A 60948-nucleotide genomic window follows, 5' to 3' on the forward strand; every position below is an offset into this window, starting at 1 on the left:
TGTATAAAGCTTGTCGGTAAACAGAAACCTAATCAAACAAGAAAAAAAGGTGCATGTGAGAATATGGTTCAAAAGTAATTCTTACCGGATATATCTGTCCAAAACGATAACGTTGGATTATAAAGTCCTCTTGGGCGAGAGAAAAATCTTTGAAAAAATATAATATAATATTCGGAGTAAGTTTTGCGCAAACATGATGTAATAAATCCCTTGTCTTAGTGTGGATTTAGTGGATGAGAAAGTTTATGCTAAAGAAGAACTATGAGCTAATTGGTGTATTACCGATCTTGTGCAATAAATAACTTGTGAAATTTTCCTCTCTCCTCTCTCCTCTCTCTCTCTCTCTCTCTCTCTCTTGATTCTTTATCAAGAATTATCTTTCATATACTTCTTTATGGTGAATATACATTTACCATTTACCATATACATTTACAAGGAAGATAATATGAATATGAAAGTTTAGTAAATTAATGCGTGTAATATGTTGTCGGCAACTACATTTTCTGTGCAATGGCGAACAAGTAGTTCGGTGTCACTTTGCACATTTATTTTTTGCTCCTTAGATTTTATACATTTTTTCTCCTGTTTTTTTTGTCTTCTTTTTCTTTTTTTTGTCTTCCTCTTCTTCTTCTTCTTTTTGTCTTCTTCTTCGTCTTTTTTTCTTTTTCTTCTTCTTTTTTCTACTTTTTTTCCTTTCTTTTTTTGCGTATATATATATATACACATAGCAGAAAGACGCTCGTTGCGATAATCAGCTTTCGATTATTTATCGCACTATTAATCCGGAGGAATAGGTCTCCCAATCGGCCGCCCAATTTGTAATCGTTAAAACCGAACCCCTCTTACAGCGATCCGACCTCACACCGCACCGGTGCTCTGCATTCCGTTGAAAAAGAATCGAATCAAGACGCGCCGACCAATAGTTTTGCTCCCGTAATCCGCGAACTTATCCTGGGAAAAGATTTTAACATTCCAACTTGAACTGATGGAATTTGAGTATTCCTTTTTTTAGAATAGATTAAATTTTGCCGCAAGGTTCCTGCAATGTTTACACAATGTAGAGAATAATTTTTGACAAAATTTGGATAGTTTTTTTTACTCATTGCTATAAGTTAGTTTGTAGGGCATGGTTAGAGCTAATCTTGAAGCTTGACACAAAATTTCTGCAAGGTTACAAGAAATCTTGAAGTTTGCCGCAAGTTTCCTGCAAGATTACAGGAAATCTTGAAGCTTGACACAAGTTTCCTGCAAGGTTACAGGAAATCTTGAAGCTTGCCACAAGTTTCCTGCAAGGTTACAGGAAATCTTGAAGCTTGCCACAAGTTTCCTGCAAGGTTACAGGAAATCTTGAAGCTTGCCGCAAGTTTCCTGCAAGATTACAGAAAATCATCAAAGATTTCTTGAAATTCAATTCCAATTAATTTTTTACATATTTGAATTTTGTGATAAGAATTTGATTACTTTTGAAAATAATTGAATTTCTGCAATAATTTGTAACTTCTTCAAAATTCAATTTTTTTTTCGTGTTTTTAACTAAAATTCTTCCAGAAATCCATTATTTTCAATAATTAATTAAATATATATTGACAAATTTGGAATTTTTTAAATTTTTCAAAAATCTAAGTTCATTTAAATTTTGTAATTAAATTCATTCAACATTGAAATTTTATAAAATTTCAAATCGAAACCGTTTGAAGTTCATTTATTTATGAAAATTATAAACGCAACTCTTTTAAAATTGAATTAATTTTGAAATATTTAAAAAAAAGCACAATATCTTTAGAAAAAAAATAATTTTCCATGTGTTCGATAAAAATTCCCTGACTTTTCCAGGTTTTTTCAAGGTTTTTTAAAATTCCATGACATTTCCAGGTTTTCCAGATTGCGTGGCAACTGTCAATCCTGTAAAAATTGTAGAAAGAAAATGAAATTTTTGTTATTCAAGCCACTCTAATTTTTTTTTTTAAATAACAGTTTAATTAATAAACAGTTTTAAAGAATTTTTTTAATTAATAACAGTTTAGTAGAAAAAATTTTTCATGAAATTTTTCAAAGTGGAGCCGTGTTTTTAGGTATATATATATAATTTTTCCTTGATCCATTTTTCATTTTGCTATATGGGAAAATAATTCTCAATAAAATATTCAAACTAACATGCTCGTGGATCATTAAGATTAATTTCACTGTTTAAAATTTACTGTCTTCTACAATGTACTTGACCAGGGGATAATATATATCTGCGTTGGAAAAGTGTGTTCACGAGACAGAGGGACGAGTTCGTTTCGAATGTGGAATCTCCATGGTATACTATCTATAGCAGACGGAGGCTCTGATGTATTTCTGAAAATTGGCGACTCTCCACCATTATGCACATGATAATTAGAATGCGTTGGCGCGTGTCTCAATATATCCACGCGTGCTATACGTATATTCGCAGATGGCTTCGCTTCTTGCATTAGTGAGACTGCAAAAGTCGTTTACGTTTCTTAGAGGTGGGTGGCGACCGGTACTTGAGGCAATGAGAGCGAGAGAGACGCTTCGAAGTTTCTCACTCGCTCTCGTTATCCCCCCTCCGGTGAGTTCCAAGAAACGGAGCGTAAGCGTCGGAGTGGGGGCAATGGGAGCGAGAGAGACGCTTCGAACCTTCTCACACGCTCTCGTTATCCCCCCTCCGGTGAGTTCCGAGAAACGGAGCGTAAGCGTCGGAGTGGGGGCAATGGGATCGAGAGAGACGCTTCGACGCGTCTCTCTCGCTCCCATTGCCCCCACTCCGACGCAGGGTTTCAAGTTTCTTTCTCAAGTCTACAGATTACTTCGGTTGTGTACAGTTATCGATATAGTTATACGAATAGTTATTGGAAGTTTGTTGCTAATGTTTGATAAGTGTGAGATACCATATCCCGAGGATGGCAAAGAGAGAGAGAAAGGGTCTTGAAATGTTCGCACGGGGACGATGGCAATGATATATTGACTATTACCACGAGGATAGCACCTGTTAATGCGTTTCTCTCATCCTTTGGTTCTTAGGCAACACCTGACTCCCTTTACACGGATCGGAGATTCTCCATCTCGGTGGTCGGAGGAAGATAGCCACTCGCGCTCACATTAGAATGAGAAGCGGCAATGAACGAGTCACATTGCTTTCGTATATTTTCAATAAGAAACACGCAGCGGGACGACCGATCTCAAAATTAGTGCTGGCTTATAATTCAAGCCCTTTTCGAAACTTTCCTCATCCAAACCAATGCGCTCTTAAGAGCATATCTTGTCGAAGCTTAAAATCGATTCTCGCGCAGCATACGGCGAAAAAAAAAAAGAGAGAACCAAAAGCGATGTCTTTCGAAATAATCGTTCCGCTTCTTCTCGAGCGTTATAAAATATTCCCGAGCCATTTTCCATATTTCAAAACTCATTGGGTACTCGCGAAATAAAGTACAACGTTAATACCTCTTGGTTTGTTTCCTTTTTTTTTGTCTTCTCTTATTCTCTTTGGATCCTTGTCCCACACAGTGAGATAGAGAGGAAAGCTTAATACCTTCTTAAATATTCTTTCCATTCCCATCTCAACTCCTTTTGCCCCCACCACTATTTTTTTTTTTTTTTTTTTGCCTTTTTATCCCGGTGGAGTCGACCTCCCGCGATTCTTCTTTCGCTTGCTTTTTGCAGGGGTATTAGAAAAGAGGGTTGTATGATTCCTTTTTACTTGGTAGGAACAAATAATACGATTACGTTTCGTTTCCGTTTATTAAAGAAACAAGATATCGTCGACTGATTCTCTTTCGCGGATGCGACACTTCCTATCGTTTATGGCTCTCGAGCACTCGATACGAAACTCGATATTAAAAAATTTTCCGCGGGAATTAAACGACCACCGGGAGAATGGGAGCCAAAGAGACACATATACTGGTGAGCATAATAAGCTTCTTCCGTCCGGGTAATCAGACTGAATTTCATCGCTTTTGTTTCATGATTCTTGGTTAGTATACCAAAATCTACTGCGATACTGCGATTTGTACGACATCTTCCGGGAATTTATTATTCTTTGTGGAATGTATTAATACTTCCCTTGGATCGGAATTTTTCTCCTTTTTTTTTTCTTATTAGAATCAACTCTTTCTAGTTTTCACTTTTGTTTATTTTGCCCCCACTCTTGTTCCAGGGTTTCTACAAAATTCCATGATTCTTCCATGCTTTCCAGGTGATACATGATAAAATTTCCATTATACATATTAAAACAAAATTTTTGTCAGTTAAATTGGGTAAATGTCATGGAAAAAATTTTTTATCAGAGAAATTAAGAAAATTGCGACTTTTTCGACTTTTCTTCCAAACATTGCAACAAAATTATTAATCGAAAATAAATAAATAATTTATTAAAATTTTAGAAAATAATTGAATTCTTTTGAATTTTTTTTTTTTATAACGAATTAAGAAAAAATTTCATTATTTCGTGAAATTTTTTTTAATGTAATTGAATTTTTTCAAAAAATTTAACTATTTATAAATATAATTAAATTGTTTCGAAGGATTTATTAAAATTTTTTTTTAAAATAATTGAATTTTTTCGAGAAATATTATAAAATTTTTTTAAAAATTGAATTATTTCATAAAAAGTTATTAAAATTGTATTAAAAATAATTGAATTTTTGTGAAGAATTTTATTATTTATAAAAATAATTTAATTCGTGTAACGAATTTTAATTTATTTCTGAAAAAAATGAATTCTTGTAAAGAATTGTATTTTATTTCTGAAAATAATAGTAATAATATTCATCACAGGAATTCAATTCATTTCAAAATTAATAAAATTCTTCGCAGAAATTCAATTATTTTGAAAAAATCTAAAAAAAATTGTTGTAAAAATTATTTTTATAAAGGAGTTGCAAAATTCTTCTACGAAATTCAATTATTTTCATGAATTTTAATAAAATTCTTTGTAAAATTCAATTTTTTCATAAATAACAATATTCATCACAAGAATTCAATTATTTTCCAAAATTGTAATAAAATTCATTGCAAAATTTAAATTGTTCTCAATTCAATAATTTGTATATCTATTATTTTAATAAAATTTCACAAATAAATTCAAGTTAATAACAGTTTTGAAAAAGTTTTACACGAATATTTAATAATTTTCTAGAATAATGAAAATTTTACTGGAATTGAATTATTAAAAATAGAATTTGCATAAATTTTTTTTTTTTATATTTTTTTATAAAATTCTTCTTAGGAATTCAATTATTTTCATAAAATAATAAAACTCATCGCAGAATTTCAATTATTTTTAATACAATTTTAATGAAATTTCTCGAAAAATGTAATTATTCTTAAAAATTTTATTAAAATTCATCAAAGAAAAATTCAATTTCTTGAAAGAATTAAGTTATTTTCAAAAAATTTTAAATGAAATTATTTTTAACAATTCAATTTTTTTTCAAAATAATTTTAATAAAATTCTACTTATAAATTGAATTTATTTAAATATTAATTCAATTAGGTATTATTAAAAAGAAGTATTATTAAAAAATTCGTCTCAAGAATTCAATTATTTTCAAAAGTAATAGAATTCTTCGCCGAAATTCGATTATAGTCAAAAGTTAAAAAAAAATTGTCGTTAAAATTTCAATTATCTTTATAAATAATAAAATGTACCTCAAAAATTAAATTATTTTCAAAAATTTTATTAAAATTGTTGGCAAAATTTCAAAAACAATTTTCAAAAACTTTTTTCAATTAATTCTAATTTTTTACAGAGATTCAATTATTTTTAATAGAATTTTAAACTAATTTCTCGAAAAATGAAATTATTCTTAAAAATGTTATTAAAATTCGTCAAAAAAAATTTTAACTACCTATTTAAAAATTTGTTGATAAAATTCTTTATAAGAGTTCAATTTTAAAGAAACATTTAATTCTTCAGTAAATTATTTACTTTTGTATTTAAATAATTGAATTCTCGTAGAATTTTCCATTAAAAATTGATTTAAATATGAATTTCAGTTAAAATTTTAGATAATAATTGAATATTAAAAGCATTAGAGTATGAATTTTTAAAAATAATTGAATAATAATTACAAGAATTTAATTATTTAATTCTTGTAAAGAATTTATTTTAAATAATTGAAATCCTGTAAAACTTATTGTTTTATTTATGAAAATACTTGAATTCTTAGAACGAATGTTTTTACATTTTTTTTAAATAATTGAATTTATTTAAGAAATTTCATTAAAATAGATTTTAAAAATATTTGAATTTCAGCAAAGAATTTCATTATTTGTAAGATGTAATTGAATTCTTGCAAAAAATTAATAGTAACATTTATTATTTTTGAAAATAATTGAATTCGTTTGAAAAATTTTATTACTTATAAAAATAATTCAATTCTTGTGATGGATTTTATTAAAATTGTATTAAAAATAATTGAAATCTTGTGAAGAATTTTACTATTTAAGAGAATAATTGAATTCTTGTAAAAATAATTTTCTTAATAATGTAAATTCAGTAAAGCATTGTTTTATTTATTAAAATAATTGAATTCTAAAACGAATATTTTTACATTTTTTTTAAATAATTGAATTCTTTTAAAAAATTTGATTAAAATAGTAGATTTTGAAAATATTTGAATTTCAGTGAAGAATTTCATTATTTGTGAAATGTAATTGAATTCTTGCAAAAAGTTAATAGTAAAATTAATAGTAAAATTTACTAACTTAAATTTTTCATACTTTTGACTAAAAATTGGGTAGATTTAATTTTTTTGAAAAAGTTTAATTGAATTTTTTTAAAGTTATTTGAAGTTTTTTATTTTCTAATATATATATTTAATTTGAAGAATTTCCGAATAATCGATGAAATTTCGTAAAATTGAATTGTAAACGAAAGGGATTTGAAAATTTTCAAAGAAATTTTTCCAAAATATTTAAAAATATTTAATTTAAAGAAAGAATTTTGTTAAAAATTCTGGAATATAAATTGTTTTAAAAACCTGGAAAAATTCCATTTTTTAACCTAGAAAACCTGGAAAAATCAGGGAAAAGTCAGGGAAAAGCGTGGCAACCATGTTTTTATTGCATACAAGATAATTTAAATTGTGATTAAAATAATTTATTTAAACAATTTTTTACGAATGTGATTTTTACACAAAAAGTACATTTGCCTCCACACCTATGGTCCATAGAGAGCAATTTAAATATTCTAAAATAAATTTCCGAAGAAAAAAAATTAAAAAAAGCGGTTTTTTCAAAACAGATTTTAAAAAGACATTAAGAAAAAACATGAAAGCACTTTTATTGAAATGGCTCTTTATTGGAACGAGATATATATATATTTTTTTTTTGCTCAAGTCATACATCACAACCCCTTTTTTTCCTATGGACAAAGGTTTCGGTTTGAATAACCATGCAAAGTCGCTATTGGTCGCCAAAAAGGCCTTCCATTCGCGTCTCATTTCTCTTAGGTCCCAATCTTCAATCTTCGGGCCCCGACTCAGACCATCGAGAGTCCGAGACGGTTGATAGATGTGGAAATAATTATAGGCGAACGTTCGCGCAACAAGAGTAAAAACCATGTCAAATTTTTGGCGGTAATGACTTTTAACCATGCAACACAAATAAAAAAAAAAAAGTAACACCAAAGCGCTTTGAATGACCCAAGTCGTCATATATAGTTTGTCGTTTGACGGTGAACCGAAACCCACGAGGTCAAGGCGAAACTTCCCCCCCCTTTCAAAAAATTCACGACCGCTTTTGAATAATCATTCTCTTTGGAGTTCAAAAATATCATACTCTAATGTCTCTCCATTTGACAACCATGGTCATAAATTTATTTAATAATAAAAACAAATATAAAGCAGTTAAAAAAAAAGTGAGAACCAATATAATACGAAGGTGGATAATCCTGATTTATGATCCATCATACAAAAAAAAATACTGGTTGTCAAAAATGGAAAAATTGAAATGTATTCATTTTGTATTGAATCTTTTTATTTTTGATAATTCGAATTTTTTTTTTAATCTAATGATTGAATGGGATATTTTTTTCTTCTTGAGAAAGTTCGATTACTTGCGTGTTGCTAGGAAGAATTTTGGTATCCTTTGGTCTCCGACCCGACTAATGCATTGGCGTGCCCCCAGGGTCCTTGGTAATGCCTAATTAATCCAATTAATCTAGCCTGGCACAAATGACCGCAGCTCCTTCCCTTTCCCTTTGCCCGCGTCCCGATTTCAAAGGCGGACGCTCGCTGTATAGTGATGGACCGGCGGATGGACCGATCCGACATTCCGAGAAATTAACGATTGCCGGTGATTTATAGAAATTCATATTTTAAATTATTGGCCGTCATTAGCGGACGTTGGAGTATTAGTTCTCGATGACGTGCTAAACTCCCCTCTACACCGCAACGTTTCAACTCTTACCTCTCATTATCTCTCTCTCTCTTGTTTTTAATTTCCTCAATCTCTTTTCCTCTGGGCAATGTTAATTATTAAAAAAATAGCAAATGTTTCGTTTTTAATTATTTTGAAAATAAATTTTTATTTTCAAATATGAATTTTTGAATAATTTCTTATTTAAATTTTAAAAACATTCTATTATTAACTGATTTACTAATGAAATATTTTTTATTATTAATTTCAAAAATTTTAATAAAATTCTTTGCTAGAATTCAATTATTTTCATGAGTAATAACATTTTTTATAAGAATTCAATTATTTTCATAAATAATAAAATTCTTCATAAGAATTCAATTATTTTTACAAATTTTTACAAATCTTTGCAAAAATTCAATTATTTTCATAAATAATAACATTCTTTGGAAGAATTCAATTATTTTTATAAAAATTTTTACAAATCTTTGTAAAAAATTCAATTATTTTCAGTAGAATTTCAATTTAATTCCTCAAAATAATTAATTTTTAAAAGAAAAATATTTTGCAAAATTAATTCTAAAGAATTCATATTTTTTCAAAATATTTGATAAAATTCTTCCAAAGAATTCAATTATTATTTTCAGAAATAAATTATAAAATTCTTTACAAGAATTCATTTCTTTTCAAAAATAAATTACAATTCGTTAAACGAATTAAATTATTTTTATAAAATAATAAAATTCCTCATAAGAATTCTTTAAAAATAGAATAAAATTTTTCCGAGGGATTCAATTATTTTTTTTAATAGTAAAATCTTTGCAAAAATTCAATTATTTTCAAAAAAATTTCACAAAAGAATTTAATTTTTTTCTTAATTTGTTTAAAAATCTTTGAAAAAATTTAATTATTTTCAAAAATTTTAATAAAATTCTTTGCAAGAATTCAATTATTTTCATAAATAATAACATTCTTCATATATAATTCAATTATTTATACAAATGTTTACAAATCTTTGCAAAAAATTCAATTATTTTCACAAATAATAACATTTTTTATATAGAATTTAATTATTTTTACAAATTTTTACAAATCTTTGCAAAAAATTCAATTATTTTGAGTAAAATTTCAATTTAATTCCTCGAAGTAATTAAATTTTAAAAGAAAAATATTTTGTAAAATTCCTTCTAAAAAATGCGTATATTTTCAAAACATTTGATAAAATTTTTCCAATGAATTCAATCATTTTCAGAAATAAAATAAAATTCTTTACAAGGATTCATTTATTTTCAGAAATAAATTAAAATTCGTTGCAGGAATTAAATTATTTTTATAAATACTAAATATCTTCACAAGAATCCAAATGTTTTATAAACAGTAAAATTCTTTCGAGGGATTCAATTACTTTTTAAATAGTAAAATCTTTGCAAAAATTTAATTATTTTCTAATTTCAACAAAATTTCACGAAAAAATTCAATTATTTTAAAAAATTTTAATAAATCCATGGAAACAATTCAATTTTATTTATAAATAGTGAAATTCCTTGTAAAAATTCAATTACTTTCTAAAAAATTTCACGAAACAATTCAATTTTTTTCTTAATTCGTTATAAAAAAATTCGAAAAAATTCAATTATTTAAAAAAATTTTTCTAAATCCTTGGGAACAATTCAATTTTATTTATTAATAGTGAAATTCTTTGCAAAAATTCAATTATTTTCAAAAAAATTTCATGAAAGAGTTCAATTTTTTTCTTAATTCGTTATAAAATCTTTGCTAAAATTCAATAATTTTCAAAAAAAATTTCAAGAATAAATTCAATTTTTTTTAATCGTTATAAAATATTTCTAAAAAATTCAATTATTTTCTAAAAATTTTTAAAATCCTTCGAAAAAATTAAATTATTTTTTAAAAAATTTTAATTTTTTTCAATGCGTTATGAAATTTTCCAAAAGAATTCAATTATTTTCTAAACTTTTAATAAAATTCAATAATTAAATGTTCAATTTAAATTATTAACAAACACGATTATTTTGAAAACTTGAAGGAAATATTGTTCATAAAATTCAGTTATTTTCAAGATTTTTAATTAAAATTATTAAATAAACTCCATTATTTAAAAAAAATTCAATGAAATTCTTCAAGAAGAATTAAATTAGAATTTTCAAAAATTTTAACAAAATTCTTCGCGAAAATTTAATTTTATTTTCTAAATAATAAAATTCTTCGAAGGGATTCTCATCAATTTTTTTGATAAAATTCTCTACAACAATTCGATGATTTTCAAATTTTCAATACATTAATTTTAAAATTGAAAACATTTAAAATGAGAAATTATTAAAAAAAAAAGTTAAGAAACAAAAAAGCAAACAGCAACTAACTTTAAACTGCGAATAGATTATACCGGAATACAACGATTATTATTAATATAAAAACGACGATTATTATAGTTAATAGATTACTTAAAATTAAAATTATTGAAAATTACAATTATTAAATATTACTTAAAATGAAAATAATTAAAAATCACTTAAAATTAAAATTAATAAATTTTACAAATTATAAAATTAATAAAAAAATTTTCAATCTTATTTTCTGTGGTCGACTGTAGAGATTTGTTTTGCCATAGTGATCTAGAAGTGTTAAAACACTTCTAAATCACTATGGCAAAACAAAAAAGTGATTTAGTAAAATTTTTTTTGTTCTGGTTTAGATCTAATTTTAAACCTTTAAGGCCTTGAACCTAAAATTTAAAACCTAGGTTTTAAAACTAAATCATAAATTCAAAGTTTAAAAGGAATAAATCACAAAAAGACATAAAAATAAAATATAGAATTTTCGAAAAAGGAAACTGAAGGGTTCGTTTACAAGAGTGTGGATCTTATTTTAATATGTAATTCAGGCTCGGCCTTTACGTGGGCCTGATTTCATGTGCGTATATATGTAGCGATTCGTCTCCGGATCTGTTTCAGTATATATGTGCGCTCTCAGAATATATTATCGTTTTGTTCCTGAGCAAGCCGGGGCTGGTTGTCATTGACTCATTTGTTAGAACGCCATCCAAAGCATGCCTTTGGCCTTGATTTAATACCACCACCTTAAATCAAATTGCCTTCTTTAGCGTCACATAAAAGACAAAAAGACTCTTGTCTTATTGTTCCCTTATCTCATTATATTCTTTTCCGAACAAAACCTTTTTTATTTTTTTTGTTTCGTCAATTTTCACTTGGTTTTTACTTTTGGCAAAAATTAATTATAATTATAAAATTATAATTTTTTTCACAAGTTATATTAATATCGAAAAATGTTAATTTAATAAGTTATTATTAAAACATGTTATTTTAATAAGTTAAGCTTAGCCTTAATAATAAGTGATGGGCTTATTTAAAATTTAGCCTTAAAGTCATTAGCTCTAATTATTAGAGCTAAGGACATTAAGGCTAAATTTTAAATTTTCAGTCCATTATTTAAAAAAAATTTTTTTTTCAAATTCTTTTTTAAAAAAATGTCAACGAATCATTTCCCTGAAATGTTTTCTTTTTACTTTCTTTTTTTGAAGAGAAATTGTGTATTTTAAAATGTACGACTTTGCGTTTTGGTGGCTCGCATAATTTTATATTCCCATCATGATTTTAGATTCTTTATGAGAACAAATGTTACTTTTCTCTGTGACATAATATATTTCAAAGTCCTCGTGTGGTATAAATGTGTATACATATATATATATATATATGTACAGCGATCTGCCGGCATGATGGACTGTTCTTACACGTAACCTAGCTGGTAACTGCCCCTAGGTACCTATCTCGGAATTCATTACATGAACAATATCAGCATGGTCGTTTCCATTGCAATGCTTGGAAAATAGAGAAGGGTGGGAGAAAAAGCAATAGTGGCCAGTTATACTTAATGTCATGCGATAATTCTTCTTCATAACTCAAAATCAGAAATCATAATTTTATGAAAACTTTCATTCTCCTTATCCCACGTCGAAAAATTCCATGGAATCTCCGTTGAAATTCTGCAAGTTTTATATTTTAATATTATTTTAACATTTCTATTATGATTAAAGTCTAATATAATAAGTTGTTGTAATTCATTTTCAAAAACTTGATTGAAATACGAATTTTGCAAAAAAAAATTGCAACAAAGCTTATTATTAGACTCTAATCATAATAGAAATGAAATGTTCAAATATTATTCAAATAAAAAACTTACAGAATTTCTCTGACTTTTTCCTGATTTTTAGACAAAATTTTCAATTTTTCCCTGACCGTAAAAAATATTCTGATTCTGAAAATGATTAGATACTCAAAAAAATTGTTATATTACATTTAATTACAAATTTTTTCAATTTCAAAATTATTCCAAAACACTAAAAAATTATTTTTTAAATAAATATTTAATCATTATTTATTATTCCATAGGAATTAAGATTTTCAAAAATTTCAAATTCAAATCCTTATGAAATTCAACAACTTATAAGAATCTATGATTGGTATGATTGGTATCTTCATGTTTTATAATAATTTAAATTTCCATAAAATTTTCAAAAAAAAAAAAAAAAAATTAAATTATTTACAAAAATTTGAAAAAAAATCTTTCCCAAGAATTCAATTATTCTCTTAAATAGTAAAATTTTTCACAGGATTTCAATTATTTTTATACAATTTAAAGAAAATCCTTCACAAGAATTCAATTATTTTTAAAAGTAATAAAATATTTTTCACATGAATTCAATTATTTAAAAAAATTGAAATAATATTCGTAGGTACTAAGAATTCAATTATTTTCATAAATAATAAAATTTTTCATAGGATTTCAATTATTTTTAATACAGTTTTAAATAAATTCATCGAAAAATGTAATTATTGACAAAAACTTTTTGCAAGAATTCAATTACATTTCACAAATAATTAAATTCTTCGCTGAAATTTAAATATTTTCATAATCTACAATGTTAACAAAATTTCTCAAAAGAATTCTATTATTTAAAAAAAATTATAATAACATTCGTTCTAAGAATTCAATTATTTTCATAAATAATACAATGCTTGACAGGATTTTAATTATTGAAAAAAAAAATTTTTACAAGAATTCAATTATTCTCTTAAATATAATAAAATTCTTCACAGGATTTCAATTATTTTTAATACAATTTTAAGTAAATTATTTGAAAAATATAATTATTTCTAAAAATATTCAAAATTCAATTATTTTAAAGAATTCATACTATAATTCTTTTAATGTTCAATTATTTTGAAAAATTTTATGACTATAAAATTCATTTTTAAATCAATTTTTATTAGAAAATTCTACGAGACTTCAACTATTTAAATACAAAAATAAATAATTTATTGAATAATTGCATGTTTCTTAAAATTGAATTCTTATAAAGAATCTTATTAATAAATTTTTAAATAATTGAATTCTTTTGAAGAATTTAATTAAAATTTTCAAGAATAATTACATTTTTAAGGAATTCGATTAAAAATTATATTAAAAATAATTGAAATTCTATGATAAGTGTTATTATTCATGAAAATAATTGAATCTCGGTGAAAAATTTTATTATTTATAAAAATAATTTAATGTTTACATGGAATTTTATCAACACTTTATGTATTATAATAATTTAAATTTCAATGAAATTTTTCAAAAAAAAATTTTTCACATGAATTCAATTATTTAAAAAAATTGTAATAATATTCATTCTAAGAATTCAATTATCGTCATAAATAATACAATTTTTTATAGGATTTCAATTATTTTTAATAGAGTTTTAAATAAATTCCTCGAAAAAATATAATTATTTTTAAAAATATATCCAAAATTCAATTATTTTTGAAAATTCATACTATAATGCTTTTAATATTCAATTATTATGTAAAATTTTAACTGTAATTCATTTTTATGAAATGAAAATCAATTTTTATTAGAAAATTCTACGAGTATGCAATTATTTAAATACAAATATAAATAATTTATTGAATAAATGAATTTTTTTTCAAAATTGAATCCTCATGAAGAATTTTATCAACAAATTTTTAAATAAATAAGCTTTTTCTACGAATTTTAATAAAATTTTCAAGAATAATTACATTTTTCGAGGAATTTGATTAAAATTATATTGAAAATAATTGAAATTCTATTATGAGTTTTATTATTCATGAAAATAATTGAATCTCGGTAAAAAATTTTATTATTTATAAAAATAATTTAATGTTTGCTTTAAATTTTATCAATACTTTTTTTTAAATAGGGTAAATGCACTAGTAGTCGGACACTTAAGGATACAATCTTAAATTATGCTTTTTTTCTTGAAATAGCAAATATCTACTGTGTTTATAAGCACATTATTAATTAAAGGAGTTCTTCAGGATTAAAAATCATATAAATTTGTTACAAATAGTTGAGTATTTAATAAAATATAAACATTTTAATAAAAAATTACAAATGCTTTAGTAGTCGGACACTTTTTCCCCTTGTTTCTATAGTCGGACATCTGTCAGATATTTTGGATTTATAAAGTAAAATAGATAATTTTTTAATTGCTATCGGCTGGAAAATGAAATTAAAGCATATTAGAAGTTATTAATATAATATTTAAACCCTATAAGATTTAATATTTATGATTAATTATCAACAAAACTTTGTGCCACTCATCGCGCTACTCGAAAATGGTTGTATCTATAGTCGGACACCATGATTTTTAAAACATTAAATAAAATATTTCTTGTTTAATTATTTTCGAAAATAACACTATTTTAATAAAATATAAACTTCACACATTCGTCTAGTATACTTTTTAAAGTAATTATCACAATGCATTATTATTTATTTGCCAAAAAACACGGAAGTGTCCGACTACTAGTACTGTCCGACTATACCCGCACTTACCCTAATTGAAATATTTTGAAAAATTATATTATAAAATAGATATTAAAAATGATTGAATTGAGGAAAATTTTTGAAAATAATTGAATTTTGGAGAAGAATTTTATTTTCTTTATAATTGAAATTTTGACGCGACATTTTAAAAATTTGTTGAACATAATTGAATTTCTGCGAAGAATTTTATTACTTTTAAAAATAAATTGAATTTTTGCAATCATTTGTAACTTTTTCTAAATTCAATTTTTTTTTAGTAATTTAATGAAAATTCCTGACTTTTCCCTGACCTACTCTCTAAATTTGAATTAGTAAACATTTTTACTAATTCAAATTTGGAGATTATGACAACCCCCTGGAAATGTTAAAATATTTTTAAAATAAAAAACTTGCAGAATTTCCATGGAATTTCCACGGGGGTACTTGCATGGAATTTTTCGACGATGGGTAAAGACTCTTAGAAAATTGAAAAATTTCAGAGAAAAGAAATAATTTTAATGTTTATTCATCTTATTTTATTTCAATTAAATGGAGAAATAAGGATTTGTTTGAAATTGAAAAAGGTGTAAAAAGATATCAAGTGTTTAATTAATGCCGATCGGTGAATAAATAAATATCAAGTTTTTGATGTTTCATTAAGATTGTGTCCATCTAATTTGTGTTTTCTTGCCAGGTGATAACTTTAGAATCTTAGATTCCCAGCAGCCTATAGATTTCTCATATCATAAGAATACAAAACACCTTCTCTCACTAGTATAAATAAATACCTGAGGATGCTATCTTCACCTGTACTCTAAGGCTAGAAGGAGATAAGAGATAAATTACCCTACGGCAGGTGTAGGTGGTCTTAGCACCTGTGAACCTTTCTTTTTTAAATTGTATTCCCCCCAGAAGAATATATTTATTTAGGACTTGAAAAGTTCAATCAATGTTTTATTTTTTTTCTTTATCTAAAATGACATAGAGATTACATTTCCATTTTGCCTGTTATTAAAAAGAAAGAAGAAAAACAAAACGTTATAACAAATATAGAAATCACTGATGATGGCCTGATGGGTAATTTCTTGATCCTTCACTTACACAGTAGCCAATGAAATCTAATTGTCGGTCTTCTTCTTGCAATAAGGCAAATTGCAAAAATAAACACGCCATGAGAGTGAGGAATTCGAGAAGTTGAAAGGAAAGGATGGAAGACATCTTCCTTGTTTTATATACTTTCATCATTGGTTTACCTTCTCTCTCACTCTCTTAGTTTCGTCTTTTTTTTTTTGAAACCGTTTTTTCTTTTTTTTCCCCCTGGAATGGAAATACTAATTTTGCGGAATACAGTGGCTCGACTGCGGTAAGAACTCGATGGTATAAGATGGTAGTATGGGTCGTGATTACCTGAAAGATAATTATAGTCGATGCAGCTTATATAGAGAGGGGGTGGTTATACGAAGCCAACTAACCTGTGGGTTAGTGGATTGAAATGGTCTGCCGAGATTTACGTGCGTGAGGTCCAGGTTTCACTAAACTCATCTCTCTCTTCACACTATATTGATCTTCTCCTTTTTTCTTACAGAAAAATTATATTCTTAGCCAAAATTCTAAATATTTAATTACTTATTTGTAGTATTTGCAACATTTTCATATGCAATTTTCGCAATATTAAAAAAAAAAAAAACATTGCCATTTATATTTGTGTTATTTATTTATTTAATTTTTATTCAATTGCACTTGACTCGATTCTCTTCATTCGGCTTTCTTTGATGAGAATAAAACACAAAATTTAGGTCCATTTTACTAAAATCAAGTTACTTTTATTATATTCCATATACACCAATTCCAATAAATAAAAATACAAAAACCGTTGATAAAATCAACCATTAGTGTTTTTATTGAGCAAGGTTTTGAGAGATAAAAAAAAGACATGATACTAAAACAAAAATTTTCCTTTCGACAAATATTTGATTTTCTGTCTGCGATGAATAAATAATGAAAAAATTTTAAAACAAGTAATGTATTGATGGATGTTCGGCTCAGTTCTTGGGAAACCTGCTCAATGCAAGGATAGTAGGAATTTATTGCCGCCGCCTTTGATGAAGAGCCGCCGAGCTGTTTTCGTTTTCAAGGAAAGATATTTTATATATATATATATATATATATATATATATATATATATAAATGTTCTTATATACACAGCCCCAAAAATAATTGTTGTATTACAGAGGAGGCTCATGAATTGAAGCAGTGGAAGAGGAAAAAAAGAGACGATAACAGAAACAGAATGAAGACGTGGTGTAATTGCTAACATCCTCTTAGTCACGTGCCACTCACACACGTGGTTACCAATTACGTATACGGTAAAAATTTTAAAAAAAGGAAAAAGTTATTTAAAGGGAAAAATAAAAATACCCATACTGTATGTTTTGTCAGATAAGCTTATACCTTTAACATTTATCATAAGATTCGACGCAACAATGCAGATTTTAATATTAGAGTTATTTTTATTGATTATTAATCTTAACACAGTTTTTCTGAGGATATCAAATTGGGGAAAAGAAAATCAAAATGTTGCTATACATGAGATTTTCATTTCATTTAAAACCCTTTTTTCTAAATCGACATACTATACATAGAAATAGTATATAAAATAGGTACCTTTTTTTCCTCAACGGATTCATTAATTTCTCGCTCGGAAGAAAAGAAAAGAATAAAGAGAAAAAAAAAACTGTATCTTGCTAATGCGTCTTTGGTCTAATGCCTCCTGCTAAGAATATCAATGCCCCCTTTTGCTTTCATTTCATTCAACTATACTAATGGTCATTCGTTGATGACAAATATATCAGAAAGAAACAAAATGTATTAATTATAATCATAGTAGTATTATATATATGATTACCGACAGAATTATAGATTGATTTATCATATTTAATATTGGTTAAGAAAAATTTTTTCATTGATAATAATATAGCAACAACAAAAAAGAAGAAAAAAAAAATTGAGAAATTAAGTCATTGTACAATGATGATCATTAATCATTCCCTATTGAATGGGTGATAAATATATATTTATTCTAGACAAATGAAGATATTTGTATTACTGAATTTGTTTAACCTAAATCCCCGCAGGAGATTCTCTCGAGAATTCTGTTAATTACTTTTCATTCGATTTGTATGGATTTTCAATCGAATTTTAACTGAATTCAGATCAAATTTTGTATTTTTGAATTTTGGTCCTACTATACTACTAATACTACTAATACTACTAAAGCCTAAAGACAGAAAAAAGTAGTAAAAAAGTAGCTATCGAAAAATTAAACTTGACGACTCAATTTATTTTAATTTCTTAATTACATTCAAAAATAGAATAATTTTTTAAAATAAATATTTAAATACCTATTTTATTTTGTCCACGGGAATTAAAAATTTTCAAATGATTTCAATGTAACGCATTTTTGAAATTTAACTATTTCTAACAATTACAAAATTCCTTCTTTCAAAATTCAAACATTTTTTTGTTGAAATTTATAAGTAATTTTATTCAAAACTTTAATAATTTTATTTTATTCAATTCTAAATCATATTCTTATTTGAAAGTTCAATACGAGAATGAAATTATTTTAATACAAAAATAAATAATTTCTTGTATAAGTGAATATTTCTTAAATTTGAATTCTTATAAAGAACTTTATTAACATTTTTTAAAATAATTGAATTTTGACAAAGAATTTCATTAGAAATTTTGATAAAGATTAAATTCGATCAAGAAATTTAATTAAAAATGAATTGAAAATAATTATTACACTCTAAGAAACATATTAAATCAAATTTTATTAAATAATTGAATTTTTTCGAAGAATTTTATTCAAATTTTTAAGAATAATTGCGTTATTTCGGAATTAATTTACAATTATATTAAAAATAATTGAAATCCTGTGATAAGTTTAATTATTTATGAAAATAATTGAATTTTTGTCACCGAACTTAATAATAATTAAGTTAAAAATAATTGCATTATTGAAAAGAATTTTAGAAAAATCTTTTTAAAGAAATGATTTTGTTCAAAAAATTTTATGAAAATTGTGCTTTAAATAATTGAATTTCTTTGAAAATTGTATATTATTTATGAAAATAATTAAATTCTTTCAAAAACTTTTATTAAAATTATATTTTGAAAACAATTCAATGATTACAAAAAATTTCATTAAAATTTTTTCAATTAATTGAATTCCTTTAAAGAATTTTCTTAAAATTTTTGAAAAAAAAAGAAAAAAGAAAAAGTATTTTTCGCTGAATTTATTTTAAATTGTACAAAAAATAATTGCAATCCTGCGATGAGTTTTAATATTTATAAAAATAATTGAATTCTTGCATTGAATATTGTTAAAATTTTAAAAAATAATTGAATTTCGGAGAAGAATTTTATTATTTATGAAAATAATTAAATTCTTGCGAAGATATTCTTTAACAATTTATTTCAATAATTAAATTTCCAAGAAAAATTTCCTACTTTTAAAAATAATTTAATTCTTGTGATGAATATTTTTATTTATGAAAATAATGGAATTTTCTGGAATAATTTTGTTATTTATCGACATAATTGAATGAATTCTTTCGAAGAATTATTTAAGTATATATAAATAATTGAATTCTTGGGAAGAATTTCATGAAAATCTATTAAAATAATTGATTTTTTTCGAAAAATGTTATGAAAATTATATTTTAAATAATTGAATTCCTGTAAAAAATTTTTTATTTATGAATATTATTGAATTCTTTTAAAAATTTTATTAAAATTTCAAAAAATAATATGATTCCTGAGATGAATTTTATTATTTATAAAAATAATTAAATTCTTGTCATGAATATTGTTATTTATGAAAATAATTGAATTTTGCAATGAATTTTTCTATTCTTTTATAAAAATAATTGAATTTCTGTGAAGAATTTTATTAATTTTTAAAATAATTGAGTTCATGTCATGAATATATTGTTATTTATGAAAATAATTGAATTTTACAGTGAATTTTATTAAAATTCCTGAAAATAATTGAATTTCTGTGAAAATTTTTGTATTTATCAATATAATTGAATTCTTTCAAAATTTTTTTTTAAATTACATTGAAAACAATTCAATTATTATAAAGAATTTCATTAAATTTTTTTTAAATAATTAAATTGTTTTAAAAAAAAGTAATTGAATTTTTGAAAAGAATTTTATTATTTATAAAAATAATTCAATTCTTGCAACGAATATTGTTAAAATTTTAAAAAATAATTGAATTCCTGAGAAGAATTTCATTATTTATATAAATAATTGAATTTTGCAAAGAATTTTATTGAAGTGCCTCAAAATAATTGAATTTTCAGGAATAATTTTGTTATTTACTGACATAATTGTATTCTTTTGAAGAATGAATTTAATTTAAATTATTGATTTTTTTCGAATAATATTTAAAAAATTCTGTTTTAAGGAATTTTATTAAAATTTTTTGAATTTTTTCCAATAACTTTATTAAAATTTATTAAAATAATTTTTATATTTCAACTGTTAACAGATTTAAAGTAGTGTAAATTCTCAAACATAAAAAAAGTATCTTTTAGTGTTAAAATTAAAAGAAAAAGTATCCAAATTGTAGCAAATCGTAAAAAAAGTAGTAAATAGTAGGTTTTAATAGATGTGAGTGCGAGGCCTTTACTATTACTTTTGTTGCTACTACTACTATTACTACTACTAATGCTAAAATTATAAATAGGTTCAAAATTATATTTTATATTTGGTACTCAAATACACGGAGAGAGAATATGTATTAAATTTTGTAAAAGTATTTTACAAATTGGGAAAAAAATGCGAAAGCGAAATTTTGATATATCAAATACTATAAATTTTAAAAAAACTTATGTGAAACTTAGTATAATTATATCAAATATTCAGAATATTAATTAAATTCTAATATAACTTTACTAAATTTTACAACAGTTTTTTTTTAAAGTTTAGTATTTTTTATATCAAAATTTTACTTTGTCGCACTTTTTCCCCAATTTGTAAAATACTTTTACAAAATTTAATATATATTCTCTCTCCTTGTAAGTTTGCCGCCATTGCTGAATCCCTTCTATAGTATTTTATATATTTTCTAGTTTCTACTCATGATTATAAACAAAAAGGTCAAAAAAAAAAAAAAAAAAACTGACGATGAGCAATTACGGACGTGATTTATAATAATTAATAAATAATCATCTTTTTCTATTGGGAGATGAACGAAAAGAATATAAAGGGACATTTTTCTCATGGATGCCTCAACGTGTTGTTTCGGGTGTTTGGAAGCGCGTTTGACAGATACAAAAACATTGGAGCTCCTTGATAAATTGCCCGCGAGAAAAAGCATTGGACACTCGAGACAGTTGGCAGGAGTGTGTGTGTGTATATATATATCTAGCAAATAAAGGACAAAGGCGATGGAGGGTAGAGTTGAGAGCGAGGCGTTAAGGACAGGATACGTCCCAGGCTGGTTCCGGTATTGTTCTCGTTAATAGCACCCAGATACAACTCAAACTCACCCTTCTTCGATCAAAACCGCCCTTAAGAAGGCGCAGGGTTTTCGTTCGAATACAAAACGTACACATCTACACAAAACCAACTTCGATTATATCTTTTGATCTGGACAATGTCAATGGGGAAACTTCTTGAATTGCCCTTGTTTTCCGGTGTGTAACAAAAACTGATACTATTCACAAGCGCACACATTTCTTTAATGTCTTCTCCATTTACTTTAATATATCTATTTATACTTCTGGAATTAAATTATTTATTAATTAATTGTTTTAAAAATATCATTTTTAAATAATATATTATAATAATATAATAATTTTAAATAATTTTTGAAATGATTTTAAAAATAATTAATAATTTATTATTAATTTATTATTTATTAATTCCAAAATGATAATCCCCATAATAGTAAATAATCCTAAATAAATAAATAGTAAATAATCCTAAATAAATCCTACAATAATTTCTTTAAAAAAATAGTTCTTAGAAGAAGAAAAATAAGTAAAAGTTTTTTAATGCGTTGAAGAATCTTTCCCTTTCTCTAAAAGCGAATTTTTATTATCGCAAAAAAAAAATGGAAATTTTCGCTCACATTTGACAAAGTTTCCTATATACACCATCTAGACGAGATATGAATATTGTGTATAAAAAGCTGTGCCGTGCGAATTACGATATGCGGTAAAAAAAATATATGTAAACAGAATAAATAGAAGGGAAATAAATCGTAATAATTTACAGGAAGAAAAAACCTTATTCATGATAGTGTTATATACAGGGTGTTTGCATCAATTACTGCGATTTTTGTCATAAAATTCGAGACTTTCAGAAAATAACCTTCGATATGGTTCGGGAATAATAAAAATAATGAGAGATTCGAAATAACGAAAAATTCTTTAGTCGAGAAATAATAACAGTAAACATTTATTTGCAACTCTCAACGAGCTTTTAGAAGCGAAACCGATGAAGGATCTCATAATATGGAGTATAACATATAAGTCCCCATCAGAAATCCAAAAGAGGGAAGAGAAAGTATCCATTATCTTTCTAAACGTCTACGTAAATACTCATATGAATGATTTTATTTATTTTACAAATACACATAGCCACACGGAGAGAGGAGATGATGGTTAAATTTACCTTCGAGGGGTAAATAATTGAGAAGCATTCTCTATTAATCATAGAAAAACCTGATTGCAAATTTTTAAATAAAAATTTTAAAAAACAATTTTAGTAGAGACAGAATTACTCGACAGTGTTTTAGCTGTATTATTATAAAAATTACTAAACGATCGTGTATGAAAACGAAAAGTTAAAAAAAACTTTACAATACAGTCATAATCTTAACCTAACAATCGGATATTTAAAAAATTTTACTTCTAGGATACTTCAATACTTATTTATTTATTTTTTTTACTTTACTTTTATTTATCGATACTTGAATCATTAGGATAAAAAATTGACCAGGGTTTCTACAAATTTATCCTTAAAAAATTCAATGATTTTTCCAAGATTTCCAGGTAATAAATGATAAAATTTCCATGGAAATTTTATCATGCATGACACATTAAAACAAAATTTTTATCAGTTAAGTCAGGTGAATGTCATGAAATAAATTTTTAGTCAGGGAAATTAATAAAATTGAGAATTTTTCAACTTATTTTCAAAAATTAAACAACAATATAAACAAATGTTTCAAAAATTGTTTTTGAATAGTTAAAATTTTGTAAAATTTAATTGGAAATAATCAATTTATTTCAAGTATTTTATTACAATGAAGAATTACGATTCTTGAAAAGAATTTTATTATTTATGAAAATAATTGAAATTCTAAGAAAAAAATTTATTACTTTTAAAAATAATTGAATTCTTATGATGAATATTGTTATTTATGAAAATAATTAAATTTTGAAAAGATTAAAATGCCTCAAAATAATTGAATTTTCTGGGATAATTTTGTCAAATTTTTTTTAATTTATCGACATAATATGTTATTTATTAACATAAATGAATTCTTTAGAAGAATTATTTCTGTAAATAATTGAATTTTTGAGAAGAATTTTAAAAAAATCTATTTAATAATTGATTTTTTTCGAAAAATGTTATAAAAATTGTGTTTTAAATAATTGAATTCCTGTGAAAATTTTTTTATTTATAAATATAATTGAATTCTTTCAAACATTTTTATTAAAATGGCATTGAAAACAATTCAATTATTATAAAGAATTTCATCAGAATTTTTTCAAATAATTGAATTCTTTTAAAGAATTTTATTAAAATTTTTGAAAATTACTTGCATTTTTCGCTGAATTTATTTTAAATTGTACAAAAAATAATTGAAATACTGCGATGAGTTTTAATATTTATAAAAATAATTGAATTCTTGCATTGAATATTGTTAAAATTTTTAAAAATAATTGAATTCCTGAGAAGAATTTTATTATTTATAAATATAATTGAATTCTTTCAAACATTTTTATTAAAATTGCATTGAAAACAATTCAATTATTATAAAGAATTTCATCAGAATTTTTTCAAATAATTGAATTCTTTTAAAGAATTTTATTAAAATTTTTGAGAATAGTTGCATTTTTTTTTTTATCAATTTCTGTAAAATTGTATTAAAAATAATTGAAATGCTGCGATGAATTTTATTATTTATGAAAATAATTGAGTAAATGTTAAGAATTTTATTATAATTTTCAAAAATTATTGAATTCCCTGAGGTGTTTAAGAAAAAATTTATTACTTTTAAAAATAATTAAATTTTTGTAATGAATATTGTTATTTATGAAAATAATTTTGAATTTTGCTAAGAATTTTATTAAAATGCCTAAAAATAATTGAATTTTCGGGAATAATTTTGTTATTTCTATCGACATAATTGAATTCTTTTGAAGAATTATTTATCTAAATAATTGAATTCTCGGGAAGAATTTTATTAAAATCTAAAAGAATAATTGAATTATTTCAGAAAAAATTCAATTAAAATTGTATTTTAAATAATTGATTTCTTTCGAAAAATGTTATTAAATTATTTGAAAATAATTGAATTCTTGTGAAAAATTCTTATATTTTTGAAAAATAATTGAATTCTTCCAAAAAATTAAAAAAAAAACATTTTTTAAATAATTGATTTTTTCGAGAAATTGAAATTAATTTTTTAAGATTATTTAAATTTTTTGATCAGTTTCTGTAAAATTGTATTAAAAATAATTGAAATCCTGCGATGAATTTTTTTTATTTATGAAAATAATTGAATAGTTGCAAAGAATTTTATTAAAATTTTCCAAAATATTTCAATTACTGAGAATTTTTCGAAAAATTAAAAATAGTATTAAAAATAATTGAAATTCTTCGATGAGTTTTATTATTTATGAAAATAATTGAATTCTTGCTTAGAATTTTATTAAAAATTTTTTAATAATTGAATTTACATGAAAAATGTTATTATTAGTGAAATTAATTGAATTAATATGAAGAATTGTATAAAAATTTTGTTAAATAATTGATTTTTTCGATATTTTTTTTTAAAATATTATTCTAAATTATAGTTGAATTCCTGGGGAAATTTTTATTATTTATGAGAAAATAATTGAATTCTTGAGACGAATTTTTGTAATAATATTTCTTTTTAAATACCTAATTGAATTGTACAGTATGTATGTGCACGTGTGTTTATGTGTAGATGTGTATATATGAAAATTAAACCGTCTTTTAATGAATGAACAAAAGGGGATGAATTAGAATTACGGATCACCGATCTCAGAGATTCGCCCTCTCTCTTATGGGTCTTGCCTCCGAAGGATTCAATTTGGTACCGAGATAGAGAAATTGTGGATTTCGGACCGACAGCCCCAGGGCTTATTATCACACTTTACAAAGCTTTAGCCATCATGAAACAACAGAGTTGAAAATTTACCGAAAATCGCCCATAGGCTCTCTTCCTTCTGGTTTGATCATGCACACACACTATACTACTGGGGAAAATCTATTACACAGAAATATTATTAATAGATTTTGTCTTCATTCGACAAAATAATCATTCGCTATTTGCGAATACATATTTTAATTATTACGAATTAAAATAATTTCGAATCAAAGTGAATATAAGCAAAGATTCTTGAAATTGAATCTTAAGGTTTTAATTATTTTGCTCGTTCGTTATTTTCATATAATATGATATACTTACAATAAATATAAACATGTTGAAAAAAATAACATATATAATTAGCAATCATGCTATTTTATATTCGAAAAATCATTTTTCAATACAGAGAATAAAATTGTCTGATTGCTTTGCAATCGACTAATTGATCCGCTGTAGTCTAATTCGATTGCCTCGTCACCGGTTGGGGGCGCTTATTAAAAACGATCTGAAAATATTCAAAGGATTAAAGTGTCTCATTTGCATAAGATATGATCATCTTAGCCTTAAATTTATGTTTATGTGAACGTATAGATTCGCTAGCGAACGGGAATATAACTGCTAATAAAGGCTCATCTTGGCTGCAAATATGGAGGGCGCCACATGCGTAATATCATTGCATGAATCTTTATACACCGTATGCTACATTATTGCTTCTTGTAAACGTTGTAAAATTTCTTTATATTCGAATCCTTTTTTACGTACCTCCTTCTCTCTTTCTCTCTCTCTCTCTTCCTCCTTCTATCGTCTTCTCGATTTGTCGTTTCATCATCTTTCTTCTTGTCTTCTTGATATGACGCCTGATATTAAAAGCTGTACCACAACTTAAACGAGGTACTTAAGACTCTTCTCTCACTGTTTCTCCTTGAAATATTTATTAACCATTTGGTAATTTTTTTTTCCCTTCTCATTGTAATCACATATATTGTACTTTCCCTCGTCTTTTGTTGCGTTCATTTTTTATCTTCAAAGTCGGAAGTTTGTTTTATTCTAAAAAGGCATCAAAACTTATTTTTTCAATTTTTTTTCCCTCATATACCCTTTTTGAGGATTTAAATACTCAGGATATTCTATAATAGTCAACAGGGTTTCTATAAGTCATGAAAAATCTGGAAATCATGGAATTGTCATGGGATTTCATTTTGATTCATGGAATCATGTAAATCTCATGGAATTTCTAATTGGATCATGGATCTCAGGATGGTCACAAATTCCAATTTATCTCCCTGACAATTTACTGACATTAAAATTACTTTCCCTAACAAAAATTCTTTTTACAAAAAAATATTAATGTTTACGGAAAATGAGTAAAAATAAATTTTAATTTTAGTTTAAAAGCTACTTTTTTAAAATTAATTATCGAGTGCGAAATCTGTTATGGTTATGATGGATATTATACATATATGGTTATAGATATAATAACAAAATTGTATGAAATAATCAAAAGATTAAAGGAATGAATTTTTTTTTTTTTGAGCTTTTTTTCACTATGCGCGCACTATGTGTGGATATGAAGGGACAAAAGACGAAGTAATCGTTGCTTGAAATTATAATAACCAGCAGACGTGACCGTCCTGCTTGAGCGTTATAATAAGTAAGTCGCCGCGAGGGTAATTTTCAGTGTTTAAGAGCTCATCCAATTATATCCACAGCTGAGCTTGTCGTCGTACAACGTGAGGGATGACCGTGTAAAAGCTGACTATCAAACGTCTGTAGAGTTCGCGACATTACATCCGTTCACTGTCATACCCAAAGTAATTTATTTCACTTAATCAAATTTTGTACTTTATTTGCGCAAAACACTGTCCACATAGTTTCGCTCCTCCTCTTCCTCTTTATACAATATATTCGAAAACAAAAACTCTTTGTTCAAAAAAGGATAAATGGAAAAGGGATTTAAATTTTTTTGAAATTGTTCCAAATTTGGATAAAGTTCTCTATTTATAAAAATCTGCTAATAATTAACTTAAATCTTTAACTTAAATGCCTTTAAACTTAAATACGTGGCAAAGACCAAAATTCTCTGCCATCCTTAGGGGTTAATAATTTTTAGCCATCGGTACTCTAGGGGTTAATAATTTATGCCTTTAATTTGTAAATAATTGTAAATAAATAAATCTGATTTTTACTACCATAATTTAAATTTCAAGAGATTTTAAAAATTTCTAATTTTAAATCCGCATCAGGTCCTTAGACAATTTTCCTTTCTTCTTTTTTTTTCATGTTTGAAAAAAGGGTTTCGTGAGAAAAAGCTTGTTTGAATTAGTCCAACATGTACCGGAGGCAAAGGAGGGTGGCTGCTCTCAGGATATTACGTAAGTCTGAAAAATGCCAACCCAAAAGCAAACTGGAGACAGGATGGACAAAGGACTGCCATCCTCAAACGATATAGCCGAAGGCATCGCGGCTCTGCAATTAACGACGAATAACAGGGGAGTTAGTGCAGGTAACGAGACGCGAAACTCGCAACATTTTTGTCGTTGTTGGAATAGGTTAACTCGATAAGCGCTATAGTAAACTTCATGAAAACGTTTCAGCCTCAAGTAATTATAAATACCATCCTTCCCCCAAGAGAGAGTGTAGAGAAAATTATTTCACGACTTCATTAAATCTATTTATCAGTATTTTGTTGTAAATTATTAATCCTCAAATACATGGAGAGAAATTTATAGTAGTGGGTAACATAATGATGATTAGGGTGACGATCTTTAATGCTACAAATACGGACAACATAGTCCGTTACCATAGTTACCATAGTCCGATAGTAACCGTTGCCATCAAGATTATACGGAGTAACATCTTGATAGTACATCGAAATCTTACAATCCATTTCTCTCAGTACACTGAGAGAAATGGATTGTAAGATTGTAAAATTGTAGTGTTATGTTGCGAACATTGCCCCAATATTGCAAGAAAATATAACGAATATTAGACTCTTGGAAGAGTAAATGATTTAGGCTCCCTAAGAGAACCTGAACCCAATCCAAATGTATAAGAGAAATTAAAGACAGTGAAAATTATTGTTTGATGTTGTGAAGTATCTGGAAAAGTGGTTTAGATATACATAGTGAAGGGCAAGTCGCTTTAACGGGGGTGTAGAAACAATCTATGATGTTTTCGTGTCGGCCACTGAAGCTGGAGCACAAATCAATTAGTGTGAGGCCTCGGGCACTTGGTTGTAGAACTACCCTTCTCTGTACACTACTAGCCATTCCTCTCCTTTCCTCTCTCACTTCTCTCTCTCTCCACATTTACCTCATAGATACTCCAAAAGCACGTTCACCGACAGTAGCCACTACCGAATACAGATTACGTTTCAATCCATGCACTAACGAGTGTTTAGTGTTTACCGAACCGCGAGCCCACACCATCTCATGATGCTTTGCCACTGTTTCCAAGTCCCCCTATCTACAATAACCAGAATTAAGTAAAACTTGCCTCGACATTGTCTAATGTAAACACGTAATTCTCTCATATTATTAACCAACAATGGGAATTTATTTCCTTAGAATTATTAACACAAACAGCATATTATATAGCGTTTGAGAACAATGTTGTGTCAATATTGGGTCAATAGTGAAATGTGAATGATTTAAAAATGACCAAGAAAATGGTAATAGCCTGGGGAAAAGGTTTCAAAGAGAGATTGAAAAACTAGGTCTGGGAAAGGCATGGCTAGAGGGAGGCAAATGAACTTTCAATTTTTATCGCAAACAAAAATATGGTAATCGATGGTTAAGATATACCAGTGTTTACTCTGGTAAAACCATGACTAGAGACACCATCGTCTCTAGGCTGGCAAAACCTTGGCTAAATACATCAATATCTCAACACTGGCAAAACGATGGCAAAAGTAGTTATAGTCTCTTTATAAATAATATAGTGCTCGAACTAGGAAAAGTATTTAAAAATATACGGACTTTACGGACCAAAAATGAAAAATTAAGGAACATTTACGGACCAACTGATGAAAATAAAACCATTCTGAGTCGAATAAAAATCATTTTCAATTCAATTATTATTTTATCAATAATTTGTAACTAAGATTCTTCTTTAAATCGATTATTTTTAATAATTTTAGAAAAAGTTCTTTGACAATTTTCAAATCCATTTGTTTACAATATTCAATTTTACGAAATTTCAATTATTCGTAAATTCTTCAATTAAATATAAACTAGAAAATAAAAACTTCAAAGAATATAAAAAAAATTCAATTAAACTTTTTAAAAAAAATTAATCTGAAAAAAAATTCAATTAAACTTTTCAAAAAAAATTATTTTCAAAATTCAATTATTTTTAAAAATTCATGCTAATATATTGCTTTTAATATTCAATTATAATCGAAAATTTTAACTAAAATCAATTTTTAAATAAAATATCAGAAAATTCTACTAGAATTCAATTATTTAAAATATTTAAATGCAAACAAAACAATTTATTGAATAATTGCATCTTTTATAAAATTGAATTCTCATAAAGAATTTTATCAACAAAATTTTGAAATAATTCAATTCTTCTGACGAATTAAAAAAAAAAATTCTCTTTTCGAGAACTTCTACAAATGCATTATTTTATAATTTTTAAAAAAGTTCTTTGACAGTTTCCAAATTCATTTTTTTAAAATTAAATTTTACAAAATTTCAATTATTCCTGAATTCATCAATTTAATATATATTAGAAAATGAAAACTGAAAACAATATAAAAAAAAATTCAATTGAACTTTTTCAAAAATATTATTTTCAAAATTCAATTATTTCTAAAAATTCTCACTATATTGCTTTTAATATTCAATTATTATTAAAAATTTTAACTAAAATTCATTTTTAAATCAATTTTTATTAGAAAATTTTACTAGAATTCATTTATTTAAATACAAAAATAAATAGTTTATAAATAATTGAATGTTTCTTAAAATTCAATCCCCATAAAAAATGTTATCAATAAATTTTTAAATAATTGAATCTTTAAGACGAATTTAAAAAAATTTTTTAAGAATAATTACATTTTTAGAGAAATTCGATTAAAATTGTATAGAAAATAATTGAAATTCTGTGATAAGATTTATTATTTGTGAAAATAATTGAATTTCTGCAATAATTTGTAACTTTTCCAAAATTAAATTCTTTTTTCGTGTTTTTAACTAAAATTCTTCTGTAAATACATTATTTTTAATAATTTTTGAAAAAGTTCTTCGTGAATTTTCAAATTTATTTTTTCAGAATTCAAATTTACAAAATTTCAATTATTTCTAAATTTATCAATTAAAATATATTTTAGAAAATAAAAACTTGAAATAGTTTTTAAAAAAATTCAATTAAACTTTCTCAAAAAAAAAAAAAAATTAATTCCACAGAATTATTATTTAAAAATATGAAAAAATCAGATTTTTAAATAATTGAATTCTCTTGATGAATTTTAATAAAATTTTTTTAAGAATAATTACATTTTTCAAAGAATTCGATTAAAATTACGTATTAAAAATAATTGTATTTCTGCAATGAGTTTTACTATTTTTGAAAATAATTCAATTCCAAAAAAGAATTTTATTATTGACGAAAATAATTAAGTTTGTGTAAAAATTGTATTATTTATGAAAATAATAAAATTATTGTGAAGGAATTTATAAAAAAAACTTTAAATAATCGAAATTATGTGAATTTTTTATTATTTTATGAAAATAATTAAATGCTTGGGTAGAATTTTATTAATTTTTTTTTTTAAATAATTCAATTCTTTTGGAAAATTTTCTTAAAATAGTAGATATTAAAAATTATTCAATTGAGGGAAATTTTTGAAAATAATTGAAATTTTGCCAAGAATTTTATTAAAATTTTTTGTAAATAATTGAATTTCTTCGAAGAATTTAATTATTTCTAAAGACAATTGAAATTTTGACGAGAATTTAAAAAAAATTTTTTAGCATAATTGAATTTCTGCGAAGAATATTTTATTACTTTTGAAAAGAATTGAATTTCTGCAATCATTTGTTTGTTCAACGCAGGAAATTTCCGGTATTCGATATTAATTTCCCCTGGAATTCATCGAATTTCCGATTAGAATTCCGGTATATAAACTTCTTTTATAATTCCCATGCGAATTCGTCTCGAATTTCCGATTCCGATATGGAATTCCGTTTGAAAGTGGAATTCCGATTAGAATCGGAAATACGATGTTCTTTCGACGCTGGATCACTAAGGAGTCGCTTACTGAAGAATCTTTCGAGATATTGCGAGATTGTCGGAGTGGGGTGTAGAAATAAAAATATCAATGTAGGTTCTCCAATGCAAATACGAACAAATTGCAATCTGATACGGGAACCTGAAGAAGGCTAAAGAAGTATGTATATATATACACGTACGGTATCGGAGTTTCAGTTTATTGACGACCTGGTAAGTCGCACGGTGGTGATACATCGGAGGTACATGCATAAATTCTCCAATGGGACATGCTCTCTCCAGGACCCCCTTGGCTGTATTTTGACCCAAGAGCATCATTTCAATGTTGCGCGCGCAGAATGAAGAAGGTGGGAATAATAAAATAAGGGAAATTACCATTGGCGTTAATAAGAAATTTTTTTCTTTAAATTTTCATTTAATATATTTGCTAACGTTAACTAACATTAGGTTCACGTTAATCTAACGTTAACTATAACATTAGTCTAACATTAGTCTAACGTTAATTTAACGTTGGCCTAACGTTAGTTAACATTAGTCTAACGTTGGACTAACGTTAGCCTAACGTTAGATTAACGTTAGTTAAAGTTAGCCTAACGTTAAATTAATCTGAGCCTAACGTTAGTTAGGAACCTGGGGAACTTTTCCGATGAATCTTTAAGATTACGCCAATGAAAACTAAAACACATTGCTGACTTACAGATATACCATATGTAGTTTACACGTGAGGGCATAAAGCATAAACATTTAATTTTATTTTTCAATCGGAAAACGAACTAGTCGATGAGGTTAACTGTTTAAATTTAAATGTATAAGTAGATATACATATATAAAAGTACAAACATATATATATTTGTACAAGATGTACACACATACACACGTATATATAAAATATACTCACGCGGTCGTAGTACACTAAATCAGCGTTACTTTATTAAGTATTACCTTTAGTTAACAGATACTTAATCAAAAGGTGCACGCAGTACGCCACTAATTTGACTTTGGCCCCCATAAATATTCGGCCGGTCGGTATATGTACGCCCGTGGTTCATATGGTGCGGCGGCGATATTCGTTCGAAAATACCGGACGATTCTGGACAGACGTAACGCATAATACCAAAGCAGCGCGGCCAAAAACACTGTGTGCGCTCGCGTCCAATGGCATTGGCCCGATAAAATACTCCCGTAATTAAATGCGAGAGAGGCACATTCATCTAACGCCTATGTGCTCTGACTATGTCGACAGTTTTAAATTTTATGAACTTACTTTTGTTTTCATCGAGAATATATATATATATACAGTTAAAAAAAAAAGAAAACACATGTCTGCTTTTCTCATCATAATTTTTTTTTTTATTTTTGCAATCGTAATTTTATTTCACATCTTCGGAACCAATATATGGCGAACTGTAAAACATTTTTGGGAAAACTTCAAAATGATTTTTCATTTTTCCTCCGTAAAGTCCGTATATTTTTAAAAATACTTTCACTATGCGGTTCGAGACCTCTGATAATATTCTCACATGACTCATTTAAACATGATCCAGTGAGAAAATATTGTCAGGAAAAATAAATCACGAATCAACTAAACCACTTCCTGATTTCCAAAGAACCACATCTATTAATATTCAAATTCTCCCCTTGATTTATCGATTTTTACTGGATGATGATCATATATACTATTTGGAAATAAAAGACATAAAAATAGCGAGAATTAGAATGAAGAAAAAAAACAGCAAAATAGGTACTTGGAAATGAAAGAGATTCGATCCTCGTGAGATAACAAAAATTTAAGAATCAAGAAAAAAAAAATAGTTAACCTTGCTTGTCAACTATATGCGTATAAATATATATAGTGAAAAATAACGGATCTAGCTCTAGTTTACAAGCTCAGAATCTCTCTGTTTAGTAGCGGTACCCATGTATCTTTCGGTAACGATTAGTGTGTACAGTGCACTTGGCTCAAGGCAATAAAACATTTTTATGTCCTTCCAGGATTGTTTGATTTCGAGATTAGCTGAGAATTTTAGGCGAACTCGCATATCATCATGATTTACCTACAAATGAAAGGTAGACGTAGCGACGACGAGTTCACGATGTTTTTTTTTTCTTTGAGAGAAAAAGGCCAGGATTCTCTTAAATTTCAAATTTATACCCACTGCCCTGTCATAATCTTGATTCTAACGCCCGCTCGGGGAGTGAATTTGTATTTTTTTGTTTTTAATTTCATGGTGGCCGTATTTATCAACAATTTTTATTTTGTGGCCAGAGGGGGAAGGGAGTTTTAATTAAAATCGAGATTTCGCATTAAGAATTACCTTTTTTAATATATACGTACTTTCTATAGTATTTAATTTTTTTAATTTGGGATGGTTCGGTTTGTCTGTGCGCACATGCGCGGGAGAACTTGCGCACAAACGAATTTCTCGAGCTCTGCGCGAGCGCACCTGCGCACGAACGAATTTCTCGAGCTCTGCGCGAACCGACCTGCGCACAAACAAATTTCTCGAGTTCTGCGCGAGCGCACATGCGCACGAACGAATTTTTAAATTTCTGCGCAGAACCACCAGCGCAGAAACGAATTTATAAATTTTCCCCAATTTCAGACATAAAAAGTATATATTCTAAAGTGAGAAAAGAGTGTATTTTGAAAATAGTGATCAATATCGGGAGTGAAAGTGATTCAAAGTCGAAACGGTAAGGGAGTTGACTGGCTGGCATTGCACCTCCCAGTGTGAGGACGATTTAGGGCCCACTGGTTGGGGTCTAAATCTTCCATGGTGGTCTATAGTATATAGGCTATATCAAGACACAGGGCCACTCGATATCACTCTTCCTTTATTTTGTTTTCCTCTATTTCTCTCTCCCTCTCTTCTTCTCTCTTTCCTCCTTTCTTTTCTTCATGTATACTTTACCTTCCTCGTAACTCAATACAATTCTCCATGCTGTGGCTTTAGTCAGGAGGAATTTACACCTACTTAATTTATCACTTTTTCAAGTAAAATATTTGAAAAAACTTTAAAATTTTAAACACGAGAATTCAATAGAACCAATATTCATTACATTATCGATAAATTCTACAGTATTACCTAGTTCAAAAATTGGGATTATAAGAGGAGAAAAAAATGTGTGATTTGAATCATCGAATTTAATTATAAATCGTGCGTGGAATCGTTTCTTCGAATTTAAATTCCAATCGGCTCTGTTCGATTATGCGAACAGCTGAGAATCGAATTCAGAATTCCACAATTTACTACCAAACAGGTACCCATAATTTTCGACCAGTCCAAAGATCTTTTCGGGAACATAATCTCGAATCTGAACACTGACAAATGACTTAATGTCGAACACATTGTTGAGGAGGATGACACATTAGCTATTATCTTGATTTAAGAAGGAACACGTATTTATCTCCTTTTTTGCAGCAGGTTTCATCTGAATCTCCTTTCGATGTGAGGTTACAAATTTTTTTTTTTCCCCTCTCCCAGATTGATATCAATTTTTATCTCGAGAAATTTCATTCGTGTTTTAAATTTCAGGATCAACGAAAATGTCTATTAGGAATATATTGAATGAATAGGGAGATAAATCTAAATTGTACGATTTATTACATTTTATATTTCTTTTGCTTTTTTTTTTATTTTCGCTATGCATTTTTTATAGCCTTGTGCTTTATTTTCCCTATTGAGTAAGTAAAACAAGGATTATTTATTTTTTTTTTTTTTAAAGAACGATTAATTGGACCAACATCATATATATACAAACATGTATGGAGAGAGTATAATTTGAAAACAAAATCGCATTGCGGCAAAATTCCTGGACCATTAGCGTGAGTTAATAAGAGTCGCAAAATACTAAAGCCACAAGTACCGGACCGCTCGATCCGTCCATTAAAAGTCAAATGCAACAGATCTATTCAACGTCATAATTACTGAGGGAGCCACTGCGCGCCAAGGCAATACGGCGTATAAAAAAAACTCGTCGTTATTAAAAAGTTTAAATGTCTATTAATTACTTGACGTTATGCAAGGGGACCGCGTGTTAAAAGTATAAAATGCATTTAATTATCACACCCGGCTGAATGAGGGAAATCAATGGGTTCTCTTTTTTACTAAAGCGGCACAGGCACGAAAGCTTTTTTTCAAAAAAAAAAAAAGACCTCAATTTGTAAACTCGTCTCCAACATCCTCTCTCTCTCTCTCTCACTCTTTCTCTCGTCGCAAATAACTAACGCTCACCACGTAATGAGAACGAGTTCTGAATCCGCTATTACTTCCTTATGAAAAGTAATTTTCGATTCATGTTTCTTCGATCAACAAACTGAGGTTTGCCCTTAAGGTTCTTTTCACACTTTTCTTTAATATCCATTTTCCATCTTTAGACATTTATACATTCAGAAAGGGGGAATTTTTTCTATTCAACTATAAATTAATTTATACGTCTTTATTGTAGGAGAAAGTATAGAAAAATTAAAACTAAGAAATTAATTAGTGCAATTGCAGAGTTTCTACAATGTCATAGAAAACCTGAAAATCATAGAATTGTCATGGAAAAATCAGAAATTTGTAGAAACCCTGATTTGTTATTGCACTAATTAATTTGTTGGTTTTAATATTTAATTATTGCACATCATTAGTGAAAACAGGAATAATAATAATAATAAATCTCTGTTTGGAATAGTTTTCGAATTTTTTCTCTTCTGTTTGTATTTTCGTCTTGTATATATAGGTAGAGAGGCAAAGGAATGGTTATATGATCACAATGGCAATAACTCTGAAACCTTCGGTAACTAAAGGGATACACTGTTTCTCAGGAATAGTTACAGAGGTGTCACCAATACACAACCAGAATCCTATGTAATATATCCATATGTATACTTGGTTAAACCAAAGAGTAGAAACTCCAGAAGTGTCACCAAGAGCAAACCTGGACCTCACGACGACCACTTACACATTGTTAACCCCAACTTTGATATATATTATTTCCACCCTCTCGAAGATGGTTCTCAATCAAAATATTTTATGCGACTTCTAAAAAGGATTAGGATTAGAATATCGTTAGGATATTTGGAATAACCTACAGACAATCATATCTTTAGCTAGTAACTTATTTCGCCTCAACCCTTTTATTAATTCTCAGAAATTTTTTTAAACTTCAAGATTAGAATTCTCTTTGTTCCTAGAATGTCTAAAAGATATCCTAATTTCCAAAAATTATAAATTATAATTATAGTCTGTAGGGTACGTTTGAGTAAAAATATTTTCAAGAAATTTCTTGCATTTTGAGACAAAAATGAAGAATGTACTGGAAGTTTCATGGAAACCACGTGGTGTGTGATATACATCGCTATATCACCCTTGTATTTACTGCAGTGTCAAACCAGGGACGACAACTCTGTTACAAATTAGAACCGAAATCTCTATCTCTCTCTTATACACATACGTATATATATGTTTGATGATGATAATAATTGCTGCTCCAGTTAGAAATCGTTGACTCGACATTTCATATTTGACACATCTTTTAAAATCCTATTTTTTATTCTACTTAATCTTACAATTAGTATAATTATATTATAACAAAAATATAAATTTTGAGGATTTTAAATATTTTTGTCATTGGCCATGGTTCGCTATATACTATTTAACAATAGTCTATATTAAAATTAATTAATTTCCGTACGATGTCCACTATTCCAAGGATTTCTAATCTTTAATTAAGGCATCCTGTATATACTTACCTCCAAGGACCTTATATTTTAAAAAAAAATTGCAGCTACGTTAACTTAAAGGCAATATTGCCAAATGTTGCGCTACAAATTCTAAAAGTTACAGTTTCGAGTGGATAAAAATGAGGTAAAATATAAAAAAGATTAAAATAAAGAACGATGTATAAATCAAGATGCTTAATGAGTTAAAAGTAAAGGGTTTTAAGGGCTGTTTTCTACAAGGCGCGTAAGGGTTAGGAAGAAAAAGGGGAATTACTCTTCAACCATGGTACCGGCTCCAATTTACGATTCATTTCGTTGAAACGACCGCCACCGTCGGTGTTCAAACCTATATATCGCTATTTTACCAATCTGAATAATTAATTTTAATAACGAATTTTCCAGTTTCGTTGTTTCTCTTTTTTTTCTCCTTTCATTCTACGCGCGTCTCTCCTTGCTTTTCACTTTCAATAAATATGCGGTTATATGCTCTCGACATTGACGTGAAGAATCGCAAATTAATTTTTTAAAAAGCCTAGTGGCCAAAAACTTTTATACAATCTTAACATTATAAAAAACAAACTGGAAATTGCTTCCAGGCACTGCGTCGGAATACTGTTTTCTCTTAAGGGTGTATTTAAAAATCAATTATGGGAAATCTGAGCATTCCTCTTGGAATTAAATGTAGGGTTGATTTTTCACTTTGGAGGTCGAAGTGAAAATCAAAGGCAAAGTCAATGTCAAAGTAAAAGTAAAAGTACAGGGATTCTACAAGTCATAAAAAACCTAAAAATCATGGAATTGTCATGGGATTTTACTTTAATTCATGGAATCATGTAAATATCATGGAATTTTTAATCGAATCATGGAATTTTTTTAGCTTTTGTTGCAAACCTGTGTGATTGAAATTCGCGCTCCTTTACTACTCAGGGTGGTCACAAGTTTCAGTTTATCTCCCTGACAATTTACTGATATTAAAATTACTTTCCCTAACAAAATTCTTTTTATAAGAAAATATTAATGTTTACAGAAAATGAGTAAAATTTATGACTTTTAATAATTTCTAAAAATTACAATTATAACCCTTCCTGAATTTAATTATTTTCTACAATTTTCAACTAAACTTTATCTTTGAATCAATTAATTTAAATAATTATCCTAAAGTTCTTCTAGAATTCAATTATTTAAATACATAAACTCAATTTTTTATCAAAATTGTGACTCTCCATAGTTTTTTCTTAAATTATTAAGGTATAATATTTTCAAAAAATAATAAAGAAATTCTTACAATTAATTTTTTTTTAATATTTTAAAATAATTTTTGAACGATAATAGTTTTTCAATTTTGAAAAATTTCCAAACAATTAAAATTTGGTAAAATCTTTTCAAAATAATTGATTTTTTGAAAAGTGTAAATAAAAATGATCAAATTCTTGAAGAATTTTATTTATAAACAGGACGATGATTTATCAAAAATTTTAATAAGTCCAAAAAGCAAATTTTGAATCTTTAATAATTATTACAAAACAATTCTAACAATTAGTTTATTAAAAATATTTTATTAATGTAATTTTTGGAAAATAATATTGTATTTCTTATTTAAAAAAAACTAATGAATTTTTTGGTGAATTTTCATTAAAAATTTTGAAAATTATTATTAATTATTATTTTCTCCAAAATGTTAAAAATAATACTAAAATGTGATTATTTTTGAAAATATGTAATTAAAAATATTTAAAATATTGAATTTTAAAAAATTAGAAGCTAATTTTAATTTTTTAATTTACCTTTAAAGATTTTTCATTAAAATTTTTGATAATTCATTTATTTTCAAAATTTGCAATTAAAATTCTTCTAAAGTTGATTTTCAAAAATTGTTACAAAATACTTGAAATAAATTGAATAATTGATTATTTTCAATTAAATTTTACAAAATTTTAACTATTCAAAAACAATTTTTGAAAGATTTGTTTATAGTTATTTTTTGATAAATAACAAAATTATTCCTGAAAATTCAATTATTTTGAGGCATTTTAATACAATTCTTTGCAAAATTAAATTATTTTCATAAATAACAATATTCAGCACAAGAATTCAATTATTTTTAAAAGAAATAAATTTTTTCTGAAAAATTCAATTATTAAAATAGATTTTTACAAAACTCTTCGCAAGAATCCAATTATTTTTATAAATAATATAATTCTTCTCAGTAATTCATTTATTTTCTAAAATTTTAATAATAATCGTTGCATCACAGGATTTCAATTATTTTTAATACAAGTTTAAATAAATTCCTCGAAAAATGCAACTATTCTTAAAAATTTTAATAAAATTCTTTAAAAGAATTAAATTTGAAGAAATTTTAATGAAATTCTTTACAATTTTCACAACATTTTTCGAAAGAAATCAATTATTTAAATTGATTTTTATAAAATTCTTCCCAAGAATTCAATTATTTACATAAATAATTCTTCGAAAGAATTCAATTATGTCGATAAATAACAAAATTATTCCCGAAAATTCAATTATTTTGAAGCATTTTAATAAAATTCTTTGCAAAATTCAATTATTTTTGAAAGTAATAAATTTTTTCTTGGAAATTCAATTATTGAAATAGATTTTTATAAAATTATTTTTTATAATATTATTTATAATATTTATAATAAAAATAAAAATATTTATAATAATTTTATAGTATTATATTCAAAATTTGCAATTAAGAATTCCTCAAAAGTTGATTTTCAAAAATTCTAACAAAATACTTGATGTAAATTAATTATTTTCAATTAAATTGTACAAAATTTTAACTTATTCAAAAACAATTTTTTGAAAGATTTGTTTATTGTTATTTTTCGCATTATAAAAATCAAAATAAGTTGCACTTTTTTACTAAAAATTTTGGGATTTTGTTGCAATGTTTGGAAGAAAAGTCGAAAAAGTCCCAATTTTTGAAAATAAGTCGAAAAAATCTTAATTTTCTTAATTTCCCTGACAAAAAATTTTTATCTTGACATTTACCTGACTTCACTGATAAAACTTTTGTTTCAATGTGTCATGGAAATTTTATCATCACCTGGAAATCATGGAAAAATCATGGAATTTTATAAGGAGTAATTTGGAGAAACCCTGAGTAGCAATTTAGGTCAAAGTTAAATTTTCTGGAAAATGTTGGATATGAGTGAAAAGTTTAGTTTTCAGTTATAGGACTTAACGCTGTTCCAGGTGAAGCTTTTATTCCTTTTTTGAAAAAATAAACGTATAAATAAAATGTAGGTATATATCTATATATGTATATATGTACTTTAGAGGCGATTAACGATCGCACATGTTAAATGACTATCGTTCGCAAAGGCATGGTATCTCCCTTTATGTCCAAGTTGATACACGAGCTTGAATCGGATAGTAAATTGTCAGGAATTCAGGCGTCAGTTATGGCATTCCAAAAGATACGGTATGTTTCTTTAGCGATCGAAGAAGGGAACGTCGATATCGTCGCGTCGGTGTCATGAAAAGAGCGCCAATAAACTTTTCTGGAAACCTCTCTTATTCATTTGGATAACATACAAACACATCAACATGCTATATTTCAACTTATATGCAAAAAAAGAAAGAAAAAAAAAAAAAAAGAAAAAGGGAATCGTTTATCTCACCCAATAGCTCACGCTCTGATAAATTTTATTCAATCTCATAAAGTAATATCAACAGTCAGTCTTTATGATATACACTATATACAACATTTTGTTGTATACAAAAGTCACAAAGTTATTTATAAATTTATGTGTCAATTTTAATGGCTTATTTCGTTTTATATTCTCGATAATATCGTTCAAAAGAATGTATATATGCGCATCAAAATGTGTTTTTCTCTCGATGCATCTTATTCTTGAGATCCTTGTAATCTAATCTTCTTTGAGAATAATGTTGTTTCTCCTAGATTTTGTATATTATATGGTTGATGGAAAATTTTACGAGGACTATTTGCATTAAATTCAAACTGAACATTTAAAATGGTGTTTTGGAAATTAAAATTTACAATATCGATATCTCTTCTCTTCTATAATTTTTCAACAGACGAGAATAAAAAATTGTTGTCTTAAAAATGAATTTTCTTCCAATGCTACACTTTTGAATTTGTCTTATTTAACGATTTACTTTATTCTTGAAATCTCACTCTTCTATCCTTTCTATCACTCCGTCTCATTCTCTCTGTCTGTCTCTCTCGCTCTCTTTAGTCCTGCCACTTGCAATCCTCGTGAGCGACTCTCTACCTATCGAGACCGCATTTTAATGCGAGTCTAATTTTCGATTTAATTTCGGTAAAAATGATTCGGTCCGCTTCCGTTTCTCTTCCCTCTCTCGCGCTTCTCTTATACTTCTCCATTGTAGGTCGTTAGCGGAACAGAATTTCCCCAGAAAAGTTCTCCATACCATTTCCGTCAATTTACATAAGTCGCACTGAAACTAGAGTGCTTCCTAATATATATGTATAAAGTATAGTAAAACTAACCCCATCTGGGGGTTTTTAATTTATTTTTTTTACAAATTTCGAAAAAAAAATATCATACCTATTTGCAAAAAAAAAACCGTAATTTATAATTAACTTATTTCTTTTAATTATAATTTATAGAATATAATTTATAAATATAATTTTAACCTTCTAAAAAGGGGTTAAACTTGATTCCCGAGGGATTTTCGGAAGTAGAGAAAAGAATAGGAGAGTGTTACAAATACAAATTATTTTTTATAAATATTTATAATATAACAGGGTTTCTAAAAATTTCTCCTTATAAAATTTCATGATTTTTCCAATAATTTCCAAGTGATAAATGATAAAATTTCCATAATACATTCAAACAAAATTTTTGTCAGTTAAGTTAGGTAAATGTCATGAAAAAAAATTTTTGTCAGGTAAATTAAGAAAATTGAGACTTTTTCGAATTATTTTCAAAAATTGTGATTTATTCGACTTTTCTTCCAAACATTGCAACAAAATATCACAATTTTTAGTAAAAAAGTGAAACTTATTTTGATTTTTAAAATGCGAAAAATAACTATAAACAAATCTTTCAAAAATTGTTTTTTAATAGTTAAAACTTTGTAAAATTGAATTCAAAATAATTAATTTATTTCAAGTATTTTGATACGATGGATTTTAATATTTATAGAAAGAATTTAATTTTTGAGAATTATTGAGGCCTTGGATCCAATAACTCGCCCGACGCTCGAAGGCACGCGCTAATACCAGTCGGGTAGCAGTGAGTGGCCTAGAGGCGCTCACTGCTCACTGACTGGCAGTTGCGCGTTCCTCCGAGCGTCGGGCGAGTTATTGGATCCAAGGCCTCAATTTTATTATTTATAAAGTAATTGAATTCTTGTGATGAGTTTTATAAAAATCTATTTATATAATTAATATTTTCGACTAATTTTATGCAAATTATAATTTAAATAACAAATTAATAATATAATAGAAAAATTAACAAAATTTTTTAATTTATGAATATAATTGAATTCTTTCAAAAATTCTATTAAAATTATATTGAAAAGAATTCAATTATTCTAAAGAATTTCATTAAAATTTTTTCAAATTGAATTCTTTTAAAGAATTTTATTAAAATTTTTACGAATAGTTACATTTTTCGCGGAATTTATTAAAAATTGTATTAAAAATAATTAAAATCCTGTAATGAGTTTTAACATTTATAAAAATAATTGAGTTCTTGCAACGATTATTATTAAAATTTTAAAAAATAATTGAATTTCTGAGATGAATTTTATTATTTATAAAAATAATTGAATTCTTGCGAAGAATTTTATAAAAATCTATTTCAATAATTAAATTTCCAAAAAAAATTTATTATTTTTAAAAATAATTGAATTCTTGTAATAAATATTGTTATTTATAAAAATAATTGAATTTTGCAAAGAATTGTATTAAAATCTATTTAAATAATTGATTTTTTTTCGAAAAATGTTGTGAAAATTGTGTTTTAAATAGTTGAATACTTGGGAAAAATTTTTTATTTATGAATATTATTGAATTCTTTTAAAAATTTTATTAAAATTATATTCAAAACAATTCAATTAATATAAAGAATTTCATTAAAGTTGCTTCAAATTCAATTCTTTTAAAGAATTTTATTACAATTTTAAAAAATAATTTAATTCTTGCGAAGAATTTTATAAAAATCTATTTCAATAATTGAATTTCCAAGAAAAAATTAATTACTTTTAAAAATAATTGAATTCTTGTGATGAATATTGTTACTTATGAAAATAATTGAATTTTGCAAAGAAATTTATTAAAATGCCTCAAAATAATTGAATTTTCGGAAATAAAATTTTTATAATGCGAAAAATAAATCTATCAAAAATTGTATCTGAATATTTAAAATTTTGTAAAAATTTATTTGAAAATAATTTATTTATTTCAAGTATTTTGTTACAATTTTTGAAAATCAACTTTTGAAGAATTTTAATTGGAAATTTTGAAAATAATTGAATTATCAAATATTTTTAATGAAAAATCTTTAAAGGTAAATTTAAAAATAAAAATTAGCTTCTAATTCTTTAAAATTCAATATTTTTAATATTTTTAATTGCATATTTCCAAAAATAATAACATTTTAGAATTATTTTTAATATTTTGGAGAAAGCAATAATGTTCAAAATTTTAAATTAAAATTCATCTTAAAAAAAAATTTATTAGTTTTTTTTTAAATTATACAAAAATTCTTGTAAAAAATACAATTATTTTCATTATAATTCATTTTCATTTTCATTTTTTCAATTATTTACATTAATAAAATATTTTTAAAAACTAATTATTAGAAATGTTTTGTAATACTTTTTTAAGATTTGAAATTAAATTTTTGTACTTATTAAAATTTTTGAGAAATCAGGGTCCTTTTAAAAATTTAAATTCTTGAAAAGTTTTGATCATTTTTATTTATACTTTTCAAAAATACAATTGTTTTAAAAAAATTTTACCAAATTTTAATTGTTTGGAAATTTTTCATAATTGAAAAACTATTATCGTTCAAAAATTATTTTTAAATATTTTTAAAAAAATAATTTGTAAGAATTTCTTTATTATAATTTTTTAAAAATATTATTTAAAAAAAAGCTGTGGTGAGTCACAAGTATTATAAAAAATTGAGTTTCTGTATTTAAATAATTGAATTCTAGAAGAAATTTTGGAAAATTATTTAAATTAATTGATTCAGAGATGAAGTTTAGTTGAAGATTGTAGAAAATAATTAAATTTAGGAAAGGTTACAATATTGTAATTTTTAGAAATTATTAAAATTCATAAATTTTACTCATTTTCCGTAAACATTAATATTTTCCTCTGTAAAAAGAATTTTTGTCAGGGAAAGTAATTTTAATGTCAGTAAATTATCAGGGAGATAAACTGAAACTTGTGACCACCCTGAGTAATGAAGGAGCGCGAATTTAAATCACACGGGTTTACAACAAAAACTAAAAAAAATTCCATGATCCGATTAGAAATTCCATGTGATTTTCATGTTTTCATGAATCAAAATAAAATCCCCTGACAATTTCATGATTTCCAGTTTTTCCACGACTTATATGGAACCATGTATAATTTTGACCATCAAAAAGGAAAAAAAATAATGAAAGTTGAGCGTTGGGATTTTTTTTTGTAAAAAGAAATTTCTTTCAAATGAAGAAATAAATACAGTATAAAGGGAGAGGAGGGAAATTCATTTTCGAAGGGATATAACTCAATTTGTTACCAATGTCATTTTATCGTCGTATATTTTTTAATTACTTCACTTCAACGCCTGAATCCCTCTTTTTCGCGGGAGACCTCTTATTTGCCTGAAGACTCGTTCCTTATTTAACAACACGAGAGGCACAAGCCCTTTTTCTCCACTTCCAAAAAAAAAAAAAAAACTCTCGGGAATCGAAGTTTAACCCCTTTTTAGAAGGTTTATAATTTCTTTTAATTATTAAGACACTTAACATTGCGGAATTGTGACTGAACGATCAAAAGTCTTTTAAATATTAGGGTGATGGGATTCAACAAAAAATAAATTCTTACCTTTACTTATAAACAATTTTTAATACGTTTTTAATTAACTACTTAACGAAAATTGTAAATAGTCTCAGGTAATTTTGTCGTAAATTTGAAAAGAAATGTAGACAAATGATTGTAATTACAATACAATGATTTTAGGTGTGAAATACCTGTCTCTAAGGATCTTTAGCTTTACTAGACTTGAACCATTACTTTTGTTTCGAAAATTCAACTTTTTGACTCTGTAATGGGAAAACCCCAAGTACTTAAAATCTAATTTGTATTTTCTTCATCCCCACCACCAAGGGTATAATTAGCAGTAATTATGATTTTTAACGCCTATATAAACCCTCCATCAGTACTTTGTCGTTACAGTTGATTTTTGAATTTCTTGTTCTTCGGTCGCATTCTTGTACTTGTAGTTTGAAATTTAGATTTGAGAATTAGAGAAGTTAACTTTATTTTAATAGAAGTGCGTGGTTCATAAATTTAATTTGTCCGAAATATTTTTTGTGTCGCGTTTTAAAATTAAGTTTATCGACCAAGTGTGAAAAATTATTTATAATAAAAAGTACGATATAAATCTTTAATAAATCTTTAAAATTTCTTAAAGAAATATTTCTTAATAAAAATAAAAATCGGAATACATAAAGTGTACAATATTCGAACGAAAGTTTACGAAGAAAATCAGGAGAAATCATCATTGAGATTTTAATCAGATCAAGGAGGCAGAATTCTACAATTCAACAGGTTTAGACTCATTATTTTCTTTTATTTATAAACTTTTTTAAAAAAATTGCAATTTTACATTCATCGAGTTTTTAGAAGTTAAAAAAAATTCCTTTTTAAGGCAAATTAAAGTTTAAAACTACAAAAATTGACGATTACAATTTTAAAAACGTAGAAAACAACATTCGTGTTCATTAAAACTTTTTGAAACATTTTTACGTATACAAATTTTTCTTGTTTCGACAAAAATTAAAAAGAATTGACGATGTTAATAATGGAAATTAACATAAACAGGGTAAATTAACATTTTTCGATAGTACATTCATCTCCCGTTATTTCCTCGTAAATTTCCGATAAATTATTCTTTATTCTAAATTTATATTCGTCCACGGCAAGAAATTGTTTCAAAACTAATTCCTTTGTATTGAAGGAAAGACAATTCCAAACCTCTTTCTTTGAAACTGAACCTTTTTTGTTGACATTCGTTGTCAGCAAATCAATGCTCATATAGGCTATGACCGCCGTCATTGCCATAAGTTTCAATTGTTTAATAGTTTTTTTAAATTCTAAGAGCGGCAGAATTCCTTGGATATCAACGTCTTCTTTTTCGAGATTTTTTTTTAATTCGTCATAATAGAAGTCAATCAGTTCCTCAAAGTGCTTCTTCTTTAATTCTTTCGTTGTTGTGAAGTACAAAAAAATTAATACATCCAAGGCAGGTGGCGCGTATCTGTAATAAAAAATTTAATTTAATTTAATTAAAAAAAATTTAATTTAATTTAAAATTAATTTAATTTAATTTAAAATTAATTTAATTTAATTTAATTTAAAATTAATTTAATTTAAAATTTAATTTCACAAGTTTCAGTTTATCAATTTCCCTGAAAATTTACTGACATTAAAATTGCTTTCCCTGACAGAATTATTTTTACAGGAAAATATTAATTTTTACGGAAAATGAGTAAAATTTATGAATTTTAATAATTTCTAAAAATTACAATTATAACCCTTCCTGAATTTAATTATTTTCCACAATTTTCAACTAAAATTCATCTCTGAATCAATTAATTTAAATAATTTTCCAAAAGTTCTTCTAGAATTTAATTATTTAAATACATAAACTCAATTTTTTATATTCTTTGTGACTCTTCATATAGTTTTTTCTTACGTTATTAAGATATAATATTTTAAAAAAATTATAATAAAGAAATTCTTACAAATTAATTTTTTTTTTTAATATTTTAAAATAATTTTTGAAGGATAATAGTTTTTCAATTTTAAAAAATATTACAAAATAATTCTAATAATTAGTTTTTTAAAATATTTTATTAATGTAATTTTTTGAAAATAATTGTATTTCTTAAAATAACTTTTGTATAACTTGAAAAAAACTAATGAATTTTTTTGATAAATTTTAATAAAAATTTTGAACATTATTGTTTTCTCCAAAATGTTCAAAATAATTCTAAATTGTTATTATTTTTGGAAATATGTAATTAAAAATATTGAATTTTAAAAAATTAGAAGCTAATTTTCATTTTTAAATTTACCTTTAAAGATTTTTCATTAAAATTTTTGGTTATTCAATTATTTTCAAAATTTGCAATTAAATTTCTTCAAAAGTTGATTTTCAAAAATTGTAACAAAATTCTTGAAATAAATGAATTATTTTCAATTAAATTTTACAAAATTTTAATTTTTTTTAATTTTAATTTTTTAGATGCAAATACAATTTTTGAAAGATTTGTTTATAGTTAATTTTCGCATTATAAAAATCAAAATAAGTTGCACTTTTTCACTAAAAATTGTGGTATTTTGTTGCAATGTTTGGAAGAAAAGTCGAAGAGGTCCAAATTATTGAAAATAATTCTCAATTTTCTATTAAATTAATTAAACAACGGTTTACCTAATTACAACAATAATAATTTTTTTTTATTTTTTTCAGCACATTTATTAGGTATATTTCTATATATTTCTTTTCTAAACGAATAGTATTGAATCGTGCTGATTTGACCATTTTCTTATCACACATACATTACGTGAACGTCAAGTTATGCTTTTTCACGTTCGCGCAATTGAAAAAAAACAATAAAAAGAATGAGTCATGTAATTGATAAATCGACAAGTCATTCATTTTTTTTACCTATAGAATTTTTTAAATCTAAATAAAAAATTTTAAATTCCGAACTATTTTTATATATATGACTCATTTTTTTTATAATTCTTTAAATATTATTTTTCTATTCTTTATCTGTAATAATTAACTCTTGTTTTTTTTCTGCTTTTATAGATAACAATTCTATTCTTTTCATTAACTACATTTTTTTAATAAATTACATTTATTTTTTATTTATTTTTAAATTTAAATTAAATTTAATCTAATGTTAATTTAAATTAACGTAAATTAAATTAAAGTAGACGAATTAATTAATTCATGATTAATTTTTCCATCATCTTACAAAAATCGATAAAAATTTCTTTATAAAGTTAATGAAATTAAATAAAATTAATGAAATAAAATTTAATCATAATGAAATAAAATTTAATTATAATGAAATAAAATTAAATGAAATAAAATAAAATAAAATAAAATAAAATAATTTTAAATTATAATAAATTGCATTAAATTATATTAAATTTAATTAAATTAGATTAAATTAGATTAAATTAGATTAAATTAGATTAAATAAAAACAAAATGAAATAAAATTAATGTTAAATTTAAAATAACTCCAAATTTAAATTATATAATGTCTAAACTTTATAAATTGATTCAAGATGAAGACGATCTATATCGGTATTTATTTTTTTTCAGCATTTATTTTCTTTATATATATACTTCCTGTAAATAATGTTTTGAATAAGTGCTCTGATTAATGATGTTTAAAATATTTCAGTGACACTTTATACTTTAAATGATTTTCAACCGGAGTCGTGTTATGTACAAACGGAAATAAACAAAACGGTGTATTAAGAAAACTACACACCCGCATTCACTTTTGTATCTTAGAGAAGGGGGAATCTTAAAGATTTCTGATGCAACTGACAGAGAATTTTACAATTTACTTTAAATCTATTTTCTTTCTGCCAAATTGTCCATTTAAAAAATTTTTTTTTCCTGCCCAAAAAAAGCAATTTTTTTTACTGTAAACATTGTCTATTAATTTACTGTTTATTGTCTATTTATTGTTAAATATACTCTCTAAATTTGTTAAAAATAATATTATAAAAATATTAAAATACTTCCTCTATGAGGAAGTAATTATTTTTAATTTGTTTTAAAAATTAGTTTTAACTGATAATCAGTGACTTTTTTTTGCTTCTGAATCAGTTGAAAATAACCGATTTTCAGTGAAAAATAATTAAACTCGACTAATTGAATCAGTTTTAAAAATCTACTGAAACATCAGTTATTTTTTGTTTGGTGAGTTTTTTTTATTTTTTTTTTTTATCAGTTATTTTTAATTAAATGAAGAGTAGAAATACTATTATTTAAATTAGTGACTGAATTTTGTTTCTAAATCAGTTATTTTTGATTGGTTCAAATTTAGAGAATGTATTAAAAATGTTATCTAAATTTAAATTGTATTTAAAAGAAATTATTAGCTTACCTGCACAACTGAAAATCTACCAAGCAACAATTTATTGGATTCCGATTATCATCCAATTGAAAAAGAATATTATTAGACCATAAATCAGTATGGCACAATACTTTTTTTTCAACAAAATTTCTTTTGTAATACTGTTCGGCCTCATTTTTCAAACATTTCTTCACTAATTTCCATTGTTTTTCACATTTTTCAATACTGATAATGAAATCAATAATATGACAAACACCATTTATATTTGTCTTTAATGCTCCTGACATTAAACTTTCCGGTGAATGTAAATTGCAATTTTTTTCATTCAAAAATTTCACTATACTTTCCCTCCGTTCAAATAGAATCGATTTCGCATGAAATTCAGCCAATGCTGTTAATGCAATTTGACAAAAATTCAAATTAAACGTTTTTAATTTGTCCAACATTTGAAAATTCCTCACTGTCATTTCCTCCAATAGAATAAAATTGTCTTTTAGACCTAAAATAAATTTAGGTATTCCTTCAAATTTCATTTGAGGAAATAAATTCTCATAGAGAATAATTTCATTATTAAAAACACTGGATTGTTTCACGAAATTTTTTTGTTTCTCACTATTTGGTACAATTTTGAGGAAAAAACTAAAAATTGCCGGTTCTTCGTTAGTTTCCCTTTTTCCTTTGAGGATAAAATATTTTCCCAAGTAGCCCAACATTTCGTCTTCGATTGGTATTATTTTTTCAATTAAATATTTATTATTTAATTTTTGTTTAATTACTTGGAAAGATGGCTCATAGCCAAGAACTAAATTACATGTCATTTTGAAAAATTTTTTTCCAAAATGGATTTTATAATTTTTTTGTACTCAAATAAAAAAAAAAACTTTTTATTGAATAGTAAAGATTATTTAACAGACTTTTAACGAATGTTGTAAAAAAGACGTCATTTCATAACGAACGAAGAAAAGGTACTGATATTTTCATTATAAGGATCACGTATCGAGAAGTTTACAATCAACACAAACACTTTTTTCTTTGTATTGTCGTTTATAACTGCGACACACAAGTTACCAGTTAACTACTGTGGTTAATTTTCATTCTTAAGTAATAGTGTCAGTTATTCACATTATCCCGGGCTTCCCCGAAAGCAAAAATATAAAACAGAAAATCAGAAAATTTTAGCCTATGGAAATTTTTAAAAAAATTATTGTTTCTCAAAAAAAGGATTATTTAAATAATTAGTGCACAAAATGAAAAAAAAATAGTAAAATTAACAAAATATTTATTTAAAGTTATTATGAAACGCCATTGAGGGATTCCCGCATTTACATTCAAAGTAGAAAGAGTGGTGGTAGATAGAATATAATTAACGTTGGCCCATACTGGCGTTGCGCCTGTATATTTGGCCATGACCTGGTGTGTGAAGAGTGGTGGTAAGAGTAGTATAATATTGCGCATGATCAGAAGTTAAAATAAGCATTCACCTTTAAGAAATCAAAGAGTATTTTACTTTATCGACAGTCAATGAATTTATTTGAATTTCAAATATTTAAAATAGTATTTTGCCTTTACTTTTATTTAACTAATCAATAATTTATGAAATAATATTAAAATAATAAATAAATATTTTAAATTATATTAAAGTAATAAATAAAGATTATAAATAATATTAGAGTAATAAATAAAGATTATAAATAATATTAAAGTAATAAAGAAAGATAATAAATAATAATAGTAACAATTAGCGCGCTAAAGCGCGCGGCTAACTTCTTACTTCCTTTTTTTTAAATAAAATCAGCAATTTTAAATAGTAATTTTAAAAATAATAGAATTTAAAAATATTTTATCCAAATTTTTCTTAATAAAAATAATATATGAATTGGAATATAGTTTTAATATAATAATAAATTCTATATTATATTCTATATTATATAATAATAATATATTCTAAGACAGGGAATTCATAGAAAAGTCATAGGAATTTTTATTAAAAGTAGTGGAAAGAATTAAATGTTTAAAATAAAATTTAAAAGAAATTTCTGAATTTTTGTGCCTTTTTGTTGCCTCATAAACTGTGAAATTACTACGAATTCAAAAAACCCATAATTTTTTCTATTTCTGACAATAATTTCTTTTTAAATAACTTTATTTGTTTTAAGAAACTATCGTTTCTTAAAAAATAAAAATTTTAAGATAATTAAAAAAATTTTAATTTTACTTAAAATATATTTCGAAACTAATTGAATTTTAAAAGAGTTGCGTTTAAAATTTATTTATAAATAGATTAATTTTTTGAAAGTTTTAATTTGAAATTGTATAAAATTTCAATTTTCAATGAATTTAATTAGATTGGAATTTACTTTTTGAAAAAATCAAAATTTCTATAACAATCGTAATTCAAAAATATAAGTTCTTCAAGGTTTTTACTTCTTTATAAATATACTTTTTTATAAAAAAATTTAAAAACTTATAAATTTTTTCCTTTTTTCCAAAAGAAACTTGAAATTTTCTTGAAAATTTATAATTAATAAATCAAATTTAGTATAAATTATAAAGAATTTGTTTTTTTTTTTATTTTTAAGAACTCTTTGAATTTTGTTTAAAAAAAATTGTAATTGAAAAATAAAAACGATGCAATTTAGTTCCTTTTTATAAAAGATAAACAGAATTTTGTACAAAAAATAAGATTAAAAATAGGAATTATGCAAATATTTTTTTTTTCTTTTTCTAAAAAAAAATAATAATTTTGAGAAGAAAATTGTGATTCATAAAGAAAAATAATGCAAAATAATTAAATTTTCCAATTTTGTTAAGAAGTAAAGAAAAAAAAATTCAGCATAATTTCGATTTGAAAAACATAATATTTAACAAAATTTTAGTCTTTCAATGAAAAGAAATGAATTTTCTAATTTAAATTTTTATTAAAAACACTAAAAAAAAATCAATTTTGGAAAAATTACAAATAATTGCAAAAATTCAATTATTTTCAAAAAAAAATAAAATTCTTCTTATAAAATTCAACTATGTTCAAAATTTGAAAAAAAATTCTAGTAAAAATCCCAATTATCTTTACAAATAACAAAATTCTTCTCTAAATTTATATTATTTTCATAAATGCGTCAAAAAAATTCTTGTCCTAATTTCAATTATTTTCAAAAATAAAATGCATTTTTCTAATTTCAATGATTTTAAATATCTACTATTTTAATAAAATTTCCTAAAAAGAATTGAATTATGTAAACAAAATTTTAATAAAATTGAGAACAAGTATTTTTTTTGGAAAAAAATTGATTTCTTTAGAAAATCTTATTAAAATTATATTTAAAATAATTAAATTCCTGCGAAGAATTTTATTATTTATGACAATAATTGATTTTTTGAGAGAAATGTTATTAAAATTTTTGCAAATAATTTAATTCCTTAGAAGATTTTTATTATTTCTGAAAATAATTGAATCATTGTAACGAATATTATTATTTTATTGAATAATTGAATGTTTTTCAAATTTAAATTCTTTCGTCAAAGTTTTAATAAAATTTTTAAGAATAATTGCATTTTTAGAGGAATTTATTTAAAATTAAAGTTAAAATACTTTTATTTTACTTTCCAATAAAGTTTAAAAATATCGAAGTCAATTTTAAAAATACAAAATAAATTTACAAAAAAAAAGTTACATAATATTACGTCATTACCATTGAATACAATTCAATAATTTGGTCGATTATTCTTTTCTTGTAGTTTCGATAATTTTCAATATTCTGACGTGACAACATTGATGTCTCCATCCACAATTCTGACATTATTTGACGATAATCTTTTTCATATTTTGATTTTAATTCTTGACGATATTCCCTATAGAGATTCAAAATTCCCTGTATTAATCCATAAATTCGTTCATTCTTCATCATATCCTGTAATTCATGATGTGAAAATAAATAATTTCCATTGATTTGATTTTCATTTAAAATTTTCACCAATGTCTCGTGATAAATTTTACAAAAAATATCAATTCCTTCATTTCTCATTTCCTTCGTTGTATTCATGTAGAAAAATCCCCAGAGATCGTAGGCTGGTGATGAGTATCTACAGAGAAAACAAAAATAATTATTATAAAATAATAATTACTAAAACTTATTATTATAAAAATAATAATCATAAAAATTATAATTATAAAAATTATAATTATAAAATAATAATTATCAAAATTATAATTATACATCATTTACAATTCAATATTCACTAATTTATCATTTTCATGATATAATTCATAATAATTATAACGTTCATTTATTATTATTATACTCGATTGTTAATTAGTTACTAAAAATATTTTTTATTTCTTAATTAATTATAATTAAAAAGATTATAATTATAAAATAATAATTATAAAAATTATAATTATACATAATTTATAATTTAATATTCACTAATTTATCATTTTCATGATATAATTCATAATAATTATATGGTTCATTTATTATTCTTATACTTGATTATTAATTAGTTACTAAAATATTTTTTATTTCTTAATTAATTATAGTTAAGACTAATAAAAATAAAAAAAAATATAACAAAAATAATAACAAAAAAAATAATAATAAAATAATAATAATAATAATAATAATAATAATAATAATAATAATAATAATAATAATAATAATAATAATAATAATAATAAATTATTTAGTAACAGCAAAAAGTCACTTACTTGGTGAATTGAAAATCGACGAAACAACACGTGACAGGTTCATTGTTGTCATTGTAGCGAAACAATAGATTTGAAGCGACGAGGTCCGAGTGGCATAAAACTGGTAATTTTGAAAAATTCGGATGCGCAACAACATCGAAAAATTTATCAACCATCTCGAGGAAAATAAGTTTAAATTTTTTACACTCCAATGTCTCGAATTCTTTAATCAAATGAAATGAATCCGCCAAACAATGAGCAATTGAATTAAAATAAATTCTCAAATAACTTTCAGTTTCGTGAATCATAATTTTTTCCGTATTAGAATATTTTCTCGTATAATCAATTAATGGCAGTGTTTCAATATTTTTTTTATGATAAACAATTGATCTTGCATGAAATTTAGCGAGTGTTTTTAGCGCAATAATACAATGTGATAAATCCAAAGAATGCATTTTATTAATTGCCCTATAATTTTTACTCTTCATATCGTCAATAATGAGAACACTATCATTTTCATTGTGATAGAATTTTGGTATAATATCCTCGTCTTCGATTTTTAATATTTTTGGAAATACCGAGGAGTAAATTTCAATTTCACGATAAAATAAACCGAGTCTTTTTACAATACTAAATTGATTGTTAATATTTTTAATTTCTCGTATTTTTAGAAAAACACGTAATTCTTCATTTATTACTGGACTGTTGATTTTAATTGTTGCGTATCTGTTTTTTTGACAATTATCATTGACCAAGAAGTTGAGGTTTATTTTCACGTCCTTTAAATCGATTATATTACACAAATGATCGGTTTTTAGTTTAATTATTCGTTTCACTGTCTTGTCGGATAGAATAATATCGCCTGTCAATGGTATTTCCATAGTGGAAAATATTTTTGTACTTCTTGTAGTGATGACACTCTTTTGGAAACTGATTCAAAACTAAGAAAAACAAATGTAGAGAAAGAATATTTGTTTATTTACTTTCTATTGAAAGTTCAGATCAGGGAAATTGAGGATTTTAAGAAAATCGAGTATATTTGTTGGACAATTTTTATTCAAACTAAAATTTCCAAATGTTGTCAGAAAAATAAAGAAAAATAAAGAAAAATAAATTTTTGAAAATTTATTGATGGATTACAAAATTGACGAGCATTTGTTGTCCTCTTGGTTGTTCGTCCTCATCATCGTCGCCGATATCATCATCAGATTGCATTCTCAAACCACTTTCGATTGAAACATCGGATAATTCATCATCCACTTCGGAAACTTCGTCACCTAGAGATATGGGATCGTCACTACCCTCTGAATCACTTGCTTCACCTGCCATTAAACAGGAATACAATTCCAATAATGATTCGACAATTCGATGCTTGAGTCGTTGAATTTTATCGAAACTCTCCGTCAATACGTCCGGTGAATTCATCCATATTTTTTGCCAAGTTTTCCTATAATTCGGTCCATGTGTCACTTTCACTTCCTGATGGAGAACGTGATAAATTCCCAAGACACCTTGCAACATACCATAAACACGATCTTTTTCCATCATTCTCACAAATTCATGGTAAGGAAACATATCCTGTGCATTGACACCATCTTCATTTAAATATTTCGCCAATTCTGCGTAATAAATCATGTAAAAATTATTGAGTCTCTCTGTTCTCAATTCCTTAACTGTTGTCGCGTACAAAAATGTCCAAACATCATAGGCCAATGATGAGTACCTATGAAAAAAAAAATTCACTTGTATTTCTTTTTTTTTAAAGATAAATCTAATAAATAATAAATCTAATAATTAATAAATCTAATAAATAATACATCTAATAATTAATAAATCTAATAAATAATATATCTAATAATTAATCAATCTAATAAATAGTACATCTAATAATTAATAAATCTAATAAATAATACATCTAATAATTAATAAATCTAATAAATAATACATCTAATAAGTGAAAAATTTAATAAATATTACCTAATAATAAAATAAATCCAGGGTGTCTACTATTTTCGTCGATTTTCGTTTAACAAAATTCCCGGGTTTTTTACGGCTTTGTCCCCATTTTCCCCGGTTTTTTTTCTCATCAAATTTAAATTTATTTGATTTCGAACATGAATAATATTACAAATAGCTTCAAAAATTTTGTCTTAGAGTTTTTAAGAATAATTAAATTCTTTTGACGAGTTTCTTTAAATTTTTTAAAAATATTTTTTTTTTCATTATTTTGATTAAAAATTTGGAAAATAATTGAATTACACTGAGAAAACGATTTATTTGATTCAAAAAAATTTTGTTTAAATCAAATTTAAATTATCTTTGCTATTAAGTCAAACAAATTTAAGTTTAGTTCAAAAATATTTTTTGATTTATTTATAGAAATAATATATTTAATTCGAACCTAATTTATGGTTGATTTAAAATTATTTATAATTAACTTTTAAGTTTAAATCAAACATAACATTTTTAAACATTTTTTTTTGTTTAATTATTCTTAAAAATTTTATTAAAAATTCGCCGGAAGAATTCAATTATTTCTAGAAATAGAAAAATTCTTCAGATTTACTAAATTCTTTTGAATATTATTTTTGAAAAATAAAATTCTTCACAAGAATTCAATTATTTTTATAAACTTCCATAAAATAAATAGTAAAATGAATAGTAAAACTCTTTGCAGAAATTCAATTTTGAATTTCAGCAAAGAATTTTACTATTTATAAGAGTAGAGAAATGAAATTAAATTAAATGTTTGCGTAGAATTTTAGTAAAACTTTTGAAAATAATTGAATTTTGGAGATGAATTTAATTATTTATAAAAATAATTGAAATTTTGAAGAGAATTTAAAAAAATTTTTAAACATAATTGAATTTCTGTGAAGAATTTTATGGAAATTCATGAAAATAATTGAATCCTTATAAAGAATTTTTATTTTTTTAAATAATATTCAAAAGAATTTAGTAAATATGTAGAATTTTGCTATTAATGAAATAATTGAATTCTTTCGATGAATTGTAATAAAAGTTCTAAACATAATTGAATTTCTGCGAAGAATTTTATGGAAATTCATGAAAATAATTGAATTCTTGTGAAAAGAATTATTTTTTAAAATGATATTCAAAAGAATTTAGTAAATCTGAAGAATTTTGCTATTCATGGAAATAATTGAATTCTTTCGACGAATTTTAATAAAATTTTTAAGAATAATTGAATTTCTGTGAAGAATTTTATGGAAATTTATGAAAATAATTGAATTTTTGTAAAGAATTTTTTTTTTTAAATATTATTCAAAAGAATTTAGTAAATATGAAGAATTTTGCTATTCATGGAAATAATTGAATTCTTTAGACGAATTTTAATAAAATTTTTAAGAATAATTGAATTTCTGTGAAGAATTTTATGGAAATTTATGAAAATAATTGAATTTTTGTGAATGTAAAGAAATTTCAATTATTTCAAAAATTTTCAATTATTTGTTTATAGAAATTCAATTATCTTGAAACAATAGAATTGAAAAATTTCAAAAATCTTATTTTTCAGAATTTGCAAAAAAAACTTTGCAAAAATTCAATTTTATTAAAAAAATTTAAGTGTGTATTTTTTTTTAAATTAACTAATAAAAATTTCAATTATTAATCTTCGCCCTAAGAAACATGAATACATTAGAATATGACTCTTTATAAAATTCAATTATTTATCAATTATTAAATTAAAATACTTTGAAAATTCGATTTGTTAAAAAGTTTTTAATAAAAATTCTTTAACAAATTTAATTATTTTCAGTTGAATTTCACAAAATTTCTATTAATTCGATAATTTTTTTTTTTTAATTTATTTTCATTCTATATTTGAATCAGTGACTGATTTTTTACTATCAAATTTATTATTTTTAACTAATTCAAATTTAGAGAGCAGTATAAATATCTATAAGAATTTAAATAAAAATCGATTTTTTAAAAACGGTATCCGGACAAAGAGTCCAAACCAAAAAATCCAAAGTAAATGGAATTCAAAAAAGTAAAAAAAAAATAGTTTCATTTTTGACTTCTTTTTTGGATTTTTTGTCCAAAGAAATTAAAAATCCAATGAAAAAAATTCAGATAGAAAAATTCAAATTTTTTTAAGTTGTTAGGTAAACTTAACATTTTTAATTTCCGAAAATAATTAAATTTAATCGAGTAATTTAATTGAAATTATATTTTTAAAAAATTGAATTATTGTAAAGAATTTTTATCAAAATTGTTGAAAATAATTGTATTTCTTGGAATAATTGTTTTTCAAAAATTTGATAGAATAATTGATATTTTTCTAGAAATTTTTATTATTTATGAAAATAATTGAATTTTTCTGAAGAATTTTTTTTAATTTATAAAAATAATTGAATTTTTTTGAAAAATCTTTTTTATTTATGAAAATAATTGAATTTTTTTTAAGAATTTTATTATTTATGTTTAAAGAATTAAAATCCTGCGATTTTAAAAATTAATATTTTAAATTCTGATTTTATAACGTAAAAAAGTAAAAACGTGGCTTTTTCACATATGTTTCATTATTTATTTTGGACGTTTTTGACTTTGGATATTATTAGTTTGGATTTTTTGTACTGTGGACTTTTTTTCTTGGATTTTTCGGTCTGGATTTTTTGGATTGGATTTTTGTCCTGTAAAAATTTTCTTTAATTTAGTGAAAAATTCCCTGTTTTCCCGAATTTTTTGGATTTTTTGGATTGGATTTTTGTCCTGTAAAAATTTTTTTTTAATTTAGTAAAAAATTCCCTGTTTTCCCGGATTTCCTGGTTAGTAGACACCCTGTAAATCTAATAAAATTTTCAAAATAAAAAATAAAATTGAAACTTACTTGACAAATTGAAAGTCAATCATACAGCATTTATCAGGTCGTCCATTGCGATCGTAATGAAACAAAAGATTCGATGTCTGCAAATCGGAATGACATAAAACTCTCATACTGGAAAATTCCTTAGCCGTAATTGTTGGAAACAGTGAATTAGCCGCTTTTTGAAATTCACGTGTAAATCTTCTCAATTCAAGAGGAATAAATTGCGGAATATAACGAAATGCCTCCGTTAAACTATGTCCAATGCCAGAATAATATTTTTGCATTAAACTATCATATGGTCGTAATTGCAATCTAACGTGCCATGTCACTTCACAATCGTCCAATAAACTATAACCACTAACTTTTTCCTCATAAATAATTGATCTCGCATGAAATCTCGCCAATGATTTTAATGCAATACAAACATGCTCATATCCAAGGGAACATAATTTACCAATTTTCCTATAATTATTTGTTACCATTTCGTCAGTTATTATAACATTATTCATTTGTGCATAATAAAATTTTGGTATTATGTCAGAGTCTTCGTTTTTTAAAATTTTCGTAAATACCATTGCATACATTTCTGCTTCACGATTAAATAAACCCAAATTTCGTACAATAGACTCCTCATTGCTGTTTAATGACGGTGGTATTTTCACGAAACAACGTAATAATTTTGGTGTATTATCAAATGAGAGGAGAAAATAACGTCCAAATCGTCCCGTATAACGTCTACCGCATGAATAAATACGAACGGTAATTTTATTTATTTCCTCTGGTCCCAAACCATTTGTTTTTAAATAAGCAATATCGCGAATAACTTGCTCACTCAGCGAAAAACCGGGACAAATGTGTAATTCCATCTTCTTTAAAAAAAAAATCAAATCAAATCAAATCACTTTTTTTCAAAATAATAAGGAATATTTTTCCTTTTTATCCAACATTTAGATTTTTACACAATTTTTCTTTGGAAATTCAAGAAATGTTTCAGTTGAGGGACAACAAGTTCGACTGTCAATAATTTCAAATCCCTTTTTCAATGACAAATCATTTTCCCCTTCCTTATTTTGTCAACAGAATCACGTGTCCTCGTGCTTTGAAAAAGAATAATTTTAGGGAAAAATTAAAATTTTAATTAATTGTTTTCTTAATAAAAGTAATTATTATAACAACTATAATAATTAAATGTTACTTACACTTAATTTAAGCATCTTCCAAGGGGGATACATTTTTAGTCACAATAATATAATAACAATAATTATTATTGTTCAAATAATTTTACTTCCGTTTATTAAATATTTTGGCAGATTAATTTTACGAAAAATTTAATTTTAATTTCAATTTTACGTAAAATTAATCTGACAAAATAATTATTATTATTACTATTATCATCATAATAATGATTTATTATACTAAAATTAATTATCAATATAATTAATAATAAAAATTAATAATTAATCCAAAAAAACAAAAACATCT

General features: G+C 24.9%; 3 protein-coding genes across 3 annotated transcripts; all 3 read right to left on the reverse strand.

Annotated features, from left to right (window-relative positions):
* Positions 1-46211: 46211 nt before the first annotated feature.
* Positions 46212-51454, reverse strand: LOC122507943. Its single transcript, XM_043620967.1, has 2 exons — positions 49979-51454; positions 46212-47098 (listed from the first exon to the last, which is right to left on the reverse strand). The coding sequence occupies exons 1-2, from the start codon at positions 50764-50766 to the stop codon at positions 46669-46671; spliced, it is 1218 nt and encodes a 405-aa protein (XP_043476902.1). The 5' UTR covers positions 50767-51454; the 3' UTR covers positions 46212-46668.
* A 2068-nt stretch (positions 51455-53522) lies between these two features.
* On the reverse strand, positions 53523-55581 carry LOC122507942. The gene is made up of 2 exons (XM_043620965.1): positions 54654-55581; positions 53523-54028 (listed from the first exon to the last, which is right to left on the reverse strand). The coding sequence occupies exons 1-2, from the start codon at positions 55511-55513 to the stop codon at positions 53626-53628; spliced, it is 1263 nt and encodes a 420-aa protein (XP_043476900.1). The 5' UTR covers positions 55514-55581; the 3' UTR covers positions 53523-53625.
* An 89-nt stretch (positions 55582-55670) lies between these two features.
* On the reverse strand, positions 55671-60497 carry LOC122507941. The gene is made up of 2 exons (XM_043620964.1): positions 59488-60497; positions 55671-56355 (listed from the first exon to the last, which is right to left on the reverse strand). The coding sequence occupies exons 1-2, from the start codon at positions 60330-60332 to the stop codon at positions 55758-55760; spliced, it is 1443 nt and encodes a 480-aa protein (XP_043476899.1). The 5' UTR covers positions 60333-60497; the 3' UTR covers positions 55671-55757.
* Between the last annotated feature and the right edge of the window lie 451 nt (positions 60498-60948).

This window comes from Leptopilina heterotoma, unplaced genomic scaffold (assembly GCF_015476425.1).
Source record: "Leptopilina heterotoma isolate Lh14 unplaced genomic scaffold, ASM1547642v1 Lhet_52, whole genome shotgun sequence".
Classification (NCBI taxonomy): domain Eukaryota; kingdom Metazoa; phylum Arthropoda; class Insecta; order Hymenoptera; family Figitidae; genus Leptopilina; species Leptopilina heterotoma.

Coding starts and splice junctions, on each gene's coding strand:
- LOC122507943 (XM_043620967.1), bottom strand. CDS start 50,766: ATGACATGTAATTTAGTTCTTGGCTATGAGCCATCTTTCCAAGTAATT. Junction 47,099..49,978: donor GTAGATTTTCAGTTGTGCAG/GTAAGCTAATAA, acceptor TTTTTATTACAG/ATACGCGCCACCTGCCTTGG.
- LOC122507942 (XM_043620965.1), bottom strand. CDS start 55,513: ATGGAAATACCATTGACAGGCGATATTATTCTATCCGACAAGACAGTG. Junction 54,029..54,653: donor GTCGATTTTCAATTCACCAA/GTAAGTGACTTT, acceptor TTTTCTCTGTAG/ATACTCATCACCAGCCTACG.
- LOC122507941 (XM_043620964.1), bottom strand. CDS start 60,332: ATGGAATTACACATTTGTCCCGGTTTTTCGCTGAGTGAGCAAGTTATT. Junction 56,356..59,487: donor ATTGACTTTCAATTTGTCAA/GTAAGTTTCAAT, acceptor TTTTTTTCATAG/GTACTCATCATTGGCCTATG.